This window comes from Asparagus officinalis, chromosome 3 (genome assembly GCF_001876935.1).
Source record: "Asparagus officinalis chromosome 3, Aspof.V1, whole genome shotgun sequence".
Lineage (NCBI taxonomy): Eukaryota > Viridiplantae > Streptophyta > Magnoliopsida > Asparagales > Asparagaceae > Asparagus > Asparagus officinalis.
In genome coordinates this window covers 8,213,208-8,285,296 of record NC_033796.1, presented here as the reverse complement: position 1 = coordinate 8,285,296, position 72,089 = coordinate 8,213,208, and the positions used below count along the sequence as shown (strand labels likewise).

The 72,089-nt window shown below is 34.2% G+C and overlaps 3 protein-coding genes and 1 long non-coding RNA gene across 5 annotated transcripts in view; 3 read left to right on the top strand and 1 right to left on the bottom strand.

Moving 5' to 3' along the window:
- LOC109832852 (ribonuclease H2 subunit B) overlaps positions 1 to 5,739 on the bottom strand; it is a 6,411-nt gene extending 672 nt beyond the window's left edge. Inside the window, exons 1-10 of one of the 2 annotated variants that reach the window (XM_020400307.1) lie at positions 5,618 to 5,739; positions 5,372 to 5,461; positions 5,199 to 5,279; positions 4,951 to 5,052; positions 3,372 to 3,448; positions 2,811 to 2,858; positions 2,665 to 2,740; positions 1,350 to 1,414; positions 874 to 943; positions 38 to 113 (exon numbers count right to left, since the gene is read on the bottom strand). In XM_020400307.1, the coding sequence (XP_020255896.1) occupies positions 38 to 113; positions 874 to 943; positions 1,350 to 1,414; positions 2,665 to 2,740; positions 2,811 to 2,858; positions 3,372 to 3,448; positions 4,951 to 5,052; positions 5,199 to 5,279; positions 5,372 to 5,399 (623 nt within the window). In that variant the 5' untranslated portion in view covers positions 5,400 to 5,461; positions 5,618 to 5,739. Of the gene's footprint in view, positions 1 to 37; positions 114 to 873; positions 944 to 1,349; positions 1,415 to 2,664; positions 2,789 to 2,810; positions 2,859 to 3,371; positions 3,449 to 4,950; positions 5,053 to 5,198; positions 5,280 to 5,371; positions 5,462 to 5,617 lie in introns of both variants that reach the window. The other variant, XM_020400306.1, reaches the window with a different exon arrangement.
- Positions 14,179 to 18,508, top strand: LOC109832850. The gene is made up of 4 exons (XR_002245007.1): positions 14,179 to 15,123; positions 15,260 to 15,354; positions 15,438 to 15,546; positions 17,886 to 18,508. It is a non-coding gene; the product is annotated as an uncharacterized LOC109832850 (long non-coding RNA).
- On the top strand, positions 20,977 to 24,296 carry LOC109834577 (probable apyrase 7; the record flags this gene model as incomplete). The annotated part of the gene is given in 6 exon segments (XM_020402613.1): positions 20,977 to 21,094; positions 21,097 to 21,355; positions 21,357 to 22,093; positions 22,096 to 22,136; positions 22,138 to 22,381; positions 23,898 to 24,296. Coding segments are annotated over 5 exon segments (1,389 nt in total), but the record flags the coding sequence as incomplete, so codon positions are not given.
- Positions 33,333 to 69,614, top strand: LOC109832849 (kinesin-like protein KIN-14L). The gene is given in 24 exon segments (XM_020400304.1): positions 33,333 to 33,588; positions 33,590 to 33,722; positions 38,014 to 38,137; positions 39,141 to 39,227; positions 39,384 to 39,554; positions 39,681 to 39,787; positions 41,515 to 41,646; positions 42,904 to 43,082; positions 43,277 to 43,438; positions 44,584 to 44,675; positions 45,277 to 45,428; positions 45,556 to 45,729; positions 46,597 to 46,743; positions 53,042 to 53,233; positions 56,623 to 56,694; positions 58,057 to 58,112; positions 58,211 to 58,424; positions 58,929 to 59,120; positions 59,219 to 59,431; positions 59,692 to 60,042; positions 65,858 to 65,956; positions 67,712 to 67,852; positions 67,950 to 68,108; positions 68,966 to 69,614. Coding segments are annotated over 24 exon segments (3,864 nt in total). The 5' UTR covers positions 33,333 to 33,529; the 3' UTR covers positions 69,422 to 69,614.

Genomic DNA, 72,089 nt, shown 5'->3' with positions numbered 1-72,089 from the left:
TTTTGCTTACAAATATGAGTTTAAATCGTTGACTTACTTTAAATGGCTGCATAAGAGGGTCAACCATGGCTCATCCTTCAGGTATTCGCCCAATATTGAGACAATTTCTTTTACTGTAAGACCACATAACAAAACAAAATTGATTATAGAGGTAAAATCTTGAAGTAGTTAGTCCATGGTATGACCTTCATTTACAAGATATCAAAAGACTCAGAATTTTCACGCAGTTTGCTCGATTTTCCTATCAAGAATTTCGCAATCATGCAACCATCACAGCAAGTGCTCACAAGTCATAACCAAACAAAACGCAAACATAAATGGCATTATATATAGTTAATAACTTAATATTCTAGTAACTGTATTAGGGAATTGCAACTTAAACATAAATGGCATTATATATAGTTAATAACTTAATATTCTAGTAACTGTATTAGGGAATTGCAACTTTGCTTGAGTAATATTATTTTTTTAGTTAATAACTTAATATTCTAGTAACTGTATTAGGGAATTGCAACTTTGCTTGAGTAATATTATTTTTTTACTTGAGGGTTCGACTGTAAAATCAATTTGCATACTCATGAATTTTTGTGGGGCATTATATTCCCTCATCATAATAAGTTTGTAAAAATGTTCTGTCCAATTAAGAAGCAACAAGCCTAGAAATGTGGAGTTTTGGCTCATTCTAATTCAAACGTCAACAAAGTCATGTTCACGCATATGAAATAAGTATAAATTACTTTATGTGATCATGTTCGCAAGGGATTAATCAAGTGGTGTTCTTGGTCATCTAAAGTACAAGACGTTCACTAGTAAACATATATAGGTACCAACAATAAAGAAAAAGGAATACTCATATAGGTTGCGGTACCATACAAGTTTCCCTTTCATCTTGAATGGCATAATTTTTGTCCAGTTTTGCCAGTGACGCTTTTAAGTGGACTACCTGCAAAGAGATAAAAGAAGAGTTAACTAAAGACATATGTTCATAATAATGTTGACTCGCTTTTTTTAAACTGCTCAATAGAGGACAACTTTATTTTTGACCAGAAGTCAATTTAACATCAGTTGCCTTAATTGGTATTTAATTCCTGATTCAGGAAAAGACTCACAAGAGACAGGCAAGCCACAATACATTGCCAGTTAATTGGCAGACCTCACAGCATGCCACAAAAGAGCAACTGACAAGAAATCTCACAGACTACGGAAGAGTCTATTGATGCTAAATTTGCTATAGAGAAGTGCATGAACCTCTGAGGCTTCTCTTGCCACAAAGAGCCAAGAGAACACATTCCTATTACTCACTACCATTATTATGTACATCATAATCAAATATGAATTAATAGGTGCACCTTACAGCATAGCCATGATAAAACCTTTGAGTCATCAAGCCTGAAGAACTTTGATGAACCAACCTCTGCAAATTAAGGTTGGGGAAAACATGTAGTTAGCATCCGGGGGAAAAACATATAACTCCCTGTAATGAAGAACCCAGGTACTTCTTAAAATACTCAACTGAAGTAAGGAAAGAACAAGAAAAAACACTTCACTTGACTATATGTGTTCTCTTAGATGATCGTGTTAAATTATGGCTCCATATATTTAACAGAAAATATATATATTACTATTTACTAACAAGAATTATAAGAATAAACAGATAAATATCCACCCTTAGTTATGTAAGATAAGCTCATTTCGGGGATGGATAAATGCCAACGTTATACAAAAACCATGTACATTCTGAACTTATGACATAATTTTCGTATTGGGATGCAGTTCCTTTTGTTTACTACTTCCTAGTGTAGGAAGCACAAATTTTCACTGCCAGCGTAATGGCATAGAACTAGCACACATGAGACGAGGATTTAATTGTGACCACTAAAATGTGTTGCTTAGGAGATGTGGGGACCTCATGAACCCAACACAAGGGTGTCAAAATTGAATAAAGGAAAGAGGACTATTTTCACTCGCTGCTTGCTTGTTCATTTCCATAACAAAACCATAGCAGTCCATTTGTAATTATGTTATCTGATTCTTATTTCTACTAACATTTAAACGAGAACCTAGTTTATAGGGTAAAGATTATCATGACGACACATCCAAGTAAACAAGTCTACACATTTGCAAATGCCCAAAATTTCCACGAGGATCCTAATATTAGAGGTGATATAAAATTGTTTACTATGTTCCGTAACAAGTCCGGTTGCCCTAACAAAATAAAAGAAAACAACATATTCCATACATATAGATTCACCTTGTTTAGATGTTAAAGTTGAGATCACTTCCCTAATAGCTTAAGCTAAATATTCTATATGTACATCTGTATCCGTCGGTATGATGAGGACAAAACAAAGAACATTGTTAGAATCATCTTTCGAGCAAGTCGCAGTAGCTTTTTTATGTTTTGGCTTTAGATGTTGATCCAAGTCCTCAAGGGTTAAGAATTAAACACAAACAAAGAACATTGTTAGAATCATCTTTCCAGCAGATACATGGGTAAGTTCCCACATACAAGAAAGTGATCGCCGGTTTTGCAGTGTATATCATTATCTTTGAAGTTAACCCAAAAAGGAAAAACAACACGCTAAATTATTCATCAAACAACATACGTTAAAAAGGAATATTTAGCATTATAAGAAATAAAAAATTGTTCATGAAGACTATTACCTTTCACTTCACAAACCAAATGCATTGAGTCCTCTGCCATGGACATCAGGCGTCGATAGCCAGGATATCCTTCGATGTATAGGATTTCATCTAATTGCCTAAAAACCCCTAGATCAGTTCCCCTCTGCATTTTAAAAAGTATCGATGTATAGGATTTCATCTAATTGCCTAAAAACCCCTAGATCAGTTCCCCTCTGCATTTTAAAAAGTATGGTTGAAAGTGATGAAGGAGAAAACCCTAAAAACCCCTAGATCAGTTCCCCTCTGCATTTTAAAAAGTATGGTTGAAAGTGATGAAGGAGAAAACAGTGGTTATATATGTAAAAAAGAGGTTCTGAATTCTGATGACAAATTATATAATCCTGACAATCAAACTCATATAACATGAAATTGCTAGAGAGCATCACACAAAATAACAGAAACTGGTGTGCAACGAAAGTGATACAGCAAGGTGCCATGAATATGGTTCAGCTGCAACCAGAATATTCGGCAGTAATGTTAACAAAAGGTCGCGAAATAATAGAGCCTTTACCCTTTACATGACCAAAAAGAGAATTAATAAAGATGACATTTGGCCAAATTTAGGACATGGGATTTAATCTAAACGCCATAAACATCATTTAAGAATGCAGAAGTTTCTAATAAAACAAACCAAGCATGCTTGCAATAGAACCAAGATGGCTAGCTGAGCGTCTCTTGAATTTTACCTTCATACGAGCGTCAGCGAAAATTGGTAAGAGGATGAAAATAGGATCAACAGGAGTGCTAATATACAGGCTGCCATCTGTAATACGAGAAAACCAGGGGAAAAGGACAATCACATTAGACCAACTTCTCGACTGCCTAACTGACATTTATATGCTAAATTACAGAAATATATTATATTAGCAGATATTTCTGAGGGATAAACCTCTTGGTGTTCAACTTCTTTGGGAAAAGAACATTACAGTGGTACTGACCACCTAGAATTGCATGTCTAATTGTAAATTGTAATATATTTCATATAGAAGTAGTAAATGTAGACAACATTCACCACAATACACAAGAAAGAATATAGTTTCTCTTCGCACCTTTCTTTGGAGATGATTCGACAGTGTTGGCTGAGATTTGAAACAGTCTTGCCTAGCCATGAAATAAGAGTTCTAAATAACTGTATTCATTAAGTATCCTAAACTATTAATATGGAAATGCTTATGTTGCTACTATTGTTTATTTAACATAGTGAATATATTGAGTTATATCTTTTATTTTAAATTAAGATATATGCATAATAGTATTGATGTTAAAATTAAGAAACTTTGTTGGTCTATCCGGACTTTTAAAATGCTCCAAGCTCCTGCCCACCATCCCACTGACAGACGTCAGACCACTTGACACAAAGATGAAGGTGCATAACCTGTAATATCCAAATCTTTGTTTCAAGTTTCAACAATCAGGAACCCAGACCCTTGCAAAGTGTTAGATAGATGACAGCATCCAATACGTTTTTTCCCATGATTTTCAGACGTGGACTGTTTAGGATCCTATTTAGAGAGCAAGGTGGTTTATGCGTCGTAGACCAACACTCAGTCCCATTGGATGGGGGCAAATGATGCGTAGATGTCATATTATCCTTAAAAAAAAGTAGGAAAAAAATCACATTGAATGGTTTCGAATTTAAATCGAATATTAGTCCACCAGAATTTTAAGGTAGCTCAGTGAAGGTCTGCCTTCTATTTATGTTAATTCATTCTTATATGAGAACCGATCACAGTTCATTAACCCAACTGCTCGTGTACTGTGACTATTCTGGAGGTTTTTAAAACTTTATTGGAGATTTACTGTTAAAACTTTATTGGAGATTTACTATGGATTTCAGTATGGTGTACTTCACAGTGACTTCTTCCTTCACATTCACTCTCTTAAGCGCAACGGCTAGCTTTGAAGGGTGTCTCCCCAATTAACCATGATTTTCTCTTTACTTGTCCCTTAGCTACTCAAGAAACAATAGTAGCCAAAAAAAGGACCTACCCAACTGTAAAGAGAAAAAAAGAACTACACGGATTTCCATATCCTCATTAAATGTCCGGAAAAAAATGATTTTGAGGTTACAAATTTAGCTTCATAACGAAGAATCAACAGCTATATAGTCCTCAGTTAAAAGAATGAGCTTCCATGAAACTTCTAGCGTGAAACATCATTGTTACTTCCTCTCTTTTTTTTTCTTTTTCTTTTGACAATATTTAGCTTCTGATGTGAAATAAATAAATGTATATCCGCAGAAAATTAAGTTGAAAGAACACTTACCTTCACAAACATAATCACCTAAAAACCAAGAGCCATACGACTGCTTAAACCAGTGCAGCTCCTGAAGCAACCCATTTTTGAAGGCATAAGATGCCGAGGCGTCTGTAAATTCAGACAGATATTAGAAACATCCGCAGAGTTACATACTATCTTTTTGTCCCATACTGTAAAAATTCGCACTATATTACAAACTCGCAAACTAATTTAAGACGAAAGCAACATATTGAACATAAAAAGGTTTAACGAACCCGATTTTGGATGGCGCAGAGATATTATGTTTTCGACATTTGCAGCCGCGGTTTTATCATCCCCATCATTTATAGATTCCACTGCAAGAAGAATGATATATTGATCATTAACTACTAGTTGCAGAAAGGCACCTTAAGAATTTGGAATTTACAGGTTTAGCCATTTGGTTTGCCTTTGCTGATGTAAATCTTGCTCGTCATCTGTCGAAAATAGAAGTAATGAGAAGTTGGAATGCGGTGTAGTGCGATCCAAGGCAGCGATCCTGCACAGGAATTTCGAAAAGAGATGATGATATCACAAAATTTCTCGTCTTAAACAAACAAAAAAACTAGAGATTCGAAAGGATTGGGGAGAAAAAAGAAACAAGGGGGGAAATGGGGAGAGATTTGTGAGTAGAAGTTATGAAATCGATGGTTACCTCTCGCCGGAGAAATTGGGGTCGGCCTCGGCGGCGGCTTCGCGATGAGTTTCGAAGAAAAAGGCGGGTTTTTTTGGCGAGAGAATGAATTAGGGCTTCGCGGGAACCCTTACACCGAACGGCCTACACGAAAATGCATGCTTAAATGGGCCCTGAGCGGGCCTCCAATGCGTCTGAATTAGGCTCTACATCTGAGTTGACGTGGCTACAGATACGGACATATAAAGTGAAATATTCTGATTTGCATCTAAAATATCTAACTATATGTTGAATATATTACTAACTCCATGCGTGCGTGGCCTGTCCATCCGGGCCGGCCCGGAAATCCGGGCCCGGGCCGGGCAAAACCGGAGCCCAGACCCGGACCCGGGTACCCCAGGTCCGGGCCCGGGCCCGACCGGGCCGGGTTCCGGGCCGGCCCGGTTTTTTAAAAATTCTATTTAAAATTTAAATTATATAAAAAAGATAAAAAAATTAATAAAAAACAATAATTTTATTAATCACTTAAAAGACATAAATTATAAATAAAAAATTATAAAAATAAATTCTTTATTAATAATTAATAAATCATTTACAAATCTACCAAGTATAAATTTATTTTGAGAATTCATCGCCATCACAATAGATAAATACATCCCAACTAGGTTTTTTTAAATTTCTTTTCTTTTCTTTTTTTTGATAAAAAATTGCCTTAAAATTAGTTTCATATTATTATATTTTTATATAATTATGTATTAGTATATACTTACAAATTTTTATGTAACTATATATTATATATACATATATTTATATGTAAATATATTTGTATATATTTATAAGTTTATAACTTGAGAGAGAAAGAATCGCATAAGTAGCCGTTTGCCCGTTGGGCCCAATGGGGAAGAAGTAGCGTTGTAATATACTATACTTATATATACTTATATATTACTAAGAGAGAGGGTATACACACACACATATATACATATATAAGAGAGAGTATACTTTATATAAGAGGCAGTATACATATATAAGAGAGAGTATACTTATATATACTAAGAGGAGAAAGTATATTAGTATATATATATATACACACACATATATATAATATATTATACATATATAAGAGAGTGTATACTTATATATACTTATATAAGAGAGAGTACTACATATATTAGAGAGGAGTATACTTATATATACATATATACTAAGAGAGGAAGAGTATATACATACATACATTACATACATTATACATATTATAAGAGAGAGTATTCTTGTATATACTTATATAAGAGAAAGTATACTTATATATACTTATACATATATATACTTATATAAGAGAGAGTATACTTATATATACTTATTATTACTAAGAGAGAGTATATATATACACACATATGACATATTATACATATATAGATAATATAGTACTATATACATATTTATACATATATAAAAAATATATTATATATATACATATATCTATATATATTATATAATACAATATAATACATATAAAAAAAATTCACTATTCCGACGGCCTGACGCGGCCACCAAAAAGCCGCGCCCGGCGGCCGGCGGGCTTTTGGTCACACCCCCTACGCTGCCGCTCCGCCGCCCGAGAATTATTTATCGAGATATATTTGTTATTAATTTTATAATATAATTTTTATATATAACTATTTATAAAAAATTTAGGAACAAATTTTTTACCGTTATTTATAGGGTGAATCTTCAAACTAGTCAGCAAAATAATATACTAATTAGCAAGGTTTATCAAAATTTTTTAATAGAGCTAGCAAAGTTTTACATTTATGAAATATCTGATAAATGTTCAAATCATCATCTGCAACAAGGGAAAAAAAGTTATGAATTGTGTTTTCAATGAGGAAAAGTTATTGTAGCATGAATATTGATTCTAAGGTTTTGCTTTTAAGTTAGAAAAATAGTAGATGCAATTGCAATTATTTTGGAACTAATTTTAGCTTATTATATAAAGTAAACATATTAATCAACCCTCTTGTGTCCTTTTTTTCAGAATAAACTCTCTTGCCTCTAAAAATTTTCACTGCTATCTATTTTTCATATTCACTTTGCATTTCGACATAAAATGGTCACTAAGAATTACAGTAAATTGTTTAAGTATACAAACAAGCTTTGAACCCAATAGAAGCATAAATGTTATACATTAGAATTCCTGTAGACCATCCTTATGGGAATTGGATGCTTTATACCATTGAATGGTCACAATTATGAATCGAACTCTCTAACTATCGTGTATGGTATGAATCAACCAATTATACAGGGTGTTCTCGTAAAATAAGGTGAACTACATCACTCGCGGATGGTTAGATAGCTAGTTTGGGAATCAAATACATTTTATCTAGGATTTAGATCATCTCCAATTAGATGGTAATTAGAGAGTCTCTAACCATTACCTTACAATCAAAATTCAATGGATGAGTTAAACTATGTAGGATTCCACTACTATGCTAGTGGTTTTTAAAAAGATACTGGTTTTTGAAAAACAGTAGTTTTCAAGATCATAGTGTTTTTATCCCGTGGACTAATTTTTTCTATTGAATTTGGAAAGTACGATAATAATTGGAGGAATTAGAGACTTTCCAATTACCACCTAATTGGAGAGCATCTGAATACATTTATCTATTATGTAATTAATGTCACTCGTATAGAAACGGTTCTGATAGGAATCCTGCTAAATGCTACCCATGAACCATTCTTTATGACTTATCACCCCCATTGTAAACCACCAAGTAAAATTTAGGCTTATCCGCACCTTGTTAGACCAAACTTTCATCAATTTTGAACTTTGACCTCTGAAGTGCGTTTTTTTCCTTTTTCATTTGACACTTTGTCAAATGAGCTCTATCCACATTCAGTGAACTTTGGTACCTACTCATCTTTTCGCTTAAAATTTATAATTAAAAAAAAAAGCATACAAAGTTTAGGGATACCAAAATTTAAGGGCATCAACCGTGCAGAAATACTTTTGGGGTACCAAATTTCAAAATGGACAATGATAATCATATTTTTATTACAATTTTATATCCTTATTATCTATTTTACATTAATAAATATACCATTAATAATAGTTGTTAGATTAGTTTGCACATAAATGAATGGAAATATAAATAAATATTATTAAATGTAAAAACCCCTTAAAAATCTCTCTTCTCTATTTTGCAGCATTTTAGAAGCCATGATTGAAAGGATGGAAGCCCAAAGAGCATCAAGCAAATGATGGCCCAAAGGAAAAAGAAAAGAAACAAAATTCTTAATCCACAAGACATCATGTTTTAATGCACAGCACAAAGCCCATCAAACAAAAAAGAGATTATACACCCATAAACATTGAGGACCGGACTTTGCTGCAGAGTTTAATGTTGAAAATAACATGATGGGCCGGACTTTGATGCAGATTTCCATTTGACACTGGGCCGCTGCAGATTTGGATGATGGACCGGACTTGGCTTGGTTTTGAAATCATCTTGTGCAGATAAAGGAATGGGCTGTGGACCGAACTTGATTTAACTTTGAAAATCATATGTAAATGGGCCTCCTATGTTGGGCTAGAGAAAAACAAAAAGCAAATTCAAAGGTGGAGATTGCTTTGCTTGGGGCTCAAGACAAATCCAATGGCTCATATTCATTGATGATTACTATAAATAGGGGGTAGAGAGTGAGGGGTTAAGGGGGTAAAAAATTTTATAACTCCTTTTAGAAAGGAGGGCTACTCTTAATTGAGAAGGCCTTCCAAACATTGTAACTTTAGTTGCAATTAATAATAGTAATTTTTCTCCTCTTTAAATTTGTTCTTTCTCATCTTTGTTGAATGATGAGGATGGAGATGAAGAGCAATTTGAATGTTTGCATTTCTTTTCACTTTTATTTCTTTTTAGTAATTTCTTTATTATTGCTTATTAGTTAGATTTAAATTCATGCTTGTAGCGTAGATTTATTTTTTTATTTTTTTTATTTCTTTTTGCACTTTAATTTGTAAAGTTGATTTATTTTTCTTGCATTTAATTTCTGCAATTTATTTTGTAGTTTAGATTTTTATTTTCTTTGTAATTAGATTTATTTCTTGTTCATAGTTTAGATTTTTCTTTTTAATTTTGTAATTAGTCTTCTTTTTCTTGTTTTTATTTCTTAAGATGTGAATTTAATTCTTGTAGGAATCTTAGAATTGTATGGAACTAGTCTAATTTTCTTTATATTGTATGGATTATTCTCTTGCACTTAAAATGTTCATGTTTAGGATAATCAACTAAAGAACTAATCGGTAGAAGAAGAAAAATGTTCATGTTTAGGATAATCAACTAAAGAACTAATCGGTAGAAGAAGAATTTGATAATCTATGCTTATCTTAAATGGTTTGATAGGTTATGCTTATGAATTCTAGGATTATTATCATGTTGTTGTTCTTATCATGAATAGTAATTTTGACTTAGATGATAATTTGATAGGTTACGCTTTCCTTAAATGGTTTGATAATCTATGCTTAATAAATCTAAGTTGAAATATGATAAAAAAAGAATAGTTTGTATTTTGTAATTAAAATTGGTTAGTGGATTATATTCTAGATCTCTTACCTTTTTTGAATCCTCCATCTTGACTTTCTTAAATTTTCTTTTCATTCTTGGTTTTATTTCTTGATTTTATTCATTTAGCTTTCTTGCCTTGTGATTTCATTTATTCTTTGATTCTTTCTTCTCTCCTCTAAAATTCAATTTATTATCTTTTGCATATATTCACAACAATCACACATCACAATCACACTTATTCTTTATTCCTAATTGTCACGCACAAAACATAAGAATCATTTCTAATAATCTCTTAAAATCACCTTTCTCGTGGGATCGATATTCTTATACTATAACTTGATCAATTGTGCACTTGCAATTTTGGTACATAATTATGCCGCATCAGACAACTTCCAATGTACGCCATAAGGCCTAAATCTTAATCAGCCTCGGTTTCCTTCCGTTAGGGTCTGTTTGGTTATTTCCTAAAAATCAAGAAATGAAAATGAAAAAGTAGAAATCTTAAAAAGTATAATTTCATCCATTTACATCTCTAAAACTCCACCCACAACATCTAAAAAAATATTATTTTCATCCAACAACTCATTCACAACATCTAATAAAAAAATATTTTCATCCAACAACTCATTCACCACATCTAATAAAATATTATTTTTATCCACAACATCACTCAACTCATCTCATCTCATCATTTCAAATAAATATTATTTTTATCCACAACATCACTCAACTCATCTCATCTCATCATTTCAAATCACTCACATCATCCAATAAGATGGTGAATCATTTCAAATCACTCACATCATCCAATAAGATGGTGACAACTCATCTCATCTCATTAACATTTCATTCTCACCCATTTTCTCCCAAAAAGCTAGGAAAACGATTTCCTTAAGTGTGGATCACATCAGATAACTCATCTCATCTCATCTATTTTCTTATTTTTAAGAATGAACCAAACAAAAAGAAAATAACATATTACAAGAAATATGTTTCATATAATTCATTTCTTTATTTTTTTTCACCAACCAAACAACATCAAAACAATTTTTCTTAAAAAAACACTCACATCATCCTATAATAAGGTGACAGCTAACATCATCTCATCTCCATTTTCTTTAATTTCCTTTTTTTAAGCTAACCAAAAATTTACAAAATAATTTTTCTTAGATATAGTTTTCCATTTATTTGATTTCCCTCTTTTTTTAGGCAAACAAACCACCCCTAAAAAAGAATAGGCTCCAAACTAGTGGGGTCCATTCTAGTGCTCTGGCCCACATGTCAGTTGGGCGAGAAACCAGCAACATTCTCTCGAGTTAGCCCGTTAAAAATACCTTCGTCGAAAAGACTCAGCCATCTCCAAATATCTCTCGAAACATTGAAAATATCAGCCCCGAAAATTTGCAGTCAGCAAGCGTCTCAGTCCCCTCAAAGTTCTCGCACAAATCGTAGATTCATTCAAACTCTAGAATCAGAGAGGAGATTTGAGATCTAATCGAGCAATCTCTGAAGGTCAGTAAGTCTCTATCTCTTCCCCTTGAATTTTGATTATTTTTCTTGATTTTTCCTCTTGTATTTGGCGGTGTTCATAGATTAGGATCCACAAGTATCTAATTGGGTTAGGTTCAGCTAAATCCGAAGCTCCTGTAAAAAAATCTCAATTTTTAGTCCAATGGCGAATCAATCACTCTGCAGATTATATACCTTATTTCGATTGAATCAAGAGCTGTAAGATTTAACATACCAAATAATATAATTCTCAGTAAATTTATAGCACTAGAAAATGACAATTAAGAAGCTTACCTGATCATATTGTTTTTTAAACATCATTAATTCATTATTTATCGAAGAATACATCTGGTTGTTTTTTCTTGTTATTTTTCGATTTTGGAGCTGTGCAACAAAATTTAAATTTTGTTTGGATATATTTGAAGAAGAAATTTTCTAAATAAACCCATTCATATTTTTTTCTAAAAATAGACCCCCTTGAGTTTTATTTACAAAAATAAACTCATTTTATCTTAATCCGGTTCCTAAATAGTCGGGGTTGCCAACCCCGACTATTTAGGAGGTTGTAAACCCTCAATTATAACCAGAGCCGGCTCTGAAGGAGCGCAGCATGATCGGTTGCACAGGGCCCCCAATCTTGGGGGGCCCCCAAATTTTTTTCCTTTATATTTATATATATAGGGAGAGTAAATTTAGACCGTTTATTTCATACAACCCTTAATCTCAACCGTCCGTCAAAAACCCTACTTTAAAAACACAGCCGACCTTCTCAAAAAGATCCAGATCTGGCCGCCCCCTTCTGAGTTCTGAGCCCTCTCCTCTGGTCCGCACTCCGCACCTGTCGCCGTCGGTCACTCGGTCTGTCGCCGTCAGATTCTCCATCGCTGACCGCCCAGGCCCAAAAATCGACTTCAGGGATCGCTGTCCTCCCCCGCTGAGCTCCGATTCGAAGCTCCGATGAGCTTGCCGTCGCTGCCCCCGCTGGCCGCTGTCAAGTTCGCCGGACTTCATCAGGTTGTATTGTTCCAACTTCCAAATCTTTGACTACTTTCAATTTGATTGTAATCAGTAATACTTTATTATAGATATAGAAATGCCTCCAAGAAAATATCCTTCTGGATATGATAAACGCAAGAAAAAAAGAAAAATTGAACAATTTGTCCAAACTCAAAGTGGAGCGCTTGATAAATTTATTGTTAGAGAAACACAAGATTTAGTTGAAAATGATAACATTAATGATTTGGGCTTGAATGAGTATGAGAATGAAAATGTTGATGATCAAAGTAAAAATGAAATTGATAAAGAAAATGAGAATCATAATGAAAATAAAGATGAGAATGAAAATGAGAATCATAATGAAAATGAAAATGATAAAGAAAATGAGAATCATAATGAGAATGAAAATGAGAATCATAATGAAAATGAAAATGAGAATGAAAATGAGAATCATAATGAAAATGAAAATGAAAATATTTTAGGCAATGAATTTGATAATCAATCCATGCTCATGAATTTAAATATTTATGATCCAAGAACTTGGGATAATTTGGACACAAAATCTAGAGATATATTAGTGAAAAATGGCCCTATAAGAGATCTATTAGTTGAAAAAGGTCCTAAAGATAAATTAGGAAGATGTTTTTCTTCGGCATTTTACACTAGACATTTATCAAATGGAGAGAAATGTGATAGGGAATGGTTAGTTTATTCAAAGGATATCGATAAAGTATTCTGTTTTTGTTTTGGAGAACATATCCTCAGCTTATTTATAGTTGGGAGGGCAAGAAGGTAATGTCATTAAGGAGATATTTTATTTTATTTTCTTTCTCATTCTTTTTCTTCTAGAATATTCCATATCATATCTTCATGTGTATATGAAAGAACTAACATTGACCTGTATTTATATTATGATAGGAACAAAAATGATAAGTTTGTTTTAGAAAAATAAAAAGTGATAGAAGAAAGTGGACAGGAATAGTGTTTTTTTTCTTAAAACAACAATTATATATCATCACACACATCCTCTCTTCATATATTTTGAGAATCAAATGCACACTTTCTTTACATATAAATATATAAAATATTTTTAAAACTTTTTCATATCATGTGCAATTTTACATGTTAAATTTCTAGTACTATTTAATATTTTAGTGTCTTAAATAGCATTTAAATATAACTTTTTTTTGCTAAATGTTACTGATATCTAACTTTTATCAGTGAAAATTGCCTCTTTGTCCTTCCTTTTCTTCCTCTTCACAAACGTTAGTGTTTAGAAGTAACAATTGAGCAAAAAAAGTAATGGAAATGAGTGAATGAGTCTTCTTCATCCTTTCAATCAAGGGAAATTCAACAACTTCATCCATTACAAGTGCGCAAGGTATCTTATTACGCTGTTAACTATGAAGCTTCATGAATTCTATTCAAGAAATGAGAACATGCATTTAATCAGATCAAGTGCATGTTCTCATTTCTTGAATAAGAGAAGCAATACTTCAGTTAGCATAAACTGATAATGACTCCAAAATAAGGAGTGAAGCAGATTCTTTAGCAACACATGGAATTGGAAATTTTGAATTTTTATTAAGTATGATTATTTGGTATGATATATTGTTTGCTGTTAACTTAATTAGCAAATATTTACAATCTAAAGACATGCTTATTGATATTGCTATAGATCAAGTAAAAGGATTGATTAGATTTTTTGAGGAGTATAGAGAAGTTGGGTTCACACAAGCTATGACAATTGCTAAAGAAATTGCTACTGAAATGGAAATTGATTCTGTATTTCAAGTAAAACGTCAAATCCGTAGAAAAAGACAATTTGATGAGAATGTTAATGAGGAGACAACACAATCAGCTGAAGAATCTTTTAGAATCAATTATTTTTTGTGTATTATAGATCAAGCTATTGGTTCACTAAAGAAAAGGTTTGAGCAATATAAAGTATATGAAGATATTTTTGGATTTTTGTTTGGTTCAGAAAAGTTAAACTCATTAGATGATAATAATTTGAAAGCATGTTGTGATAATCTTGAAATTGTTCTAAAATATAAAACATTTTCTGATCTTGATGGGAAAGATTTATATGGAGAACTAAAAATCTTACGATATATTTTACCAAAAGAAACAAAGATGGCTATTGATATACTGAATTTCTTAAAAATACGAAATTGTTTTCCAAATGCATGTATTGCTTATAGAATATTATTGACTATACCTGTTACAGTCGCATCTGCAGAAAGAAGTTTTTCAAAATTAAAATTATTAAAATCTTATTTGAGATCGACCATGTCACAAGAAAGACTGAATGGACTAGCTTTGATATCTATTGAAAATGATTTTATAGATAAAATTGATGTTAAGGGCTTAATTAGTGATTTTGCAGCTAAAAATGCAAGGAGGACAATTTTTCGATGATACTTTTTTATGCTAAAGGCTTCGATATCTCTTATGAAGGTAAGCACAGATACAAGATGAACATAATATGCAAGTATTTCTTATTGAATCCTTTAGTCTCCTGGTTTATGCTAAAAATAAGTGTGGCGTTTTATTTTTGATTAGTTAGCTTTGAACTTTTTAAATTCATTTGCAGAACTGCTATAAGATTACGAAGGAACCCTAAGGACACTGAAGACTTAACTGCTGTAAATGAGCTTGCTAGAGATATTGACAATACTGTCCATTCTGGTGAGTTTTATGCGTACATTCTCGTGTATCCATGACCACATGATGGTAACGCTATTATAGAGAGACTACATTAATAATTTCAGGTCTCTGGGACATAGTAAAAAATTGCACATATATTGGACTTGCGGATGAAACTTTTGCGTTGCTTCAGTACAATACCCATCTTTATCTTATGAATGTGGTGAAAGTCAGGTATGCATTTTATTTTCCATTAAATGCAAACTTAGTGTTTTTGCTGACTTAGTAGTACCACTAAGTTATGTTCAATGAAGGGCTTTATTTTATTCTGAAATAGATATGTCCAATGAAATATTTCCTACCTAATTTGAATATTGTTGTGTATTCATTCAAATAATTGGTAACTTCTTCCTCACGACACCCTGTTTAGACATTGATAGAGAGTGTATCTTAGTTTCTACTTCCTCTAAAAAAGTAAGGGTGACTTCTGAAGTTTATCTCTCCATTTCACTGTTTCTTGTACATGATTTTCACTTTCACTTTCACTTTCACTTTGTATATAGAGAAAGGCCCTGTGTTTACTTTTCGCACAGGGCCCCTAAAATCTCAGATCCGGCCCTGATTATAACCCTAAAGCCTAACATTCTATGCACTAAATGAGTCGATTTTTGTAAAAAAAAACTCAAGGGGGTCTATTTTTAGAAAAAAAATTATGAATGAGTTTGTTTAGAAAATTTCTTCTATATTTTAATGTAGGGTCGCTATTTTTAATGAATCTAGAAGGAAAATACTTGCTTGTGTACTAGTGTTGCACTAGTTTGCTACCAGTAGACATCTATGCGCGGGGATCCATCTCATGAGTTGCTTATACGCTCCATATATCAATATTACAGTAGTACCAAAATGCGCCATAAGCATTAAACTAAAAGCTAGTTTTTAAGAAAAGGGAAAAATGAAGCTATTATCTGTGTAGCTACTCATTGGCTTGTGAGAGAAAGAAACACGACAAGCTTTTTTATCCAGCTACTTTTGTTTACTATGATAGAATCCATTATTAAGAAAGCAAAACAAATTAATATTATTCATGTTTGATTAGTTTAATATTCATTATGGTATGTTTTTTGAGCAAATCGCTGTGTGACTTCACGTGCAATGTAGGTTTTTTTGGCTGCTGGCTTGGCAGAGTGCTGATGACGTGCATAACTTAGGGTTCTTGGTTGGATTCATTTAAAATTGAAATGATTCAAATCGGGGCTGAAAATGAATTTGGGAGAAAAAGTAGGGTTCTTGGTTGATAGGGGAAATTTGGGTTTTAATTGGGGCTGAAATTTTGGGAAAATATGGCTTTTGGTTTTCAATTGGAGTTTTAGGGTTAGCTAAGAATCTCATCTAGCCCTCTGCAACATAATCAAAGCTCTGCCACATCACTGTATTTAATCGTTTAAACTGGATCACGTCAGGCACGTGCGTGAGGATCTGGCGCGTAAATCTCATTGGCGATGACTGATTTTACCTTAATGGCAAAACTAAATAAGTATTAATATCTTATTGTTGCCGGTGCAACTAAATATGCCTTATTAGTAAATAATTGCAATTAAATATATTAATCTTGTAATTTAGCCAAAAAAGGGTCAATTTAATATTGAATGTGTTATGTTATGTGCAAGTACGGATCTATGAAGAAGAGTGTGGGGCACATGTCCTCATACAACTATGTAATTTTTGTTGAAGGGTTAGGGTTGACATATTTATATAGGTGCCCCACACAATTTGTACAGGTGCCCCCAATAAAGTTGTAACCTATACAATTGTGAAACTTATTGTTGGGAGGACGTCTAGTAGCATTTTGTTAGTTTTGTGATGACAATGAAAATAATCATGTATTTGATGTAAAAATGGTAATGAAATGTTGTGTTTAGATCTTCGGGATTATTGTATCAATAAAATTTTCTATTGGTAAAAATATATATTGTATAAATTATTTAATTTATGCGTATAATTGTAAATGTGCTCCCACAAAATAAATTCTGGATCCATCCCTAGTTACACGTCACTTCTTTTTACATATTTACCGATAGATTTTCAATTCAACTCGATGGCAAATCCATGTCATATAGTACAGAATGCTAGAAGTGTTCCCCGCTTTAACCACCATACTTTGATGCTATAAATAACTATTAGAAAAGATACCAACCAAGTGTCTAAGTGACTGCTAGACAATTCTTTATCAGTTGGTTTGAGTTAACCTGAGTAATCTCTCCATCGTTTCATATTATGCAAATTGGAGCAGTGTTCTTCTGTTCTGCACACACCGATATTAATTACCATACCTCTACTTTCTTGTTATAGACAATTTCTGTTTGTTTACTTATAGTACTTACTGGATGCGTTTTATGTTGAGAATTTTTGCTGTTGTAGTTCATATTCATGTTATTCCTGTTGTGTGACTGCTATTAACTTATAAATGCAACGTGAGGCTTTGAGGAGAATTGAGAATTTTAGCTATTATCTTCTTGTCTTTAATCATTGACAACTTTGAGCGCCATGATACTTATCATTTACGGCACTTGTAGGACTGCATCTCAGTTTGGTCATCTGCTAGAGGCTCTTATCCTTTATTGACAGATGAGAGGGGATAGAAAATAAATGCACAGATGTACACATACTTGTTTTAATCATTTGCTTCAAAGATGCATTCAAACAAGTTCCTGGTTTTGTATTAAGCCTTTATTTTGTAAAGGCTAGACTGTGCACCCAAAAGTGATATGGCAGCACTCCAGCAACTTCTTTCCCTGTTAGAAAATTGTTATTCGTGAGATTGCATTTATAACATGGTCAATGTTAATTGTGTCAAAAACAGGCTATAAACTTAAGTTCTGCTTCAATTGTTCTGGAAAGTAACCAGCATGCGACTTTCTGCCTATCTTCAAAATTTCTCACATCTGCTAAATCACAGCTAGAGGAAGGTTATTTTGACGTTGAGTTCGACAAGAGTCATAATCATAACAAACCTCATCTCATTTTACAAAAACAAGCTGTTGCATCAAACTTTTCAAAGGATAAATCCTCATCTACGACCCCATGTACATGGAAGAAGTGGGCTAGAGCGAGTTTAATATGTCTTGTTGGCATTCTGTTGTTATTCTTTCTGATTTATATATCCTCAAGGTATTTTAATCATTTTTTTCATGTAAAGTGTTTGATTATTTTGTGATTCTTGATTGTAGAAGTACGGGCACTAGAGCTTTCGTCTACGAGCGGTCAATTGTGCATGGTGTAGATGGTAGGAGTTGATGTTGGGGAGTTTTAGTCTACCCGCGAACTATGATCTTCACAACTCGGAAGCCAACCTACAATTAATAAGATATAAAACAATCACAATCAAGAAGAAAGAACACCAAGATTTACGTGGTTCGATCGACAAACTTCAACCTACGTCCACGGGTAACAATACGAGAAATCCACTATGTATCAGGAAGAACTACAAGAGGAACCATTCAACTCTCGTCTCTCAATCTCTCAACCTCACATATATAATTAACTCTCATATTATCTCCAAAACCCTCTCCTTACAATCTTTTGAACGGATAAATACTGTGAAACCCTCTCCCAATGATGTAATCTTTTACACAGACAAAGACTACAAAACTCTCTTCTCTCGCACGATATTCTTGAATCAGGTTATGTCCTCTGATAACCCTAGATTATAAGAATATTAGCTCTCATATGTTTGTCTTTTCCTCCAATAATAGAAGAATATATAGGGAAACCAAAACCCTATCTCTAGCTTAACTTTCTAATTAGAATAGGATTCAAACTCCTAATCATGATGAGACTCAATCTCCTAATCATGATATATCTCCAACTCTATCTAATTCTCATGAAGTTATACAAAGAATCAAAGATACAATCCTAACAATCTCCACCTTAAATTTGATTCCCAAGCCACCTCGAAGATCTACTATTACCGTCTTGAAACTTTACCTCTCCTGCTAGAGTCTTCTATTTCTTTCGCACTTCAAATCGAAGCAACTGCTCTCCAACTAGATGCCCCTATGACCTCACTTTCATCTATCTCGGTGTGACGCCTCCACCTCTCTTGTGCACACCAAGAGATCTTCGCCATCTCTGACATTAGAAGTAAATCAACCATACTTTTCCTCCCAAACTGAACTTGACAGTAGCCTTCCCCTACCTGTTATCCTCGTACTCCACCTGCATCGCTTGTCTCGAATCATATCGGTGCACCTCTTCTACTCCACACTACGAACCGGATGCCTCTATCCCCTTCGTCACTTGGCTTGGACCGAATATGAGCGCTTATCGTCTTCAAGTCCAATGCTACCATCTCCATCTCCCTGTATGTCACTCGATCATGCCCGCTTGCAAGCTCCACCTAATCTGACATAGTCCTCTTCGAGTTTACACACCAACCAATTCCTGCTCCTGCGATGACTTTAAATAATCATATGTTGATAATTCTACTGTTAGAATCACGTCTGATTCTCTTCACCAGTCTCATCTGTCGCATATTCGTTTGTCCTATCTGCCATCAGATCTGTCTCGTTACCACAATCAAAACTTTCCTCCATCTTTTGACTAATTCGAGCATAATCTGAGAAATCAGACTCTCCTATCGCATTCACAGCACTCCAAAACCTAGGAATCGATTGCTAGATTGTTGTGTTCCGCCTTTGATTCACTGATCTACACCCGGATCAACTGCATCCATTGGATTTGGATCCAGAACACCAAACTCCGCACAAATCAGCCTACACCAGATGAATAGCACCACAAATCACCAATAACTTGATTTTCTCTCACGTGTACACATCAAAATTTGTTTCCTTTCTCCTTCGTAAGTTGGAATTCGTACACCTCACGTTAATTTCACATGGTCCTACTGATTGGCTGAAAGTTTTCCTTTTTTTCTTTTCTTCATCTTGATTCTTGTAACGTGGATCTTCAATCTTGCATGACGTCAGCTTCTATCTTGCTCTCGCTCCCGGATCCATCATTATGGTTATGATACCACTTGTTGGGGAATTTTAGTCTCATCGTGAACTACGATCTTCACAACTCGGAAGCCAACCCACAATCAACAAGATATAAAACAACCACAATCAAGAAGAAAGAACACCGAGATTTACGTAGTTCGATCGACCAACTTTAACCTACATCCACGGGTAACAACACGAGAAATCCACTATGTATCAGGGAGAACTACAAGAGGAACCACTCAACTCTCGTCTTTCAATCTCTTAACCTCACATACATAATCAACTCTCATATTATCTCCAAAGCCCTCTCCTTACAATCTTTTAAACAGATACAGACTGTGAAACCCTTTCCTAATGATGTAATCTTTTGCACATACAAAGACTACGAAAGCCTCTCCTCTCGCACAATATTCTTGAATCAGGTTACGTCCTCTGCTAACCCTAGATTACAAGAGTATTGATTCTCTCTCATCTGCTTGGTTTTTCCTCCAACAATAGAAGAATATATATAGGGAAACCAAAACCCTATCTTTAGCCTAACTTCGTAATTAGAATATGATTCAAACTCCTAATCATGATGAGATTCAATCTCCTAATCATGATAGATCTTCAACCCTATCTAATTCTCATGAAGTTATACAAAGAATCAAAGACACAATCCTAACAATTAACCCTTATTTTGAGGTCTTTACCTGAAGGTCCTGAGAAAAAGTCTACTGCAATGAAGGGCCGTGCTTATCAGCGGATGGAAACTGAAATTGGTTTTGGTAAACCGGTGCACAATAATCTGGTTTGAAGGCTGCCATAAAGCCACTTTTGTAGTGGGCGGAGAAGCAAATACCCAAACAAGCTCACAAGCATGCCTCTGTGTTTCTATATGCTACAACTGGTGTTCGTAGGCTACCAAGCTTTGATTCAGAGTGGGTTTTGGAGAAAGCATGGTCCATTTTGAAGAAATCATCTTTCTTATGCCAGAAAAATTGGGTTAAAACTATCACAGGCATGGAGGAAGCTCATATGGGTCTGTTAGGTTCATCACCAACTAAAGACACATGGTGCACTGGATATGGGTGGTTCGTCATTGCAAGTGACATTTGAGACCGAAAAGCCCATAAATGATGAGACAGGTATAAATTTGAGCACAAGAGTGCTCAATCATCATCTGAGTGCATATTCTCTTTTGGGATATGGCTTAAATGATGCATTTGATAAATCAGTGGTTCACCTTCTTAGAATGCAACGACAAACAGTGAGCTCAAGTAATGGTAAAATGGAGCTTAGGCATCCATGCCTGCAGTCGGTGTATAGAGAGAAATATATATGTTCTCAGTGTAACACATCAAACCAAGATGGAAGTCCTCTAAGTGCATGCAAAACTATGAGAATTGGAAGGCCAGGTGTTCCTGTTGAGTTGATTAGTGCACCTCAATGGGAATGTTATAGTTCACTTGCAAAAGTAACAGTCAATCTTTCTGAATGGTTGAACTTAGGGCCTGCAATTGACTGTGAACTACAACCTTGTGCTCTTAATGAGAACTTGCATGTACCACATGGGCAGTTTTATGCCATGTCTTGTTTCTTTGTAGTGTATCGGTTTTTCAACTTGACTTCAGATGCATCCTTGGATGATGTGCTGCATGCGGGTCACAAATTTTGCGAGGAAACATGGGACGTTACAAAGCATAGTGTTGTCCCGCAGCCCTTTATTGAACACTACAGCTTCAGGGCACCATATATTGTATCACTGCTTAGAGATGGACTGCACATTACAGATAACCATGTTTACTTGGATCTGGGAGCGTCACTTGGACCTTGGGTGTTGCTTTTATTGGAGGATGGACAAGCATTCTCAAGACAATCAGAGTTCCATGGCGCAAACATATTGCATGAAAATGCAAATCCAGCTATTCTGTTTGTTTTGTTTTTTATATCAGTTATACTTCTTGCTTGTGCGATATCATATGCTTTCAACTGGACCCCCAAAGTTTTCAGAAGATCACACCTCCCTCTTTTTAGGCATAACAGTGCAAGTCATTCCATTCTCAACTTCCAACGGTAGAGCTCCATAGGTATGCTTGTTCTCATGAGATGAATCATCTAACCTTATCACTTTGTTATTTACTACGCGTTCACAAAGTTTTCTTTGTTTCTTTTTTCTTTTTGGTGCTTTTGTCTTCACATCCATGTTACGACGGGTTCTTGATACGTGCCTGTAATTCGCACAACACTTGGATTTATTTTTCTATATCAGTATTCCTATCAGCACCAATTGTTTTTAATTCTTCTAATTTGAACTTTAACTTCAATGGTAACCTCAGAAGAGATGTGCAACTTGGGCTGGCAGGATCTAAGTAAAGCACAACCTCATGCCGTCTAATTTCTCCAAGTTCTTGTGAATAGAGTTCACACACACACACACACACATTCTAGCCTAACTCTAGCAGAGGCAAACATGATGAAGTCAATCATGTACATTGTACTGTGTTTGCTTGAGTAAATCTGGAAGCACAGTATGCAAATAGGGGAAAAGAAATTAGCTTTGATGATTAAGAATGGAGACTCGTAAGAAAACTAGAAGAAAGATGAGGGGAAAAGAAAATATAGCATGTTTTTTCTTGTTAATTAAAGATGGCAAGTTAGATGAGCAAGGTTTTTTTTTTTGGTGCAAGGAAATTAGTGGCAAAACTATAACAAAAGAGGAAGCTTGGAAGTGAGAAAATTACAAGTAGGATATGGAAGGGGCAGAAGAGAAGAGAGAAGTAGTGTTCGATACAATTGTTAACAAAGCAAGATAGAGAATGGTAGAGGGGAAAAAGAGTAACTTACACGAGGAGAACATCCCAATTGAATTCTAAGGATTTATAGATCGCTGCAATAGGAAGTTGCGGTAAAAGTAATTTTGATTCTAGCCTACATAATTCTCTTCTGTATCTTTTTTGTATTATTTGTCCCCTATAGTTGATGAGTGATTGTAAAAGGTCGGATTGCACTCTCAGTTATTAACTTGTATCACTGAGTTGGAATATTAAAGTTTGAAACCTCAGCTGTCTTATAGTATTGCACCTATTAAAAAATTCAGTATTTAAGCTCTTATTGGTTGGCCTTAGCAGTAAGTTGAGCAACATTACGAGTTGTTAGAATATAGAATTATATTCATGAATCCTCGCCACAATTTCGCTATAATGAGTGGCATACTAGCAGGTACTTAGGATAATATCAGAGACATCCATATTCCAATTCATCCAGCCACACCTTCCAAGTGATCAATTAACAATGAGGGGTTGAAAACAAAAGGATGCCATTGCTCTAGAAGAGTATTAGAAATATAGAATATATTAATATAAAATTGTACCCTCAACCCTTATAAGAACTTTTGGGGTTTTCATGGGGATGGTTCATATGCGTTTTAAGTGGAGTTGGCAGCTGATTTCTATTTGATCATGAATCTTTCTGAATGTGCTACAATCTTATTGACTTAAAGCTTTTTTTTTAACTATTTTCTTCTTTTATATGAATTTTCATTTCCACATATAACGATAATAAAGCAAATTTAAATTATTTTCCTCTATTTGTTTTCTATTCTAGTGGATGGAAGAGTGAAGACGCCACTGAGTCCTACAATTGCCGATTCTGTGCAGCATCCATTTGGTATGGGAGGTAGCAACATTCACCTTGCAGAATCACACCCTCTAGGTTTTGCACATAGTTTTTCTTCTGGAAGCCTAGGTCAGATGCAGTTTGGAAATGGAGGATCATCCTTCATGACTCCTCTTCGAGGTCAAACACTTCAAAGTCGTAGATCACAATCCAGAGAAGCCCTTAGTTCTTCATTCGTCGAAAGCTCACATCACAAAGGTGTAGCATATGCAAACAAACGATGAGAGTGGTACAATTATCCTTTCTTAGTTAGCTTTTTATTGTATGCAAATAACAAATAGAAATGAGATAATTTTCCCATTAATTTTATTTTATACTTTATTTCAGCAAATAGAATCTGATCACATGTTATTAACTAGCAATTTTTATACAATCCATGAAAAAAAGTTCTCTTTTAACTAATTCCGATTATTCATAATTTCATATTTGGTATGTGTTTTGAGCATTTTCCATAAGCAGGTGGGAAATTTTGATGACCAAGTTATGCTGGACGATGTCCACCATATTACCGCAGATAGTTGAGCCCTAAATGACATTCAGGTGCTTGTGATGTCATATAGTTTTGTTTCCTGACGTGATATTTTAATTGAATTAGTTATTCTTCTGTCTCTAGTTTATTCAAGAGAAAGCGAGAGAGCATCTTGCTTTTTCTTTCCACAAATTTTAAATCCATATATGTGGAATGCACATGTTGATAGCTCGCTGGCATTCTAAAAATTATGTAGTAACAGCCAGTTCATTTACAGGTGTGGCTACTTGCTAGAATACCTTTTATCCTTCTTCTTCTTTTTTTTTTTTTGTGTGCGCAGCGCGTACGTGAGTTCAGAGAAAGTGGCACAAAATTTTGGCTCTTCGAACTCCAGAGGACCTACTTGTGTTTTTAGTTTTTGCTAAAGCCTAGAGAGAGTGCCATTTACTACTACCAGTAGTACTTCCCATAATTTAGGCAATGCGGAATCATCCCACATTTGACGATCTAAGTTATCTCGAGTGTGTTCGTCAAAATTTAATGGTTCTTTTTACGTGTACTCTTCTAGTTGTTTTTGTGAAGAAGGTCTTGACGCTTGCGCGCTCCATTTAGCTGAACATATTTTATTCGTTTTCGTGTACTCTTTTGGTTGCTGAGTGCATGATGCTAGAGGTAGGTTTCATGTGAGATTGATAGTAGTGATGAGAGGTTGTGTAACTCGTATTGATGCCTCCGTTGAGGATCCTAGCTACTCCGGAGACTGGAATGTGTAAGACTCCTAAAATTGAACTTCGGAACGTAGAGTTTTTATTATTGTTTTATAAACATGGTAGGCTAATAAAATAGATTTGAATGTCTATAGAGGAGAGGAACATTTTTCTTAAGAAACATACTTGAAATGAGTCACATATGCCGTGTTTATATATGTATCAAGTTAAAATCTGGAGCGCGGATCCTAAGATTCACATCTAGCTACAGATTAATAAGGAGACCTGTGAGCTAATATATTACGTACCCGCTTTTTTGATGCGGTGTGTCAAATTATCTACTGCCATTTTGTTATCTGTTATGTGAAATTAACTACGGTCTGGGGGGTGGGGTGCTTTTTTTTTTAGGGGGGGGGAGGAATAATATAGAACGTCTATCGAAAGGAGGGACATAAACTATAGAGCGCTTAATTATTTAATCAATTGTTACTTTGATTATATTTGAGACGTTACCTTCTCTGACAACAAATTGCATGTAGCACTCCATACAATCAATAGTAAGTTCATATATATATATATAATTATATTTATATATATAGGTAAAAGCTTAATGTCCAACTTAAGTGGATAGGAATAAGTCTCCACGCAACTTTTTTAAGCCGTTGATATTGCATTGGATCCGTGATAGATATGAATAATCTTTTAAGATTCTCGTGCATCTTTTGATGGCACAAATCTTAAGACAAGATCTGAGTGGATAAAAAGTTTGGTGGACAAAAACCTCCTATCACTTATAGTGGATAGGATTTTACCTCTTCTCTCTCTCCAATCCATCTCTCTCTCTCTCTATATATATATATATATATATACGTATATATTATATATATATATATGATATATATATTATATATATTATAAAAGTGAATTAAGGGTGACATCCTATCCCCTGCAGCCTAAGGACGCGCTTAAGACACATCATATCATTCTATCTAAATCTTTTTTACAGATCCGCTCCCGTAAGATTGTGTTTACAGTTCTTAGAATGCCAAACACAACCATTGGGTTGAACCGGTCGTGTTTTGACTATATCGTTGAGCCGTGCAAACAAGTTCTATTATTCGAAACCGTTAAAATTGCACCGAAGTGGATAATGTCCAAAACAGCGATCGGGTTTACGCCCAAATTGGTGTGTTTGAGTTTTAAGAACGTGTAGATAAGTTCAACCGGAGCGGATCGTAAAAAAAATTAGGAAATGATGTGATTTTAGGCGCGTCCTTAGGTGAGAGCCTAGGGTGTCACCTTAGATTCACTTTTCTCGTACAATGGTCATCACCATTTTTTTCGGGTACCAAGGTACTCCAATTTCTCATATATATAATATATACTTATATATACTACACACACATAATATATATATAGTATATATATATATATATATTTATATATATATTATATATAATATATATATATATATATTATTATATATATATCATACTCCTTTTAAAAGTACGAGTTCGGAAAAATCTTTTCATGGTCAGTATTACCCTTAACTTTTTAAAATTTTATATTGTTATCTTAATCTATTCTAATTATCTTATTTTTTTAAAATTAGTAACTAAATGATTTATCATATTTAAAATGAGACTTAACATGTTATTGGATAAAGAAAATATATTTGATATAATTCAAATCATTTACTTATTTCAGGTCATAGAGAAATCTAAAAAACATATGCTAGCCAGCACCTAAAAATTTTTGGACTTTGTAAAAAAATCCTCCAAGTTTTTTAAATTACAAAAACACCCCTACAAATTTAAATTTTTATTAAAACATCTTAAAAATTATAAATTTTACTTATTTCAATTCAGTAAAAAATCTAAAAAATATATGCTAGCTAGAAACTAAAAGTTTTTTAACTTTGGAGAAAATATCTTGTAAGTTTTAAAAATTACAAAAACACCCTTAAAATTTAAATTTTATTAAAAAACACCTTCAAAATTTCAAACTTATAAGCACACTAAAAACTTAAAAAAACACAAACAACCCCCAAATTTTTTATGAAATTTGCAATAAACACACTGAACTTTTTACAAATTACAAAATAAAACCCTCGGAATTGTAAATTTATAAAAATTCTAATAATTTCTACTGAACTTTTTACAAATTACAAAATAAAACCCTCGGAATTGTAAATTTATAAAAATTCTAATAATTTCTAAGCTAATAGTACATTGAAAATATATAAAACCCTCGGAATTGTAAATTTATAAAAATTCTAATAATTTCTAAGCTAATAGTACATTGAAAATACAAGAATTATAAATATCCCCTGCATAATTTATAATTTAAAGAAAAAACCCTACGAATTTCAAACTTATTAGTAAATTGAAAGCATAGGAATTATAAATAGTCTATAAATAATTTACAATCTGTAGAAAAGGCTTAAAAGTTTAAAAATTACAAAAAACCCCTAAAATTCATAATTTATAAAAAAATACTATGAGAATTTCTAACCTATGGACACAAAAATGAATATACGAAATTACTAACAACCCTAAAAAACTAAAATTTTACAAAAAATATCATACTCATTTTAAAAGTATAGATTTAGGAAAAACCTTTCATAGTCAAAATTATCCATAACTTTTTTGAAAAGAACATAAATGATTAAAAATCTATTAAATTTTAAATTTACAGAAAAAACACCCTTAAAGTTTAGCTCGTTGTAAATTACCTCTCCAAAGTTTAAAAATTTTTAATGATTTTTTATAATTTCTTTATTTCAATGTAATGTTTAATAGTTTTGTGTATTTGTAAATTACAAAAAATTAGGGTGTTTTTTATAATTTTTTAAATTTTTAGGGTGTTTTTTTATAATTTTTAAAATTTTTTAGGGTGTTTCTTTTATAGTTTTCTAAATTATTATTGTGTTTTCAGTGTAATGCATAAATAAGTTAATTAATTATGATATTAAAGAGTAAGTCGTTCTTAAGATTATTAGGCTATAGTTAAGTATACAACACATCACTGTTCCTAGATAGTGTAATTTATATATGCAAAAATTTTATATAAGATCCTTTACAAATTGAATGGTCACCCATCTCTTGAAGACTTCAAGATACTAATAAATAGAGATATTGTACTAGATTAATGTGTTTATAACTCACAAACAGTAGACCAGTCTGGATTGAAGGAAACAATGACGATAAGATTATTAGACCATAGTTAAGTGCGCACATCACTATTCCTAGGCAATATAGTTTATATATGTAAATTTTTTTAGATAATATATATAGTGGTTAAAAAGATTTTGATTTAATGTACTATTTTTTATAAATTATATTTAATGTGATCCACTATATAATTTTCATTGTGGTCATCATAAATTTAATATGTTTGATTGATTGGCTATAAATGTATATAGACTATAGATTACTTTATTTTCTCACATGAGCTAATATTTAGTGTTTAATAATTTAAATTATTTTTTTAATTTAATATAAAGAGGAGCTCTAATAACATTTATTTATTTACCTACAGCATAATACAATCTCAATTTTTATTTTTGCTGGAGATTTATTTCATAGCTAAGTGTATCAAATTAGTAACTAAAATAATAATTAATTATGCTGAAATTAGGATGATTATAGTTGGTCACTTACTATGAAGTTTTTATAAAGATATATACATTAAATTTTTATAGCTATCTGCATTGCCAATGTATAATTTACAAATTACTTCTTAATTTGACACATTAAATTATATTTTCTTTGTAGAAATTTTTTCTTTGACTTTTAGACTCTGTAATCACTATATCACCATTTTAGCATAGAAAAGACCTCACTCTAAATGGCTTCAAGTCAATGTTTGAGTTGAACTGAAGTACATACTATTGCTACTATGTGTATATATTTTTTAAAAAAAATATATCAACACTTTTTTTAAGTAGAAAAGAATATTTTAACCTCTGATATTATAAAAACTAAATATAGCCAATTGAGTGATTAACAAAAGAGCACTTACATAAGAAAAATATGAATAATAAGATAAAAAAAGGTAATGACATTGCCAACAATACTACAAATAACAAATTATAATATAAAGTTAACATATTTTGTGGAGCACAACTACTGACTATAAGCATATAGGTTTCCATATATATACTTTTTAATTTATTTAAAAATATCATATATAGTAATATCGTTGTAATAATATCGTTATTAGGAAAAAATTCTTCATGAATCAATATGTTTGTTACGATATATAAGCTATGCACTCAAAATTCTTGTGTCTTTTATAGAGTTAAAATGTTTGAATACAAGCCTCTAACATGTTGCTCTCACAACAACAAAATCCACTTAGCAGATGTGGATATTCCATATGAGTTATGTATCCTATATACAATACAATTGCCCTATGCAAGTGAGTTATAATAGCATTTTTTATTCACATTTTGTTTAGGGTAAGATTTGATAGGGACCTTGTATCAAAGGGAAAAAAATTATATTTAGAGCATATAGCGAAATATATCATAATCTTCATGTTCTAATTTCGTAAGAAAATAATTCTCCATACTTTTAATTTTACTTCTATGATACAGAGAATGAGCTATAAAATTGAATGAGAATATTATATAATATTTTTACTTCTATGATACAGAGAATGAGCTATAAAATTGAATGAGAATATTATATAATATAAATATGAGTGAAACAATAACTAAAAGTTAAAATTGAATGAGAATATTATATAATATAAATATGAGTGAAACAATAACTAAAAGTTAATGTGAATATGACTCAAACAATAACTAAAAGTTTAATGACATATTACAAGTAAATTCATATGCAAAATTCTTTTACGAATTGAATGATCACCCATCTTTTGAAGACTTCAAGATACTAATAAATAGAGGTGTTGTATTAAATTAATGTGTTTATAACTCACAAATAGTAGATCATGTGGTCACAGTCTGGGTTGAATAAAGCAATGACAATATTTTATTTAATAGAGAGATTATTGAGTTGATGATCAATCAAAAAAAATCTTTATTTTCTTTTTATATTTTTACTCTATTATTACCAATTTAAATAATCATGATATTCAACCACGTGCATTGCACGTGCATCTTAACTAGTATATATATATATATATATATATATATATATATATATATATATATATATATATATATATATTATATATATATATATATATATATATATATATATATATGATATAATATAATATATATATATATATATATATATATATATTTATATATATTATTTATTTTTTTTATATATATATACTATATACTATATATATATGTGTGTGTGTGCTGTGTGCTGTGTGCCTGCGCGCTGCAGCGCGTCGTGAAATATGGTGTATGCTTGTACCAATACAACAAATTTTGGTGGTTGGTTAGTCAGTGTCACAATTCCCTTCATTCATTCAAATGGTGGGACCACGTGTCACATGGGTTGAGGAGTGCCCATGAGGATATATAACCATTTGAATGCAGTGGAGGGGATTGTGCTACCCACTACAAAAGCATACCAGCACAATTTTTGTTGGTCTGCGTAGTGTGAGTTGGCACAATCCCTCCATTTATTCAAATGGGGAATCACATTCATATAAGTTGAGGAGTGCGATCGTGGATATGCAACTATTGACATGGAGTGCGAGAAGATTATCTCACTCTCACTACCAAGCATACCCATTTCCTCTCTCTCTCTCTCTCCTCTCTATATAATATATATATATATTATATATATACTATATATATATTATATCTATATATACTATATGAGAGAGAGAACGAGACCGTGGATGACTAGCGGATGAGACCTCTGAGAGAGCTAGAGACCGAGAGAGTAATTAATGGGTATCCTTGTCATGGAGGAATTTTCCTCCTTGTCGCCTGTGCACAATTCTATCATCCTCATAATAGCACAAATTTCCCACCAACTTCACCACTCTCCTCACCTACTTTATGAGAATTGTACCACATAGCGTCAAGGAGAACTCTCCCTATGACAAGGAACCCAGTTAATCTCATATATATATCTTATTATATATATATATATATAAATATTAATTGATATATATATATATAATTATATTATTATATATATATAATATTTTCATATCAGGCAAGGATCCTAAGCGATATGAGTGGCCTACAAAGTTTGTTAGGAGAGCTTTTAGCTATCCACTTAAGTTGCATACAAATTTATTACTATATACTAATTATATATTTATATAAATATAATAATAGAAAGAGTATCCTTTCACTAGGAGGGATTTCCTCCTTATGGACCTCTAGATATCACATGATTGAGCGACATCTGTGATGATCGCTCCGTTGAACTGATCTCATATTCTAAAACCCCAACACACCCAAGTCTATTGTGTGTAACTCGCCTTTTGACCCTTCATCCACTTCGTCATCAATTTTAACGGTTTGAATGAATAGAATCTTTTCACATGCCTCGATGGAGGTCAAACGACATATTCGATTCATCCCCAATACTTCGGTATGTTGGGGTTTGACCTGCAGTTAGAATATGTAGATTTCAAGTCAACGAGAGCGGATCATTCCATAATGTAGCCTCAATCATTTGTGATTTTAGAGGCATCAAGGAGGAAATCCCCTCCTATGACAAGGACTACCACATATAATCTCCATATATATATATATATATATATATATATATATATAATAGAAATATATATAATAGAAAATAAAAATAAAAATCCTTGCTTGATTTTTTTAGGGCTTTCGCATATAGCCCTTCAAATCTTCCGTATTTGTAAATTTACTATGCAATGGTATTTGCGAAGATATCCTAATTCTCTCATAGTAGGTTTTTCTAGTCCTCCCACTTGACTGTTTTTAGGTTTCAAATGAAAGATACCACAAACTTAGTGGAAATTATCAGAAAATTTTATTTCTCTATTTAGAAATCAATTGTTAAGTTAGAAGGATATAAAAATCTAATATGAAGAATTATGATGTATTTTTGCAAATATCAATATTTTCATTGTAAATATGCAAATATGGAATATTTAGGGTGCTATGTGCAAACAACTTCCTGTTTTTTCTGATATCGGGTCGGGTACGAATCATCCACTTGTCGAACTACTTGCTTTGGAAAATGCCACGTATTGGAAAAGCGTCCATAAATATTTGGCGAAGTTCCCGCCTCCACGAAAGGATCACGGGAATTCTTATGCGGTATACACCGCATACAGATATCATATATGCGGCACCGGAATTTGATCGGGTAGAGCGCGCAGGGATTGGGAATCGCGTGATCAGCTGGGACCCACCTGCTACGTTACTGTTCTCATTGTTGTTAAAATATTTTTGCACGAGACTTCATTTTACTTTTGCTATTTGCAACTTTGGGCTCTAGGCAAATATGTAGTATTAGAGCTGGAACGTTTTCTTTTTGTACTTTTTACGCAGATCACCTGAATGTTTTGATGAGAGCAGCATTTGAATTAAAGTTGCGAGCATTTCGGAATGACTCAAGGCTATAATCTGGAATTAAATCTAGATTGAAAATGTTCTTCATTAGCTGCGTTGAATCAAAAAAACCTTATGGCGTCAACTTTCTTAAGTTTTTTTTACTAAGTTATGAAATATTTAGAAAAATATCAAATTAATGCCCTCGAACCAATCCCGTTATGAATGATTTTTATTATCTTCATAGTATTAAAGTAAACTATTTTAGAAGGTCACCTAGTGCAGAAATATATCAACATGTAATTCGTTTTATGAAAAAAAATACAAGGCAAACAAGATAAAATTTGAGTATGATTTAGACTAATAACACTGTTCATATTCCAGCGAGATAAAACCATGATTTATTACTAAAAATTTAACCTAAGGGAGCATCATGTCATGTTACCGGGTATTCAACTAAAGTTCAACAAAATCTTAACTTGATAAAAGCATCATAACTTATTACAGTACAAGTTTTTGCACGAAAAAGAAATAGAGATTTTCAAAATGCAATAAAAACAATCTCTAGGTTGAGAATGAAACAAATCCGGAAATTATTCTCGATGAAAATGAAATAATCCTACCTAGAGAATCCAATTAATTAATAAAAGAAAGCAAGACTAATTACTAGGCCAAAGAGATTGGAAACCCCGAGGGCTAAAAAACCTCTGGCAATTGTCTCTTCTCCCATCAATCTCCCTCTCTCTCTCATCACCCGAAGCCAAGTATCATAAAATAATCAGACATTCGGATAAAATAAATAAAGGCAGCCCAACCCAAGTCACACAAAAAAGTGTCTCAAAAAAAGCATTTTGAAAAACTCTCTCCTGGCCGTTCTCTTTCTTCCCCCAATTCTCTCTAGGGTTTGGTAATGGCGGAGCAAAAGAACCGCTGGACTTGGGAGGTGCCCGGATTCGAGCGCCGGAGATCGTTCGAGCTCGACGACGCCGCTTCATCGGAGATACTCGGTTTCTCCGTCGTTGATCGGCCTTCGCTCTTCGGAGCTCTCGAGAGCGCAGCAGCCGCTGTCTCATAAGCTCCATAAGTTGAAGGAGCAGCTCAAGGTTTGATCGCTATATTTACTTACAAAGGCATTTGATCTAAAACTTTGATTTTTTTTTGTTTGTTTGTGGCAGTCGTAGACAGCTGGACTTTCGTCTAGAACTTTGATTTTCCTTCGTTTTTTGCTTATTTTTTAGACAAATGCACAATATTAGGGTTTTAAGATAACAATGCCTTTGTTAGCTTTGACAAAGAAAAAAATCGCACATATTCACTGTAAAGGCGAACATCTCAGTTTAATAATTAATCCCTCTCTGGAGGTTTAAAGAGTAAAATCCAGCATTTAACTGCAAAAGTGATCAACATTGGGCTCCATGGAATTGTGCATCATTGATAATGTTCGAGTGTAAGAGGCATGTTGTCGTAAGGCGCATTAAATGTAATTTCCAAGGGAATATATAAGGAGGGATGCCTCTTCCCATCAAGATTGTATAAGTAGAAAAAACTCAATTATGGAACTGCTTGGGTTTGTTCAACCTTATGACGATGGTCATTAGTTTGTCCAAATATGCGACTGAACAACTACGAGGAAGAGGTGGATTGTCATTAAACCTCAATGCAGGTGGGCCAGTAGGTTGACTTGCTGGCTTCTAGTATGTCACTTTAGGGATACTCCTCTTCTGGAATATTTATTTGTCTTATACTCGTCCTTGATCCTTCTACCTTAGCCATGCGATGCTTCTATTATTGAAGGCATGATGTAAGTGGGTTTTGAAGGCTTTCCTCATTGCACATGTGAGGGGGATGCTTTTATAAATGTTATAAATACTTTCACCTTGTTTTCATATGGTGGAGATGGAAAATCACATGGAATATGCTTAGTTAAACAGTTCAGGTCGAGATTCCCTTACCCTGTTTTTGCGATAATATCCTTCTAAAGCCAGTTTCACCTACCAAGTTGGATAACAATGTGCTATCACATCCTTCAGGCTTCAACCCATGCATACCCATGTTTCCACTGCCATTTAGATCACCTTCTAAGTCATTGTGATCTGTTAGGTCTTCTAGAGAAATTAGTGAATACAGTTACTTGTAAACATCAATATGGTGTTTGGTTCAGTGTAAATGACATTCCGTCCTACCTCACCTCCACTTTCCCTCATCTGTTCTCCTACCGAACTTCATATGAATTGTAAGCCTCCAGACATCCTTCAAATTTGCATATCCCCATGCTTCCATTATTTTGTCATTGACTCTTCAGCTCCTAATACTTCAAGCCTTAAACTGTCTTCTATTTATTCACTAGGTCTTATCTTCATCTCCTTTTGCTCTTGGCGAGCCATTTCGTGGCCTCCAATATACTTGAGTGATGTTGCTAAAGGTGATCTCTTGACTCTTGTCCTTGAATCTAGGTTTGATCATCTGTTATAAGCCCCTTGAATTTCTGTCGCCCTTGATATTGGTTAACACATAAAAATGGAAGTTAGGTAGACACCCTATTAGAATTTTTATTCCTTAGTTTGAAGAAAAAGTGCTTGGCATGTCTAGGGTTTTCATACTGAATATACAAGAAAGTACTAGTGAGGACCAACATTGTATGAAAATGGATAGAGGTGGTGGTACGTATGAGTACATGACGACAAATCTGTAAACAATAGGGTACAGGGACACGACTATATAGTATGTGTGTGTGTGTATGGAAATTAAAAAATTATATAAGATCAATATTGTTTTTCTATTGAAAATTAAAATTCCTATAACAAGTTTATCTTTCTTTTATTATACATATTATAAATTGGAAAACCACTCGTTTTCAACAAGATACCCAAATGACCATTTGAAATTATAGTTCTGAATTGGGTATGGGCTAAGGGCCTATTTGGTTCATATGGATTGTCGGAAATGGGTTTCCTTTATTTTGGGGCCCAATGCACTTATTACATCTCTAGAAGGTGGGTCTCACATGCATAATATTCCTTCCCTTTTCTCCCTCAACCAAACAAAAGAAAAGAAATTGTTATGGAAATCAATTTCCTACATCAACCAAACATGCCCTAAAATGAATTCAACCCATGCATAATGAGTTTCAAGAAGTGGATGCGAAATGTAGAATTTATGTCCAAAAAATGCATGATGATTGTTTTAAATTAAATCATGTATTATATAATTGAGTACACATTTGAATAAATATATATGTATTCAAGGAGTGTCTAAGGAGTTTCGACGTGGAAAGGGGTAGTGGTATGTGCCGAAGTACGAGTACAACGTCATGATAGAAGCACACATCTAATGTAGGTGAGGAATTTGAAGTTGACAGTACTGAACTATGATGTTATGGTGTCATTAGGTCTCAATGAGGATATTGTAGGCTAAGCTTGTAGGTTAATACTAGGGATGCAAGATGTTGATTCTACATGTGTGGATTCAAGGCCATTTGACGTTCATTAGGGTGAGATTTTTTTAAATATCCCCGGCATGACCCAATAATATTGGTCGGCGGCTAATATATCATTATAAGGCTTGTTGCAAAATGATATGGTCTAAAATCCTCTGCCACTTTTCAGCAATTGTTGGCGGTATATCCTCATCATGGCTGATATATCATCCGATATATTGGTTGATATGTTCTTTTATATGGATTGTCATAAAACAATATACCACTTTTGGCAATTTTTGGGCGACATATCATGATTGTCCCAATATATCAAGTGACATTTCAGCCTAAAAAAATTGGGCTAAATGTTGCAATGTTGGGGACTTTAGTTTGTTTTAAAAGGTTGATTAGTAATCCTAAACATATCATCTACATTTTTGTATGCTTAAATTTCATTAAATATGTTTACATTAATTACATTTTAGGACACTATATTATATATGCACATTATCCAATATAGCATTCCGGTATTTACCAGGTATCCCTGATATTTCCTCGATATCCACAATCCAATATGAATTTTGATCGTCCGATATTTTCCTGACAACTTATATATAAAACCTTCCCATATGCATCACAAGTTTCCCCCCTAAGGTGAAGGTCAAGAGTGAGCTTGTGAAACTGAGAAAGGTAGTGATAAACAATGGAGTTGCAATGGCATTTGCCCGATTAGCGACTGATGTTCCATTTTCTTGATCTACTTATTCAATGAAATTGAAAACCTTAAGGTCAAAGTACACTATGGAGAAAAAGCACTCAAAATGCAAAAATGAGGAGCCATGTGCGTTTGTACCATTGAGGACACTTGTTTTTGTTTAAATGGTATTCATCCTTTTTGGGGTATGATGCAATATTCTGAACACCAAAGTGGGAGCGGAAAGAGCTTGATGATTAACAAGTAGTTGTCTTGCACTTCAAAAAAAGAAGAAGTATATATTCTTGGAAACCAGAATCATGACTAGGTGCCAACTTATTTAATATGAAATGTTGGAAATGAATATAGCTGCAAAAGTGTGAACCTAATTCAACATGAAGCATTCAAATTGAAGATAACCACAAATTTCGTGAAGAAATTATGTATAAAATTCTTCGCAAGTGACAGAAGAAAGCAACTGTGATGTTGAGCAGATGGGCAGGTTCTGCTATTCTAGTGGAAGGATAATTTACATATATTGGAAAATAAACTAATGTCAATCTTTTTGTTATATTGGATTAAAGAGACTCTCAGACAAGGTCCTATTTGGTCAACCATCAAGAACTAGAACATCGTGAATCCACCTTTGACTTGAGTGTTACCCTGTTAATAGATGGATTTATCCATCAATTACTTACATCAAATGTACATGTTAGCTTATAAAATTATTACCTTAGAATTCTTTCTTAGATTTCAGCATCAATTACTTACGTCAAATGTACATGTTAGCTTGAAAAAATTAAACCTTAGAATTCTTTCTTAAATTTCAGCATGCTCCCTAGATGGATCATGAATGAATAGCAAAGACTAATAAAGATCACCCTCCCCTAAAAGTTTTTGATGAAGATTTTTTTTTATTTTTACTTAAATACTGAAGATGTCACTTTTTTAAATTATGTTTTACTTTTCAGCATAGCAGCATTGAATCTTCTTCAAAACTAATTGTCGTGCAGCCGTGGCAAATACCTGATACCAACCCTTTGTCCATTGGCTTTTCTGGAATACAGCCATTGGATTAGGCCAATTTAAAGCTGAACAAGGAACACCTTTTAATCTAGGATGAAAACTAAAGTTAGGCTTTTATCAATTGCATTGTCATGTGATGTATCATTGTTTATTAATTTGCATCTTGTATATTGTTTCTCATTTCACAATTTTTTGATAACCATCTAACATATTTATACTTATTTTTGGACTTTCCACCCCCATCAAATTGGCATCATAGCACACAAGAGAAGATTACTTGGAGTTGAGGCAGGAAGCTGGTGACCTTAGAGAGTATTCAAATGCCAAACTTGAGCGTGTGACACGCTATCTAGGTGTTCTTGCAGACAAGGCTCGCAAATTGGGTAATACATTTAAAAGCACAGTTTTCATGCAGCCAAGCATTGCTTATGCTCCTGTAGTTGAGTGTTTCTAGGAAAATCCATCTTGCTAACAATTTTGGTAGATAGCAGCTGGACAGTTATAATATCATGAACATAAATCACCATGCAAAATGTTGGTAACTAAGCTTATGCAGAACAGGAGCGACTTGAGAGATATAATTATATTGCCTATGTAAGACATTTATTTCAAAGCAAAACAAACAAATGCAATATTTTTCTTCTTTCTGCGTGAATAATTTGTATGGTAAATTTGTTAATTCTTTCTCTTGGTCATGTCTGCAGTGCAGATTTCATTTTAGTAAAAACTTTTGCATTGATAATATTTCATTAAAGACTAGTGGTATGCAATTATTTAATGCGCTTAGGAGTCTATTGTGACTTCTTTATGGTATAAAAATACCTGATGTAGATGGTGAAACTCTATCATGAAGATACTTGTGGAATTCAAAGTTTTTACTCTAGATAGATATTTGCTGTGGTTGGGAAGGGTATTTTTAAATGTTTTAAGTTCAGTACAGATGTATTTTTTCACAAATTGAAGATGTTTGACTGTACGAGTTAATTCTCCTTACAAGAAATTGGCAGCCGTCATTATTAAGTTCGAAAAGTGTGTGTCAGTATCTAGGTAGAATTGAAGGTAAGAATAAGCTTTTGGTGTTATAAACACATTATTTGAAATAATGTTCAGTCAGCTTCATGCTTATCTTCTTTCTGTTTCTTTCTCTATGGTGTATGCTCTATGTGAATGATTCTGTTGTTGCCTGGACTTGGTTTGCATTATAGTCTTGTACAGTATAAATTGATCATTGCTATCTAGCATTCACTCCATTCATGTGTCTATTGTATCCATATCTGATACTTATCAGATATCAGTAGTGCTTTCTGTCTTATCTCAGGATTCAATTATCAGATGTTGCTGCCGTTTTAAACTTATTTATTCAGATATATTATTCCCAATTTTTAGATCAAGCTGCACTTGAAGCTGAGGCCCGGATTTCTCCCTTGGTCAATGAGAAGAAGAGGTTGTTTAACGACTTGTTGACTGCCAAGGGTAATAAAATTTCCACTGATCTTTTCATTTGTTGCAAAATGTGCTAATTCCATCATCTTTTTAGGCTTTAAGTTCTTTCATGGGAACTCTTTTTGGTCCCTTTTTGTCCAATTCTGGCCTGGGCATTACTTTAGGTATTCGATTTCTTTGTCTCAGGAAATATAAAGGTATGCTGTCGTACAAGGCCACTTTTTCAAGATGAAGGTCCTTCAGTAGTTGAGTTTCCAGATGAATTTACAATCCGTGTAAACACGGGTGATGATGCTCTTACTAATGTAAAGAAGGATTATGAGTTTGATAGGGTGTATGGACCCCATGTTGGACAAGGTAAGAATTCATCTGCTGATTGGTTTGACACATACATTTCTGAGAATAAGCATTTGTCCTGCTGCATGATATTAGCATTTTCATGTAAATTAGCTATTATCCTGATTGTCATTTGAACATTTCCAGGTGACTTTTTCTGTGATGTTCAACCATTCATTCAGTCAGCCATGGATGGATACAATGTGTCTATATTCGCATATGGGCAAACAAATTCTGGAAAAACACACACAATGGTACACCTCTCCCCTTCTAAAAACAGAAAGTAATTAAAAAAGAAGAAGGAAAAAAACCAAGAAAAAAAATAGAAAAACAAGAATATAAGCACAAACACTCTGGTCTATGTTCGTACTGTGCAATCTTGTTATACACTGCTTTGCATGCTTAGCTGCAACTTAAATAAAAAATTCCAAATTTTATTCTATTTTTTCTTTTCTGATACAGAGACTTATATTGAACAAAATACAACTATCTATATAATTTAGTCAAATTGATCAGTGTGAGGATGCGTTGTTCACCTGTCACTTTGCTTGACAGTTGACACCATATCTTAGATATAAATTCAATTTCGTATAATGTGTTATCATCTTCCCCTTCTTTTAGACTTTTTTTCTTGGTGAATTTTGGAGGGCTTCTCCTTGGTTAAAACATAAACTGCATTACAAGTAAGGCATCTTTTTCTACCTGCCATGCAGCCCACCATGCTAGGGTAAGCTGCCTACTTGTTCACAGAGTCTTCAGATGGCATATTATTATAGCTTCCACGTGTTGCAAACATTGTGCATCACCATTCTATCTAGAAGAAATTGATGAGAAATAACTGAATGTAGGTCAAAATCAGAATTTCCCATGCAGAGTGGTTATCTTTTTGTTAGAACAGATTTTTTTATTGAATATCAGAAGAGATCATACAAGATACCATGCCTTAAATAGGCTTCTATAAGTTTGGAAATTTGCTTCTAATTATAAAAGGGAACACAAATGGCCTAAATGACCCATCACCCATCCCAATAAAATAAAAAAAGCTTCAAGCACATGTTTTTTTAATTAAGAAAGTTCATCTAACTTTCGATCTTTCTATATGTAGCCTATTATTCTTTAGCAAGAACTAGTGAAATACTATTGAACATGAGAATAAATCATTACAAACAATTACAATGCAGGATACATACTAGACCCAGTCGCTAAAAAGGATTGTGCAAAGATCTAAAAGGCCATTAATGATAAAATAGAATACTGAAAAGTAATATTCAATTACTTAATGGGTGGACAACACTAGACCTGGTCGCTAAAAGGACCACCAAAAAGACCTAAAACAGGCCATCTATGATCGAAATAAAATTCCAAAAAGAAAGATTCAGTTATACCTTGTTATAGGTGGGACTGTAGTCACTGTACTATTTATGTGTTATATAACTGAAGGTACTGTTCACTTTCTAAATACTTGCATCTTGTCTTTATTTATCTGCATCAAACTCAAATTTTTTCCATACCTAAGTCAGGTTGGACGCTAAATATTTATTCTCCTTAAGAAGCCAATTTACTTAAAAGTCTTTAACTGGAAATTAAAATCCAGAAAAAAATCTTGCAAATTCTGTATTTTATGTCATAACTTCAGTTACCCTGTCCTTATTACTGACATTACCTTTGAAATGATTTTTAGGTTAATTCTTAAAGCATTTTTAAAAAATTGTATTCTCTTTGAAATGATAATCGTGTTTTGAGCCTGGTCATGTTGACATTCGTCATGATTCAAAATGATGATTTGTGCGTGTACATGGTGAGATCTAGGCTTGTACTGGTTTCATATGACATATTTCTTGCCTGCGAGGTATAAATTCCAGTAGTTTTGCTATCTCAACTTTGTTTCTTCTAGGTTAAAATTTCTTTCCACCTTATGTATTTATATGTGCACTGTTTTTGATTTTTTTCATTGCTGATACAGTTTGCTATGACTATCTAGGAAGGATCGAGTCATGATCGTGGCTTGTATCAGCGAAGTTTTGAGGAGCTATTTGATCTGTCAAATTCAGATTCAACATCGACTTCTCAGTATAACTTTTATGTCAGTGCCTTTGAACTTCATAACGAACAGGTATTTCTGACTGAACCTGATTCAAGTCAGGGGGGTAGTTGCACCCCTAACATCCTAAAAATTACAATTTAAAAGTTTTCATAAATGCATTTTACCACTTCGAAATTTTACAAAGTTGCACCCCAATCCAATTCTTGCTTAATCTAGAAATGGACACGTGCGAATGCACGTGATTTGAAAACATATTTTTTCTGCATGTTTCTATTTTAAAGTATGAAAAATTGTTTTCATCTTATTTAGAATGATACGAAAACATCTTATTTTTGCATCTTTCTGTTTTAAAATATGAAAATAATTTTTATATTATTTAGAATGTACAATTACTTGTAGGTGGAGATTTTGAGGGTCATTTAATTTTATAAGACAAGATTAACTTTTTATTTGAACTTGAAATCCTCCACTAATTATCTCATCCTCATTGTTTTCATATTACTGTAAATAAACCATGGTATAGATATATGTTTATACTATTGTCTTTTTGTTTATACATATTTATTCTATTTGTATCTTTTATAATATAAAAAGATATTAATTATGCAGGCTCCATTTTTTTTCATGGCATTGGCATTTGAGTGGCTTAGAAAGTTCTAGAAAGAAAGGGGATAGAAAAGAGAAACAAATCAATCCTTGTAAGATTACATAGGATGTTCTAGAAAGAAAGAAAATAGAAAAGAGAAAAAAAATCACCTGTAAAATTACAATTTTACTATTTTCAAACAATTGGAAAGAATGATGTGTCCACCACTCTTACAAATTTGGAATACCCCTCATTGGTTTTTTACATAGTAGTATAGATAACACAAATTAAACACATTTGCATGTAGCCCATTTGATATTTGAAGTTAAGCAGCTCATTTAATTTTCAAATAATGAGCTCAAATGGGTTGGTCCATTTAAATTTAGCATATTAGCAACTAGAAACCCAACCCAAACAAATATTTGCACTTTACTTGCATTAATATGATGCAACAAATCTGATAAGGTGGATGAGTATATTCTCATCAGGAAATACAGTTTTATAATATTAATTTTTATTATTTTGGTAAATAGATATTTGCCATTCGCCCCTCCCAAGATTTTCTCTTCTGGATCCACCACTGCTTATTTGCATTCAGCAGTATATACTTTGTAATGGAAGTGTGAAACATTTCTATTAGCCACACCTTCTTGTTTTGTCCTATCCTAGTGTTTTTTGCTGTACTTTGAATAAAGATAAAATGTTGAAATCATCATCTTTTTTTGTTGTTGCAATTATAGGTTCAGGATCTGCTAGCAGAATCAGGAAGCAGCAAGTTGAGAGTTCGAATGGGTCCTACAGATGCTGTTGTGGAACTTGTGCAGGAGAAGGTCGGGAATCCTTTGGACTTTTCTAGAGTACTGAAAACAGCACTTCAGAATCGAGGAGCAGAATCCTCTAAGGCAATTGTGTCACACTTGTATGTAAACAAAATTGCAGCATGCGGTTATTCATTTGTTGTGTAATTTACTCATTGTTTTCTATTTCACTCTTTTGACAAGTTTGCAATCAACAGTTATTTTTTTAGCTACAATAACTTGTGTAACATATACGTCACTGACTGAGATACCTGATGTTTTCCCCTAGTACTTACTATGCCTCTATTACTTTCAGGGCAATTACCATACATATACAATATAGCAACTGGGTTACCAGGGAAAATCTGTACAGCAAACTTTCACTTGTAGATTTACCTGGAAGTGAGTGCTTACTTGTGGAAGATGCTACAGGAGATTGTGTAAAGGATTTTCTTCACGTGTCTAAGTCATTATCAGCGTAAGCATTGCAGCATTTTATATCTCCTAGCAATTTATACAGCTCCTTACATTAGATCTATTCCTGGAGATAATCCATGCTTCATCTTTTGTTGTTGCTAATAACTAGGTAGTGGTTACCTTTAAAAGAATTGGTATGTAAATGACCCACCTGCTCTCTGATTAGCTTACGCTCAAAGAACTTGTTCTTACTGACTGGTTGTTTGTGATTATGCACTGATAAGGTTCTCCAGTACCCGTTTTAGCTGGATCAAATTTGTGGCACTTGAGACTTACCTATCCTTCATTTTGGTTTTCCAGATAATTAGCAAATCCTGGACCAGCTAAATCCACGTGTCCCTCTAACACATTATCCTTCCTTTCTATTCAAATAAAATTGGTGGCTCTAGAGCCTTCAGAGCCAAATGTTATGATAGAGATACGTGAAGCTGACCTCCAAGGATTGGATCATCATTGTTGCTATGATTGAAACAAATATTTCCGCCTATTTGTTTATAATATAGAGCTCAAATTTTGTAAATGATTGGATGATAATGTGTTTTCTCTTTGGGGCTGGGTGGGAATGATGAATAATTTTTCCAGGCAACATTTAATGTTTTCCTAGGTAAACCCTAAAATTATTCTGGCAATTATTTATTTATTTATTTTTTGCTGATTAGTTATTTCATATCCCTAGAGGAACCTTCACACTCCAGCTCTGTCTGAAATCTTCAGATACTGAAGATTCATGTAGCTGATCCCAGAAATCTCATCATCTTTCCTCTGTGTCAACTTATGGCTTATACCTGTTGTAGTTTCCAAAGGAAACTTCTTTCTTGCTGATACATACAACTTTAACTAGCATGGTTACACAATAAAGCATCCATGCATGACTAGCCAGCAGAACAAGGAGATATAAACCATGATTACTATTCCGGTTTCTACATATTCTCAAGTTAAGCCCGATATATTAGCTAGTCTTTCCAAGATTTGAGGGCTCAATGATATGCAAATTTGTTAAAACTATCACTGTCATGCAAATTTCCCCTCTTTTGCCTTAAAATGTTCAAGCAGATTCATGTGGTTATTTGTAGCTTCTTTGAAGGAACGACATTTGTTCCTCTTACTACTTACGTTCTTGTCTCTGACTTTTTTTTTCGTGTGTAGGCTGGGGGATGTTTTGTCTTCCTTGACTTCAAAGAAAGAAACTATACCTTATGAAAACTCAAGGCTCATGACAATACTTTCGGACTCCCTAGGTAATTGTTCAGTTTGCAGATGTCAATTCTTCGGCCTTTCTAGTTCAGCTTGTTTTTTTATTTTCTAGCAATCATGGTTACTTTCTATCCATTGCCTTCTTTTTCTGATTGGTCTTCACACAAGTAGCCATATACTTTGATAAAGTGTTGATAATGAATTACTGTAAGCATTTTATCTAAATTGTAATTTTGCATGTTCTTTCACCAAATAGAAAATTTTCCAATGTATATATGTCTATATGTAATATGTAGGTGTACATGCATCGTGTGTGTGGTTACATTTTTCAGCATTTTATCTAAATTGTAATTTTGCATGTTCTTTCACCAAATAGATTTTTTTTCCAATGTATATATGTCTATATGTAATATGTAGGTGTACATGCATCGTGTGTGTGGTTACATTTACATACGGTCACTTGTGGATGCTTATGTATCTGTTTTCCAATATATGTATATATGCATGCATGTGTGTGTGCAGTTCCTTAGTGATACACCTATAATCTATGTAATCTTATGTGCTTGTGCGCATGTATGTAATACATCACATACCCTTTTTCTGTTTCTGTTATACACATGATATGAGAGCCTTTTACGTTGTCAGGTGATAGTTCAAAGACTTTGTTGGTTGTTCATGTTTGTCCAAACGCTGCAAATCTGGCCAAAACATTGTCTGTGCTTAACTTTTCTGCTAGAGCAAGGAATGCAGAGCTCAGTCTTGGAAATCGAGATACAATTAAGAAATGGAGAGATGTGGTAGGTTGTAAGATGTTGATTTTGTGTTTTATCTTTTCTACCTAATTTTATCTTTCCGTATTTTTCATTAGATCACATAAAAGTCTGAGGTGGTTTATTTCTTTATTTGTTCTTCCTAACTTTGTAGGCAAATGATGCACGGAAGGAGTTGCATGAGAAAGAAAAGGAGGTTCATGATCTCAGGCAAGAATTGGTGGAATCAAAGCTTGCTCTTAAAGAGGCCAATGAGCAATGCACTCTACTGTTCAATGAAGTACAAAAGGCGTGGAAAGTTTCATTTACCCTTCAGGCAGATCTGAAGGTAGTTTCATATTTATTGAATACAGGAAGCTAATTTAGAATGCTCACTCTTTATACAGACATCATGGCTTTACATCTTAAACGTAGGTTACGATGAGTACATAAAGTGAACCTGATTTTAAAAAAAGAAACTTCTCTTTTAAGTATTTCCTCTGTAGAATGGAAAACAACAATCAGAGTGCAACCTAGCATGTAATATATGGAAAACCAACAGACCTTAAATAATGATTATATCAACATTTTATTCAGTATTTAGCCATTAATGTTCGTGATTAGTGTTTAGTTATTGCTGATAAAAAACTTCATCAAATGAGGTAAATTTTTTTGAAAAGGTCTAGGGTTAAGTCAAACCGTAATTTGGTGTTGGATCTGAATATTGAACTCAAACCTATTTAGTTAATGTACCATATACTCATCTTGCATTGTTTTGCATGACACTTCTTCTAGTGTAAATGCTATAGGCATTTGGGGGCTATTCGTTTTGTGGAAAATTGCTAGTGTAATGCCATTTGCAAAAGCCAGTTGCATCAACAGCTGTCTGTTTTGTTGCTGCTAATGTCTGTTTGCGACGGCAGTTGCAAAAATAATGCAGCTGTAGATATGTCTTTAATCACTGCAGTTGCAGATTTCTAGATACCAACTTAAATAAGAGTTTGACATTGTTTAATTAGTTTTATTCCTTCTGGTAGTGTTTCTGAGGGTGATAAGTTTTTCCATGAATATGATTAGCTGATGATGCATAAAAACTTGTCAAAGCCGGATGTCATTTGAGATGCCATATTTGCTGCAAAGTAATAATTGATATTACATGTCAACAGACTAAAATGTTAGCATTTTAATGTGTATTCAAGCTCTTGGTTTTTTGCAGTCAGAAAATATAATGCTCTTGGATAAGCTTAAAAATGAGAAGGACCAGAATACTCAGCTTAGGAATCAAGTCGGTCATCTAGCACAACTGGAGCAGGACCAAAAAATGCAGATTCACGAGCGAGATTTGGTTATTCAAAAACTGCAGGTAAGAATGGATATCTTTTCATTGTGATATGGCAACATTTAAAATTAATGATTCTGGAAAGAAACTTCTTGACGAATGCACTATGCTTTTTTAACATTTTAGTGCTTATCTTGGTCAATGTGACATGAGAAATTTATACACATTTTGTGTGGATCACTATTAATCATATATAAGCACCGAACACAGTTTTAAAGGCTTTGAGTATTTTGTTGATCCTTTCCCTCGTTAAATCTAAGAAGCACCGACTCGTGAAAAAACCCCCCGTCCCCGTGTCCGACGCTTGTCGGGGACGGACGCGCGTTCGACACGCGTTCGACACGCGTCGGACACGGCGTCAACGGCGTCGACACGGTCAGCGCTAGTCGACACGGCGAAGTTGAGGGCGACACGGCGAAGTTAAGGGCGACACGGTGAAACCAGATTTTGAAACCCAAACCCGAAACCCAAACCCGAAACCCAATTTCAAACAGAAACCCAAACCCTAACCCTAGTCGTGAGAAAACTTACCCGATTGAAGTCGAAAGGGCTCTTGCGAAGTGAAGAGGCGCCGCCAGCTCTCAGTCTCCTCCTCGTCGTCGTCGTCGTCAGCTTCTTCTTCGTCGTCGTCGTCGTCTTCAGCTCCAAGGTCAGTCCCTCTCTCTCTCTCCCCCCCCTCTCTCTCTCTCTCTCGGACTCCGCTCTCGCTCTCGCTCATCCCTTTCCCTCTGGTTCTCTCTTTCTCTCTCTGTCTTATCTCTTTCTCTCCCTCATTTATCTCTTTCACACTCTCACCACAAAAAAACCCACAATCTTTCCCCTTTCACAAAAAACCCCCCACGAACGCCTCATTCAACCCACCATCCACTGTTCTCCCTCTCTCTCTCTCGAAAAAATCGCACACGAGATTCAAAACGCCCCTGCCCTCCACTACGTTTATTTTTAATTTTATAATAGTTTCAAAAGACCTCTGCCCCCCACTACGTTTATTTTTAATTTTATAAGAGTTTCTTACTGTTTACTGTTTTGTCATTTTTCCCACTGTTGGATGCCTCACTGTTTGGGATGTTTACTTTGGTATTCTCATAGTTAACTGCTGCTGATGGTTGGTTTAAACCCTATTTTTTTTCTGTTCTGCTGGTATTGGGTTATTAGGATGATAATCTCTGTTTATTTGCTATTTTGCTGCTTTATTACCGTATTAACTGTTATTAATTATTTTTTTTATCCTGTTTTGCTGCTGCTGTGTGATTTTCTAATGTTAACTGTTATTTGCCAACTGTTCTACTGTTGTATGCTGATTTAGATGTTAATTACAATTGCTTAGCTGTTGTTTGCTTAGCTGTTCTACTATTGTATGCTAATTTAGATGTTAATTAGGATTGCTTAGCTGTTGTTTGCTTAGCTATTGTTTACTGTTCTACTATTGTTTGCTTTTAGTTTACTGTTCTACTATTATTAATTTCTTAATTTATTGTTATTGCTTATATTTTACAGAAATGGAACAAGACGGGAGTTCTAGTGGTAGTGGAATACAAGATGACAAATGTCCACTTTGGAAATATGTTACCAAATTAGAGAAAAGAGGGGGAACGGCAGGAGGAAATTGGAGATGGAGATGTAATTATTGCAGAGAGGATTTTACTGGTTCACACTCAAGAGTTAAAAATCACCTCTTGAGAATAAGTGGGACTGGAATTAAGATGTGTTCCAAATCAACACCCGAAAATTTAAGGGAGTTTCAAAGGACGTTGGATCAAGCAGAGGCGAGGTTGATGGCTTCTAGGCCTAAGATGTCAGTTTTGCCTACATCTTCGACTGCAAGTACGGCCGGTGTAGGTGCAAGTGCAAGCATGCTGATTGATGCAGGTGGATTTAAGAGGAGGAGGGGGCCTAATACCGTGGAACAAGCATTCAACATGGGAGCAAGGGAGGAATTGGATGCATTGATTGGTAGGATGTTCTTCACCGGGGGATTGTCCTTCAACTTGACAAGGAATCCATATTATGCCAAAGCTTTTGCATATGCCGCAAACAATCCAATTTCTGGCTACAAGCCTCCTGGTTACAATTCCATGAGGACCACTATCTTACAACGTGAGAAAACTCACGTAGAGAGATTGATGGAGCCCATCAGGGGCACATGGCAACAGAAGGGAGTCTCCATTTGTAGTGATGGGTGGGCGGATGCACAAAGGAGGCCCATCATCAATTTTATGGCGGTATGTGAGGGTAAGCCAATGTTCTTGAATGCCGTGAATGCCGAGGGAGAAGTCAAGAATAAGTATTTTATCCAAACACAGCTAGAAAAGTGCATCACAGAGGTGGGACCGAAAAATGTCATCCAAATCATAACCGATAATGCTTCGGCATGCAAGGCCGCGGGAGGGCTTGTGGAGCAAACTTGGCCTCACATATTTTGGACTCCTTGTGTAGTCCATACACTCAATCTTGCTGTCAAGAATATTTGTGCGGCTAAGAACACGGAAGCAAATGCCGTGGCTTATGCACAATTACATTGGATTACAGAGATCTCCGATGATGCATTGTTTATGAAGAATTTTATCATGAACCACTCTATGCGGCTTTCCATATTCAATGATTTTTCCAAGATGAAGCTCCTATCAATTGCCGACACAAGATTTGCCTCGTGGATTATTATGTTGAAGAGGTTTAAGGTCGTCAAGAGAGGCCTCCAAGACATGGTCCTTAGTGATCGATGGAGCTTATATAGAGACGATGATGTGGAGAAAGCTCAATTTGTGAAAGAGAAAGTCCTCGATGATTTGTGGTGGGACAAGATAGATTTTATTCTTGACTTCACCGGCCCAATCTATGAAATGATAAGGGTCACCGACACCGATACACCATGTCTTCATTTGGTGTATGATATGTGGGATACAATGATTGAGAAGGTGAAGCAAGCTATTTACAGGCATGAGGGTAAAAGGGATAACGAGGAATCTCCTTTTTATGAGGTGGTTCACAAGATCTTGGTGGATCGATGGAACAAGGGCAACACCCCGCTTCAGTGCTTGGCACTCTTTAGTTCCAAGGTAATATTTCACATTTTACTCTTTAATGCGAATATTTCAATTAATTTTAATACATGAATTTCTTCTCACAAACATAGGTACTATCATTCCACATGGCTCAATGAGAACGTCAATCGGCAACCTCCAAATCAAGATCTTGAGATCTCTACAGAAAGATCAAAGTGCTTAAGAAGATATTATCCTAACCCCGATGAACGATTGGTGGTGAACTTGGAATATGCTAAGTTTATGGGGTCTTTGGAGGCTTTTGGTGATCCGGATTCTCTTTCCGATAGAGGACATATGGATCCAAAGTCATGGTGGCTTCTTTATGGTGCAAGTGCTCCAAATTTGCAAGCATTGGCCGTAAAGCTTTTAGGCCAACCTTGTTCCTCTTCTTGTTGTGAACGGAATTGGAGTACGTATGGTTTCATTCACTCCTTAAAGAGGAACAAGCTAACCCCGACACGGGCGGAGGATCTTGTTTATGTTCACACCAACCTTCGTTTACTTTCTCGGAATTCGGAAGAGTATATGGAAGGGGAATCAAGAATGTGGGATATTGGTGGAGATGCCTTCGACTCATTTCAAGGAGCCGGCATGTTAGATGTTGCTGCCCTTTCTCTTGACGAGCCCACGATGGAGGCCATTGTGTTTGATGAGGATGAAAGAGTTGAATCCATAGAATAATCTTTTTGATGTTTCAACTTGAAAACTTTATTTTAAGATATGCTTTTGAGTGTAATTTTTTATATTTTTGCAATGTTAGTAACTTAGTATTTTGTAGTCATTGAACTAGTTGCAACTTGAACTTTATTCTCTTGTATTTTTATATGCTCAAGATGAAAGTAGTGAAAATTAAAAAATCTAGCCGTGTCGCCGTATCCTATTTTTTGGGGTTTTGCCGTATCCGTGTCCGTGTCCGTGTCGTGTCCGTGTCGCCGTGTCCGTGTCCGTGCTTCATAGCGTTAAATAATATTCTTCTTGTACCTTTAGAAACTTTCACTAACTGCATTAATGCTGCTGCTAAAACTCATCGGCTTCCATTTTACCTTCATATATGCTTTTTAATCTGTTTGCTTTCTTCATATATTACGGCTCATATTTTCTCTATTACTTTTGTTTGGTTTATACTTAGTACTCTTAAATACCACAACTATCTGAATTATTAGCTCAAACCTATGACAGGGCGTGATAATATATTATATATTATATAGTGATGATAGTACGGTGATATGTATATATGTATAGTATGTATACTATATATATACTAGGTATATATTGATATATGTAGTATAGTAAACCTAATATATATGTGAGAAAAAGTGGGGTATGATTTGGTTAACAAGCCAGTAAATTTGTGCTTGGTAGTGATGGGTCTCATTCGATCCACTCATTCAGGTTAGGGACCACATTAAGCCCTATTGTGATGTGGTCCCGCCCATTTGGAGATGAGTGGTGAGGATAAATGATGCCTACTAAACTACAACATCAAGTTCGTGTGGTGCTTTGGTACGTACGGGGGGTCGCAGCCAAAGCGATGACCCAGTATCTCTCTCATTCTCGTCTCTATATATAGATATATATATATATATATTTAAAATATACTATATATAATATATATGAGCATCATGGGTATACTGGTACCAAAACATAAAATGTGCTCTGGAGTGAGCGTGTCAAATCCCCTCCAGCGTCATTCAAATGTGGGAACAAATTCACATGGGTCTTGTAGTGGATGGGATGTGACACAATCATCTACAGCCAGAATTATGTGCTTGGACAAGTATACCCAATTTCTCATATATATTATTATATATATATAATATATATATAATATATATATAATTTTTATGATGCTGCATAGGTTTGAGCTAATAATTCGAGATTAGTTGTGTGAATAATATAAACCAAAACAAACAGTAATAGAGACATAGATATATATATATATGATTAATATATATATATTATATTATATATATAATATATAAATATATAGAAAATGGCGAAACTTGGTAGCCAAGTTGCTTCAAACAACTTGTAAGTGATGGCCGAATCTTGACCCTACATCTACATTGAGTTGGTGAAGGGTGGTTGAGCTTATCGTTTCGAGGTTAGTGATGTAAAGGGTCAAGATTAATCACATCACTACCGAAAGTTGTTTTAGAACAACTGTAACATGTTTCCATATTTCTCATATATATATATATATATATCCTATTATATATATATATATATATATATATATATATATATATATAAACCTCATATTTCAAATTCCAACTGAATGCTATATTAAGGCAGATCTATCAGACACTTTGACTCCTTGATATTATTAAACTCGATAATATAGTGTTGTAGTTAATTACCGGAATTTTAAAACTGATATTCTAAACTTTTATTTTCCATTATCCTTAAATCAGATTAGCAATTAAAATAGCACTTTAATTTAGGTTGGTGCTACATCAGATATTTTATAATATGCATTTTGATCGAGTCTTGCCCTAATCTTCATTAATTATTCAAAACAGATAGCTTGCTAAATATTATCAATTTTATTTATGATTCTTTTTATTAAGTATTTCTTAATTTTCTCTAAGCCAACGATACGTACAATCCGATAATTCCAATCTGAAACCACTGAGAATCCTGGAGTTCCCGATAATGTTATCAGAAGAGCAGAATCAAAACTACGATCAATATTGAAATTTTAAGGACTTCACCCAGGTGAGAATATGTCCTTTATTGTTGAGTAAGGTTGAGGATAAGGCTTTACTTTAAAGGGTTTCTCATAACTTGCTGGACTATGATCCTAGAAAACTAGATATGCTGTAACTGTGTTTTATGAGACCTCTTGCCCTACTTCCAGCTACATCCAGATGGAACCATGATCATCAATCCAATGGATGAAACATGTGATGAATATTATTCTAATTTCTAAAGATGCCATTAACGAAATTGTGGTTTCATCCAGATGGTAAAGCTTCCATTCTCTTTAGTAAATGTACTTTGTGAGTGAGATACTCCTTGTCAATAGATTGTTCCATATATTTGAGATCTGTTATTGAATCATCGACGTCAACCTTGGGTCCTTTAAAACTTGTATCGTTTGAGATATTATTTATTTTTCTTGGATATCTGTATAAACTTTCTGGTGTTTTTACATGTTAATTTATCCCAGACTTCAAGTTTTAGCAAGAAACTGTGATGGTAGACATACACTCTCTATTTTTTTCTGTTGAAACAATAATTTCATTATTTGATCTTCAATACAAATCTTTATGCAGGCTAAAATTAAGGCCATTGAATCACAACTCAGTGAGGCTCTTCATGCTAGTGATGCCAGGTCTACTGTCGGTTCAGAATCTGGATCTTCAGGGGTTCTTTCAACTCCAAAACAAGTGGATAATACTGCTGAATCTTCAGGGGTTACTAGGAAGCTCGAAGAAGAACTGTCAAAGAGAGATGCGCTAATTGAGGTTCGGTATGACTGGCTTGATTTTTTTGTTCCCAAGTGTATTGTCATAGAATGTTGATGAATTTCAATAAATCTGTGGTAGCATTATTTCTCGTCTATCACAGTCAGCAGATCTGATTGCAATTTGGATTGCCGGCATCATCTACCTGTTGTCATTGGAAAGTATTGTTCATGTTGATGATATTTGGGGCATGGATTAATCATTTGCGATGAATTTTTGTTTGTATGTATTTCATTGTAAAGTGCAGTTACCACTCACTAACTGTCCTTAATTCTAACCCACTTGCTTAGACGTTGAACTGAGTTGAGTCAAGTTTAGTTGGATGAAGCTGTTTAAATTACCTGATTGAGTTTAGGGTTAATTCTAAGGAGTAGAGCGACCAACCTTATATGACAAAATCAACTTTTATCTGAATAACAAGGAATCTTTAATCCACATTGTCATATTACGTGTACAAAACTACCAAGATTACAGAAAGCGCTAGGTGGTCTAGGCTTCGGACCGGCACCTAGAGCCTAGGTGCCTAGACAGGACTTAGGTGTTTTCCTATTTTTTATTACAATCAAAGTTATTGAAAGCGCTAGGCACATGCCAACTTGGTGCCTAGCACCTTGGCGCGAGGCCTAGGAGGATTTTTTTTTTTAATTTAAGTGGTGTCGGAGGAGGTTTTGTTGAAGGTCGGAGGAGTTAGAGGAGATGTTTGTAGTCGGTGGAGGCTGCCAGAGGAGTTTGGAGGAGGTTAGAGGATGTAGAGGCAAGTCAGGCAACAACAAAGAAAATCACGACCAAAATCTAAACGGTGCAGTCCGCGTAAGCGGTCTCTGCTCCCTAGGCGATCCCAACACGAAGGCGGGTGTCCTAGGTACTGCTTGGGCCTAGGCAGGAGCATTTTAAAACATTGAAAACTACAACGAACTATGAAAATAAAACTGGTCTAATGTTCAGTTGCTTTTTTAGTGTGTTGTTAGTTGTAATCTTCAGTTGTTTTTTGTTATAGTTTGTTGTTTTACTTCAACCTTTTGTTCTTTTGAGCTTAGTTTTGTCAATTAATCGTAAGCCTTAATGTGGTGCATGTTCACACCAATTTTCAAATTCACATCCAGAATTGGGGGTACCATTGATGATCAAATCCTTGATCAGTGCTACTATTTAGTGGTCTCTGCAACCTATTTTGCCTTCACAGTTACAAAATTACCAATTGTTATAACTGCCAATTGTTACAAAAGCTTTTACATTTTTCATCTACGATTATGTAACTGTTGTCTCTTTCAGAATGACGTCATAATCTCTCACCACATTTGAAACAATGTATCCTACCTTTTTCTATTCTTTCTCTAAGTTGTACACCTATTCTATTTCTCGTTAGTCGTTACTGTCTCCTGATTGGTTTCTGAACTGCGTGGGAGACTTGGAAGTCAAAATAAGAACCTAAGATGTGAAGTCTCAATAAAGTTGACACAAGAGTGTCAATTATCCTTTTCATTCGTTTTATCTAGCTTATAACCTTCAAACTCTTCTCAAAAACATTCATATCATATCTACTCCATCCATCACTCTGGATCAGTCTTCTGCCTCTCTGAGTCTGGTCACGTTTGTTCGAGCCTAAGCTAGTTATTAACGTCTATGTCTGGTGGTTTCTTTCTCTTTATTTGGTTGTTGATTTTTGTTTTAAATACTGTTTGGGCCTAGTATTTGTTCACTGCACTAATTGCACTCTATAAACTTTGGGATGCAAATCAAGTGATTTATGGATCTAATAATCTATTACTCAATTATACTAAAACCTAACTGATAGTTTTATTTGCAGTTTAACTTCTTCATATTGTGATTGCAAGAGAAACTGAACATTTTTCTATCCTAGTAGATTGCAAGTAAAGGCTCTTAAAGGTTTATGTTAGGTGATCAAAGATCTGTAATCTTGTAAAGAGATCATTTTCTTTACTAGTTTTTGAATGAAAGAACATTGACATTGCTTGATGTATGGATTCTACACAACTATTTAACTAACTAGATAGCATGATAATCTTTCCAAGTATGCAATTTTGTGTGTTGCTATTACTAGAACTCTTGTCTTTGTCAAATTCTTAGTACATTGCACCCTTAAGAAGATCAAGAAAGCGCTTGAAAAGGAACCCATAACACCTGCAGTGGATGTCGAATTCACTTGGTTCATGAAATTCTACTAACATGTTGCAACTGTTTGCTCTGCATCTATCCTCTTTAATGTTTATTTAGGCAAGAGGATGTAATTACACCGCTTCTTTGTATTTCAGTGTTTTCTGAGGTTTTGTTTGGAAGATAATGCTTGTAGAGGCTTATGTTTTTTTTATCATGTTACTTTTGCAGCGTTGATGAAATCATAGTCAACGCCTCTAGTTAGTTGAGTCTATATTTATTTGTTTTAAGTAGAAAACAACAGTACTGGGTGAAATAACTCATTAAACTTGTTGAAATCGCAAATCATTATTTTAACGAGGTTTAACCTTAAATGATTGCATGATAAGAAATTTTTGGTTCCCATAAACTTCAAACTTTATTTATGGTCTAAGCTGTCCTAATTGGCCAAAAACAATGTTTGCTTTGGCGTAAGATTGGGTCCATAGACTTAGCTAGGGCTAGTAATGTCTCACATGATCTGGTTTTTGATCAGTATTATTGATATATGAAAATATATAGCTATTTTTTATTTCTCAGACCCAAAAGTTTACACGAGTTAATGGAGCATGATATATTGCAATCCTATTTCGAACCTGTTTCTTAGCAGTAGTGTTTTGATATCATGTTTTGTTTAGCAAATCCTAGCATATGTATAACCGACTGTCAATATCTTGTGCATTAGACTCTGTCCTTCATCTAGTGATAGTAGGTGCCAGTACTGGGACTCAAAAAAAAAAGCTATTTGTTTATGAATCAAATCTGCACTGAGTGCATAATAAGTTTTAAGAATAAAATCTGTAATTTCTAGGTGGATTGATGCTGCCATAGCGTTTAACACATGAGCTTGGTAACAGAAGCCTATTTCTGCACCAGGATGTTGTCAGTAAGTATAATGAATAGTAGGATAGGTTCCGACTTCTGCCTGACAGCAGACAACCTATTGATTTGTTATACCATCTACTCATTTCTTCTATCAGTTATTGCATTCTAGGTAAAGCCTGTTTGTTAATAGTGTATATATGACATCTTTTGCACATGCTTGATAACTTCTTTCTGAATTTAGATGCATATGCAGTAAGTGATGATCTTTATTACTCTAATTTTCTAACTTTTTTGTTCTACCATTTGTATAATTCTATATATTTTTTTGGGAAATACCTTTTTTTGGTCAAATTTTTATGTAATAACTAGTTTTCCATGGTTTATTGCTGTTAATTTTGTTATTCCTGCAGAAGTTACACAAGGAGAATGAGAAGCTGTTTGACAGATTGACTGAGAAGGCATCATTGAGTGGATCACCACAGGTTTATTCTCTTAACACTTATTTACGATTGTCTTATTTTCATCGATGTTCTCACTCATTCAAGCTATTTGAGTAACATGGATCATTACTATTCTCCTTTTGGACATTTTATCCTAAAATTTAGCGGTTTACAATGTTTGGAAGGCAAAATTATTAAGGAATATCACTAGGTTGGGCAGGATCCAAAAAAACATTCTTAGAGGGGTGGATGACAAGCATTTATTTATCTACAAATAAAAATATAATATTATAAAACTATAGTACTCAATGAGAATGTAACTCCATACACTTCATCAGCTTCATTGTGTCATATTTATGGATTGCCTGCAATGAATCCATATGTGTTTCATGTTTGAACGAGAATCTACTTTTGAATGCCAGGCTAAACTCAAATAGACTGCTAATTTGTTTAGTGATTATATAATTGGGGGTTGGGATGCAAAAATTTTAAAACTATATGGGGCAGATTGTAAGTTTAGAAAGCCTTACAGGAAAATTTTCATATAAGCGTATGGTTAAAATAAAATTTTCATAGTAATTGGGGCGTGCAGCTGGGCCGACGCCGCCCGCCCCCCCCCCGCCCAAAAAAAAAAAAAAAAAAAAAAAAAGGTAATATGTAAAATCCGCTCCTGGGCATGACTACTTCTGATATTGTGATAAGGCATCTTTACTTGTTTGGTCAGAATCTAAAGTTTCACTCCATCCATTATGTATAAGAAACACCATATCAAATTTTCCCAAAAAGTAGTTGAAGGTTTGGTAGTCTTCCTGAAAAATTTTTAGTTTCTTCAACATTTTAATAAAGATATATTCTGGTAAATTTTAGGTGGGATGTTTGAGAATTTTTTTTAAAGATGTGACCACAAAAACTTTGGTCATGTCTCTTCAAATCATATTGCTCTATTTTAAACTACTTTTAGGTCTTTCATGATCACCGAATTCTGTTGAGTTGTACCTTTCAGTGGGTTATATTCTTTGAAATACTAAATCCTCTCTAAAGTACATTTTTACTTTTAAGCATATTCTTTGACATCTTTGGTGGTTATGTTGACATTGACATCTTTGGTGGTTATGTTGACTCTTTAAACTAAAGTAGAATATGCAATGTGATGGTTATAGGGATCTTTCTTTGACATTTTTTTATTAAATTATGCGACCAAAAAGTAGCTTCTTTCTGAGAATCTGGAAAAAAGATTGTGCCAGTTTTGATCAATCACACTTGAACTCTGTGTCTGGAACTCATGGCAATGCTAAGAACATTGCTGAACATTCCTACTACATTTTATTTGTATAAGACTGGTTCAATTAAATTATACAAATTAAATCCTGTAGTTTGATTTCTTATCTTAAATATTTGCCATAGGTTTCAAGTCCTTCTACAAAAAGGCTAGCAAACCCACAGTCACGCGACATGAACAGGTACAATGTGTAATCAAATATTTTTTTCCAAACAATTAATATTTTTGTCATTTTCTAGCTTACTTGAAATGTATATTCATTTCTTATGTATATTGCAGGAGAGACAGTAGCAGTGGGCGCTCCCTGGATGTTCTCCCACCTGCAGTGAGCCAGGGAAAAACTGAAAGCACAGGAGCACTAGTGAAATCAGGCACTGAAAAAGCAAAAACACCTGCTGGAGAATATCTTACTGCTGCCCTGATGGACTTTGATCCTGATCAATTTGAAAGCTTTGCTGCTATTGCTGATGGTGCAAACAAGCTCTTGATGCTGGTATTTTTACTAGATGTTCAAAATCAGTAGTTTGTTTCATTACTCTTTTCAGTAATGTTGATTTAGGTGTGAAGAATTTCGTCACCTTGTTGCATAATATTGATACCTTAGGGTGAGATGTGTTTTCAGATAGGCAACTTAGCTTGGACCTTTATTTCAGCCCTAAAGCCAATAGGCAGGGTAGATATGGATCCAAAGATATGAAAGTCCTATTGCAGTATATTCGATATGGCCTCATACGATCAAAGAGAAGAATTTGTGACTGAGGCTATTCCGTGAAACATTCTAAAACAGTAAAACTATGAACCTAACAATTTTAATGCTGAATTTCTGTTGTGTAACAATTTTAATATATTCATCTATTTTATTGATGGGTTACAAGGCTTCTCAGACTTTTTTCCTAGCACAAAAAACAAACCTTCTTGATGTCCAACTCCTTAGACACGTGCACGCACATGTTTGCAGATGCTTTCTTTTAAAAAGAGTTGCCTTACTATATTGCAGGTTTTGGCCGCAGTAATTAAAGCTGGCGCTGCACGGGAACATGAGATTCTCGCTGAAATCAGAGATGCAGTTTTTTCATTTATTCGTAAAATGGAACCAAAGAGAGTAATGGATACCATGCTAGTTTCTCGGGTTAGAATCTTATATATAAGGTCATTGCTCGCTAGATCACCAGAGCTGCAGTCCATCAAAGTAATATAATCTTCGATGTTGGCATCTACTTTTGTTTACTCAGCTTTCCATTTTATATAGTTACAGAATACTCTTCTAACTATTCTCTCTTTTTGAAGGTTTCTCAAGTGGAACGTTTTCTTGAGAAAGCTAATCATGGACGAAGTAGAAGTTCCAGCCGTGGTAGTAGTCCAGGCAGGTCTCCTGTTTACTATGATTCTAGGAGTGCTTTGGTTGATGAACATCATATTCACAGCTTTAAGGTCAATATAAAACAAGACAAGAAATCAAAGTTCTCATCAATCGTCCTAAAGCTTCGAGGAATCGACCAGGTACAGATGTTGATTTATCTGTTAGGCATTAGTATTTTTATTTTTCTGAATGATTATAATTGTGATGGACAATACATTCTATAGGTAGTAACTTGATATTGTTGGAGTGCTTGCACATTGATTTTCCTGAAAATTGTAACAACTTAGACAAGTCTAAGTCTAATAACACAATTGAGTTTCTGGTGAAACTTTTTTTGTTATCCTGCTTTGGTAAAGCATTAGACGTACTTATTTTTTTACCTTCATTTTATATCTTGCAGGAAACTTGGAAGCAGCATGTAACTGGCGGCAAGCTCCGAGAAATTACTGAAGAAGCTAAAGCTTTTGCGATGGGGAACAAAGCTCTTGCTGCTCTCTTTGTTCACACGCCAGCTGGTGAGCTGCAGCGTCAAATACGATCCTGGCTTGCTGAAAACTTTGATTTTCTTTCTGTCACTGAAGGAGATGCTGTTGGAGGCACTACTGGACAGTTAGAACTTCTGTCAACTGCAATTATGGATGGATGGATGGCTGGTCTTGGTGCTGCACAACCTCCTAGCACTGATGCTTTAGGCCAGCTGCTAGCTGAATACACTAAGCGGGTTTACACTTCACAATTGCAGCATCTGAAGGTCCAACTTAGAGCAGTCCACTTATTTTTCCTATGGTGACCTTTTTTTCTGTTCTTGCCCATCTCCCACATGCGTATGTTAATCACTCTTTGGTGTCTGCCATGCTTTTTTTACCAATTAGTTCTACACGTTTCTGGTAAACGTTCCTATATAAGAGACGTACTACAACATCCGCATAACTAGTCCGAGACATGGTTATGAAAAATATGCACTTTCACTAAAATTAGTCTGTACCTTATACATGGAAATGCACTAATCCAATTGACACATGACTATTCATACCATATAAAAGTTACTTCATCGGCATCAAATAGTTTTACCACATGTTGAAAATCTTGGCTCTTTTTCGAAGGAATGGTATAATGTCCTGTCACAATAGGCTTACATTATTTTATGTTGACGTCAAACTCTTCTTGCATTAGTTGTAATTATTTTATGGCCGCAAGGGTAAGGTTACTGCCTTGTGAGGTCAAGGTTTCGAGTCTCAGAAACAACCTCTCTGCTGTCCACATGCAGGGGTGTGACTGCATACATCCAGGGCCGTACCTAGGAATTTTGGGGCTAAGGAGAAATATTAGATGAGGCCTAAGTGATACAACTCATAATAGATTTTATCTCATTCTTCTTACGTTTTAAGCTGCAAAATTACTAATTAAAGTTTTGTATTCAATATTTTCTAACATATTATTTTTGATAGATAATACTGCTAAACCATTCAATCTATTTTGTAACATGGTCGATCTTAAATAAGATTTAAGTAATTTTAATTTTAAAAAACTTCTTTCAGCGGAAGCAATTGTTACGGTTATAGTCAATAATACACGATAAATAATACAAGTATTTGGAAAAAAATCTAACCACTTTATATAGTTCAACACTTCAATTGGATTATTAATCTCTACTTTTAAAATTTTCCTAAGCACTCTCAATTTTGAAAACAAATCAAGTCCATTAATATCTAAATGTTCATCATGTTTTAGTGTATTTTTGAGATTAAGACAATATTCTTTCAATTCAATATCATCTAAAGCTTTTAATTTTTTCAAATCAAACAAAAAACCAATTTTTTTCATACGTTTTAAATTGTTCAAACCTACTTTCAATTGAGCTAAGCGATTTATCAACTATGTATAAGAAATATTCAATACGAAAAGATTCTTCAGCGTTAAATATTGTTTCATTACCAATATTTTCATCAAATTGTTTTTTCTATGAATTTTACGTTTTTCACGAAATATAGGCTGTACGTTCATTTCATTAGCAAGTTCTTTAGTTGAATTCAAAGCAGACATAAAACCATTTTGTCTATAATTTTCTAAATATACAATAAGACCTTTTAATTGATCTATGATAATATCAATATGCTTATCTTTAGATTGTAAGATTTTTTTAATAACTGAATTAACAGCAAACAATATGTCATACCAAATATTCATAGCTAATAAGAATTCAAAATTTTCAATCTCATAAGTTGCTAAGCTATTAGCTTCACTTTTTATCTTTGGATATTCACTAATTTCTGCTAATTGAATCAAAGCAGCTCTTATATTTGGAGCTTGAAATTTTATTGCTTTAACACTTTCAATCCGAATTTTCCATCTAGTTTGAGATAAAGATTTAACGGATAACTTGCATCCATTATCTCCTAAAAATTTTCGTCGTTTAGTAGAGGAAGCAAACAACGAGTATATACGTTGCAACACTTCAAAAAAAGAAATAGCTCTAGGACATGAATTAGCTATATCACATAAGACTAAATTTAAATTATGACAACCAAATGATGTGTAGAATACTCTAGGATTTATATCTAATAGCCTCTTTTGCACTCCATTGTGTTTTCCTTTCATATTAGATCCATTATTATAACCTTACCCTCTTATTTCTTTAACATCAAGTTCATATTTTTTCAAAATACTTAAAAGTTCATCAAAAAGGCCTTTGCCTGAAGTATTATCTACTTTTAAAAACTCTAAAAAGTATTCTTCAATCTTTATTGGACTTGTTGAAGTATCAACACATCTTAAAATAAGAGTCATTTGTTCTTGATGACTTGCATCTGGAGTAGAATCAAGAATAACTGAAAAATATTTTGCTTATTTTATTTTTTTTAATGATAATTTTTTTTTAATTTCAGAAGCTAGCAACTCTATTAGTTCATTTTGCATTTTATGACTAAGATAATGATTTTGAATTTTACCTTCTTGAACACGTTTAACATGTTCTTGCATTATGAGATCAAATTCCGCTATCATTTCAACTAAGCTTAAAAAGTTTCCCTTATTTTTTTCATATATCTTTTCTTTTGTTCCTCGAAATGCAAGATTATTTTTTGATAGATGTTTTACTATAGCAATAAGTCTTAGCAAAACTTTTTTCAAGTGTTCTTTTTCTTTATTAATTTGTTCTTGAATGTTTTTATCTATTGTCTTATTTTTTTATAATCTTACTTCTAAATTCACTCATTTACACATATTAGTGATATGTTCATGACTTGTTTCATGATTTTTATTTTTATATCCAAGATTTTTCCAATCTCTAGTACCTTCGTTAACTGACTGACTTATACTAGATTTTAAACTAAATAATTTGCAACAAAAACAATAAACTCTTATCTAAATCTTTTGAGTAAACTAACCACCTTCTTTGATGTTTTTCTCCAATTGACAATTTTTGTATGTAATATGATGTAGAAAAGTGTCTATTATTTTCATCTTTAGAAAAATCTACTTCTTCATATTTAATTGGGCCTTTTTCAACTATTAGATCTATAAAATTTTGATCAATACATTTCCATTGTCCAAGATCATAAATATTGATAAGAATTGAATTTAATATCTCATTCATCTCTAAATTTTTTTCTTGGCCCTCATGTGAATTTTCTTTATATTCTTCATTAAAATTAGGAGTACTATCTTTTTCTTCTTGAATATTATTATCATTAATATCATTATTTTGTCCTAAATTCTCAACATATTCTTCTAATTCATTCTCAAGTAAAGATTCATCTTTAATATCATTATTTTGTCCTAAATTCTCAACATATTCTTCTAATTCATTCTCAAGTAAAGATTCATCTATTCTTTCTTCTTCTGTTGAAGTTGATGTAACATTATCTTTATTACTAAAAATAAATTTATCAAGAGCTCCTTGTTGAGACCGAATTAATTTTTCAACTCTTTTTCTTTTTTTTTTAAATTTTTGACAACCAATTTCATATTTTTTATTAGGCGTGCTTTCAAAATATAAAATAGCAAATAAAAAACTTTCAATGTATATCTACAATATCTCTAATTAAGCATAAAATTAATATGAATAATAAAGAAAATTAAATAGTTTTAGTTAGAAAGATAGAACCGGAGTTTGTTTTGGGAAAATAACTCAGGTCTGGACGCCGCCTTTTTCCGATGACGAGACAAAGCCCAGGATGTGAGCTGTGAACGGTAATAGGCTAACGGCGATTGGTTCAGTGAGGTTATCAGCAACGGCTGCCAGGCTGCGGTGATCTCGAGATAGAGAGGGAAGAAGAGAGAGATTGACGAGAGATGGAGATCAGCCGATCAGGGTAGGGTTGAGCTGTTTGGTGGAAGCTTGACTGCTTGAGAATGAGAGAGAAAGGGCGTCGCTTTGGTAAAAAAGATGAGAGAAAGGGAGTCGGTTTAGTTTATTTAAAGAAGGAAAGTGGGTGAGAACCTCTTATTTAATTAAGGGATATGAAGAAAAGTCTTTTCAACTTCATATAACGTTAAAATTTAGCCTTTTAGATAAATGATAACAGCTAAGAGAAATTAAGTGGGTGGGCCCTACTCAGGATGAGGCCCAAAGCAGAGGCCTTGACTGCCTAAGGGTAGGGCCGGGCCTGCATACATCTAACACTCTCCAGAGCCCACAATGGTGGGAGCCATGTGGACTGGGGCGCCCTATCTTTCTAGCCGTATTCGTGATGTGTTCTATACATTGTTTGCCAAGTTGTTTTTATTGAAGAGAATAGAGGGGATAATTCTAAAGTTAAAATGTGGAAAGGTGATTTAATTAACATGATAAAGAAATGAATGCAACTATCAAAACTATGAAAATAGATGTAAGTTCATATTATTGACCAAGAAGAGATAAGAATGGCCGTGTTCATTGCACAGAATTAACCATTCATCATCCGAGTGAAATGAAATATGGAGAATATTGTGCATAGAAATGTGGAGAAGCGCTTCTAAAGTACTATGTGAAGTGTCGAATACCCATGAAGTTTAAGGCAACTTTTTATAAAATGCCTATATTATCCTTGATTCTTTATTGATAAGAATGTTAGCAACAAAGGAACAAGCTACTGAAAACGGGCGTCAGTGACATGAGAATGTTGAGATGGATGACCAACACAAGAGAAAGATAACAAAATGAGTGAATCTGTGAAGCTTTGGTATGTGCAGCATAAACCAACAAGTGCATTATGGAGGGAGTATCTGGGACTGGGGAGTAAGGTGACTAAGGCAGTGAAAAGGATATTATTGTGCTAATTAGCTGGAAATGGGCTACCCAATTTTTATATGACAAAGTTTGACTGATGAGATCATCTGCGTGAGTGATGGTGTGACACTAGCAAATTTGAAGACTGCTTTCAATTCTATTTATATTTATGATTCTCAAGTTTGTATTTTCACTTTTGCACGTAGCTGGATTGAACTGGGCCAATTTCACTAAATTGTTGTGGGCCTAAACAAGTCTCTTATCAATTTTTAAGCATCTGTTGCTAAACATATTTTTTGTTAGTTAAACAGCCTTCTTTTTTTTGAACTTTCCTTTCTTTCTTTCTTTCTCGTTCATTTTTTTCTTTCTTTCATTATTTCTGTCTGGAATATTGCTTGTTAAGCCTGGTGTCTGAAGAACTAAATCCAGCAGTAAATGTTAGTTGAAGAGGTTACAGGCACAAATATCTTGGATCCTTTTTGTTCATCAGTTTAATTTGACAAGTTATTTATGATGTAATGAGAATGTCACCTATGATGTTCTTTGCAGTGAAATATTCAAAAGTTCGCAGTGGAATGTTACACATCTCCTTTTGAGAATTGTTATTATTATTATTGTTCGTTTCTACAGTTAGCTTTAATGGAGAATTTTTTTTATTTGACATTGAAAGAAAACTGCCACTTAGGTTTTTATTTTTTTGGTTATTATTGTTGGATTGTACTATGAAGAGAAAGGGATTAGGTTTTTTGGATATTATATTTGTTTCAAGACTTGCCTCTATACCATATAAAATTCGAGCAGAAAAGAACTACTAGTAAATACTACGAAGTATATGTCCTTGAAATATACATACATATTACATGCCTAATAATCATAGATATATGCATTTATGTAATTTGTAGATATATAATGTATTTATGCGCACACAAAGGAGTACATCTGTATATGTATGTAAGCATTAATCACCAAAAGTAAAATATAGGTCTATCAGTTTCACCCAAAATCAAACTGAAACTTGAAAGTTGGAACGGAAAATTCTAGGTACTGAAACTTGAAAGTTGGAACGGAAAATTCTAGGTACTGAAACTTGAAAGTTGGAACGGAAAATTCTAGGTACTGAAACTTGAAAGTTGGAACGGAAAATTCTAGGTACTGAAACTTAATGGAGCTTATGAAACCTAGATGTTCAAAACGGGACCATTTTCTCATATCTTTGGATATCTTGACATTGCAAATATTTTTGTCCATGGAAACAATATATTTTGTATCTCTTATTTTATGTACATTACAAGCTTGAATGCAAATTTTAGGTGATATTTTAGAAACTAACCTCTCTATAATGCCTTTTTTTAATTAGGATATAGCAGGTACCTTGGCCACAGAGGAGGCAGAAGATTTTGCTCATGTAAATAAACTAAGATCTGCTTTGGAGTCGGTTGATGTCAAGAGAAGAAAGGTGGTTGCATGCACGTCTTACTTTCCCTCATCAAGTTATTTACTTTTCTTTGTGTATGGTCTGGTTAATGGTTTCTGTTATAGTAATTAGTGATTAGGATGTTTGGATATTTTAAATTTTAAGTATTTATTCAAAATTAAATATTTGAAACCGATATGGAGGGCGAAGTTTGTATAAGATTGGATATGATAGAAAGATTTAAGATAAGATCTTTAAAAGAGTGGAGAAAGTTCAATTAAGACAGATTCTTGAGAGAGTGTGTAAGAGAAACAAAAAATAATAGGAGAGAGAAAAGGAGTGATTACGCTACTGCTTCTGCTTCTACTGTTGAAAGAAGTCCAAAGACACTGACTTCTACGTACCACAACATTTTATTTGTGCTTATATTAGAGGTCCTTTCATGAATTGATTACCAAACACTTAAATTTTCTGGAAGGCGCTTATTTTCTTTAGAAGTGGTGACAGTACTTACATAAACAAACTCAAACATACCCTCAATATTGTCAAGAGTCGGTCGGCTCTCTACATGAGTACACCAGAAATGAGCATTCCAAACCATTTTTCATCATATATGGGATAAGATAGAATAGCTAACCTCGGTATGTGCTGTGCACATGCAATTAATTGTTTGTAAATCACATAGAAGTGTATGAACAAGTCATAGTTCAGCTGTATGAGGATGTATATGGAAAAAAGTGACAGAAGGACAATATTTGCATGTATATTATGCTGTAGTTTCAACTTTCACATGGGCACAAAATTGCAGGTCTAGAAATACACTTGTAGGTACTTATGTCGAGTAAAAAATTTGCACCGAGCAACACTAGGTGTCTTAAGGGATTGAAATAACTAGCTATCAATGTTATCCGTTGAACATGTCCTAATTGAATGTGACACAGTTATTTTCTGTATCAGAACTGACAAGAATGGAGATTAAATATGTTTGTGAGATCTTCAGATACGGGTTTGTGGGCTCTTTTTCTGAAATTCTGTTGAATTCTAACGTACGGTCAGTCACTACTTGTTGGATCACACGAATCATGAGCACTGCTTCAGATAAATGCCTCCTCAGGCTACTTCACCTTCAATAAAACAAATTATGTGGTCAGAGACGGTGTAGTTTCATGCATTTACATTCATGTTCAAGATAAAAGATTTGTATGATACAGCATGCTTGCTCAGGCAAATTCCACCCTCAATAAAACAAATTGGGAGATGATGCATTTTAATGCATTTATGTATGTTACAGCATGCTTTCTCAATATGCTACCTAGATGGACGTTGTTGCAATGTCATTCTGTGTACTGAAACCACACAGTTTCATACAGAGCTGTTCCTGCTTTATGCAACATGTTTAAATCTACTGTTTTTTTTTCCTGGGCAAGCAATCTATATGTCTGCGCAGTCTGTTATTTCTTATAGCCTTGTAAAAATTGTGTTTCCTGATACTATCATGGCAGTGAATGCTTCTTGGCCTCTGGCTCCAAAGTAGGCTAGAGAATTTAATTACCTACTATCACTTTAATCAACCAACTTTGGGTGATTTGTGTCACGTTAGCAGTTTCATTATGTACACTGTTCTTTTTGAAAATGGTAACATTTTTCTTATTTCTAATAGTTGTATCTTCTTGACGTGAACATTCTACTTTCAAGTCATCAACTTGGCACAATACTCTGTTTTCTTGTTTGAAATATTCGTCGAAGTTGCATTGTTTTCATAAGTATTGTAAGCTTGCTGCAACTTCCTATTTTCAGATTTTGCAACAAATGCGAAGTGATACTGCCTTGTTAACAAAAGAAGAAGGTGGTTCACCAATCAGGAATCCTTCCACTGCAGTTGAAGATGCTCGGTTGGCATCTCTCATATCTCTGGATGGCATGCTTAAACAAGTCAAGGTCACTCCTGCTGACTTTGATTGATTTCTGCATGATTCAGTTTGCGCATTTCTTTTATTTGATATCTAAATAATGGAAAACTGACCTTATGCCACAGGAAATAATGAGACAAGCATCTGTAAGCTCCCTGACCAAGACCAAGAAGAAAGCATTGTTAGCTTCACTTGATGATCTCACAGAAAGGATGCCTTCACTTCTTGATATTGATCATCCTTGTGCCCAGAAGCAGATTTTAGATGCTCGCAGAGTAGTAGAGGTATGCTCTTCAAGTGATTGTATCATCCTAAAAGACTGCCTTCTTTAGTTCTGAACCCTAATGTTTGGTTTTTGGTTTAATATGCATAGATTTTAGACCCGTAATTATTTATAACATATCATTTTGGTAAAATTACACTTGTAAGAAAACCTTTCCTCCATTGATGACATCTCTGCAATACTAGAGTAGATAACAGACTCTCTAATGTAATTTTTTTGTCATCTCCCTGTAAGAATGCTCTTGCAATTTTGCTTTGAATCGACAATGATGTTTGACTGATAAAATCCATTATAGTACTCTGAACTCGATGTGTCGTCTCTCCGGGGTTCCTATAAGAGGTGTCCTAGAAAACAATTAAGTACAAGAAGAGTGAAAATATCGTTTTTCCTCTTATCTTGCGGTGGACATCTGCACACACAGACACATCTTATGGTGAGCTTCCCATATAAACTGATCTATAACTGTGAACAACCATATATATAGTTCATATTCCTCACACATGACCTCAGCTGTTCCCAAAGGTAAGTCCCTTGGCTAAAGGGAGGCCCTTGTGTCACAAAGCTAGTAGCATTCTGGCATAAAAGGAATCATAGCCTACAATCACGTACTACATGCATATTTCCTTGTGCTCCTCAAGGAGAGTTACATTTACACCCAACATACGATTTATGAAATGCTTTCGAGTTGCAAATATATAAGAAGTTCAGAACAATAAAAGTCATATGGATAACATAAATTGAGTTCAAGAGTTTAGTACTGCCCATCACAATTATTCTTTATTAAATTTTTTTAGTAAAACTCAATAAAGAGTAATCATTCAGTACTTAATAAGTTTTCCGCATCCTGATTATGAGCAGTCCATACCCGAAAATGATGGTAATACCAATGAAGAATCGAGAGCACTCCAACCCTATGTGGCAGATTCAATGTCCAGCAGGGAGACTGAAGTGACTCAGTGGAACGTGCTCCAGTTTAACACAGGTTCAACAACTCCATTCATCATTAAGTGTGGAGCAAACTCCAGCTCTGAGCTAGTGATTAAAGCAGAGGCAAAAGTTGACCCAAAAGGCAATGAGATCATTCGAGTCCTTCCAGGGCCGTCAGTCCTTGCTGATATGAGCTTTGAGGAGATCAAGAATGTTTTTGATCAGTTGCCTGAGGCTATAAGCCTCTTGGCCCTTGCTCGAACAGCTGATGGTACTAGAGCCCGATACTCGAGACTGTACAGAACTTTGGCTTTAAAAGTTCCTTCTCTGAAAGATCTGGTCTCAGATCTGGAGAAAGGGGGGATGTTGAAAGATGCCAGGTCCTGAATGTATGAGCATATTGTACTTGATGGTCCTGTAACTTATGTAAAATTGCACGATTGTCAACCTCGAAGAGTACCAAGGTTTTCACATCCTGTAATTTATGTAAAAGTTGTATTTCCATTTTTTTTCTTTTTCAATTAAGCATAGTGCTTTATTATCAGATCTGATTAGTAAATGGGGACTAACTATTGGTACATCGATGTTTTGCGGTGAGAGAATCAGCCCCACCAGGATGTTGATTTGCTTGCTGGCTTTGTTGGTTATATTTAAAATCAGGGGATTTAGTAAACCTATAAAATTGAAATCTCATTATTTTCTATATGATGCAATACGGATGTTAAGTTTTTCCGAGCAAGCACTTGGTTGACTTCAGTTCACAGTATTGATGTTGAGGATGGTATTGGTGGTGAACGCATGCTAACGGTTACGAAATAAGAGTGAAATTGCTGCAAAGTTTGCTCGCGCATGATATAAATTTGACAGGAAACATAGTGAAATCTGGAAGCGGGTATTAAAGTGGAGTGGGCTTGAAAGTTTAGGGTATAAAAGTGTTAAAAAAAATACTTTGAGGTATTCAAGTGAGGGGAAAAAATGGTCAACTTTGGCAATGATTAATGTTCCACAAATGTGGGCATTTGCAATTCCAAAACAGTAACAATGGAACTATGATAATGAGAATGAGTTAACAAGCGATGATGAAAGTAAAAGAACATAAGCAATTGCTACATTATACTAGTGGAACCGAGGAAGCTACGATGATGCAAGGGATTTTCCAAAATTGCAGGCAATAAACTATAGTTTAAAAAAGCTGTACAAAGAGGTTAATGTGCCAAAAGTTGGGGATGATTACCAGTCCAAAGGCCCCCTTAATATATTGCTTAATATAAGGCTTAATTGCATTTTTAAGACTTGCACTTATATAAAGTTTTTTGAACTGGCATTTAAATATCCTAAGATTTTTTAAAATTTACACTTAAATGCTGTCAATTTTGCGACACACTCAGTTATGCTAAAGTTTTTAAAAACTTTAGGATATTAAAGTGCATGTTTTAAAGACATCAGAGTATGTAAGTGCTGCGAAAATCAAGTGCGGGAATGTAACTAGAAGTTTCAAAAACTTTATGGTACAGTTGCTAGGGGTGTGCAAACGGTCGGTCGGCTCAATTTTTACCAAAATTTGAACAACCGAACCCGTCCGCCTATAATTCAAAATCGAACCGAACTGTTGCAAGTCGGTTCAGTGCGGTTCGGTTCGGCTTGTTCGGTTCTAACTTTATCAAACATGTTATCAAACAACATAATGTGTTAAAGAAAAAAAAAGATATCAACAAAGTAGAAGATTATGAAGCATTAAACACTGATATTGTTTTTAACCCATAATGATTGAGGTCCTAATAGTTACAAGGAATGAACTCACATCCATCCAAACAAAACGTAAGCATTTCTCAAGTACAAAATTTGAGTTCAAAAGTTTCATTCCTAAGAGCTCACTCCCCTATTTCCTACGATAACCAGAGAGGGCCAAAGAAGGGAGTATGTCAAAAATTCCTCGTAAATCCTCTTCATTGCTTTTCCAGCTTTAGTCGTCATCCTCATCGTCGTCCTGCGATATACAAAAAAAAAGCTAGAAGTTAGAACTAACAAGAGAGCCACTAGAACTAACAGGGGCTCAACTAGAACTAACATACCACTAGAACTAACGTTTATATTAGAAATAACACTAGCTGGAAGTTAGAACTAACATGACATCAGCTAGAATTAACACGAGAGCCACTAGAGCTAACATAGACTCAACTGGAACTAACATACCACTAGAACTAACATTTATATTAGAAATAATACTAGCTGAAAGTTAGAACTAATACGAGAGCCACTAGAACTAACATACCATTAGAACTAACGTTTATACTAGAAGACTGTGGACTGTGCGAACACTGCGGAGTGCGAAGCGCGTTGGAGAAGTGACCGAGTGAGAGAGAGAGTGAGTCGTGAGAGAGAGGAAATGAGGAGCGGCGGCTGGGAAAGGGAAAGTGGAATGAGTTTAGGTTTGAGTGACTGAGTCTTTGGGGTAGTGGGTCGGGTTTGAGATTCGGGTATTGCACTATTGGGTATTCGGCCGGTTTGGGTTGGTTCGGATTGAAAAGTTTTCAACCAGACCCGAACCGCCCTACTCATAAAACCGATTTTTTCGGGTCGGTTCAGTCGGTTTTTTCAGTTTGGACCAAACCATGCTGCCCTAACAGTTGCTGCTAAAAACAACTGAGGGTACATGGGTCCAAGTTGCAACATAGGGAAAACTACAGGGTGTTAAAGTTCAAGGACCCGTAGCTTTCAAAAACAATGTTTTTTTTTCAAATATTAGTCCCTTAGGCCCCGTTTGACAAAGGGTTGATGAAGAGGGGTTAAAGAGAAGGATTAATGTACTTAGCCCATTTGATAATCCGAAGGACTAAATTATTAACCCGTTAAATAAGTTTTATTTTAGCCCTTATGATCAGTTTTAGTGTTTGAGAATAACAATGATTTTGACTATTTTCTTTATAATTAGAAGGGTTAACTCTTATTCCATCTAAATAGGAGTATTAGTAAACCCCTCATTTTGAGGGGTTAACTCGTTTTAACCCCTCTAGAGGGGTTAACTTAACCATTCTATATTTTTTATGTTTGGCAA